The sequence below is a fragment of the Myotis myotis genome, unplaced genomic scaffold (genome assembly GCF_014108235.1).
Source record: "Myotis myotis isolate mMyoMyo1 unplaced genomic scaffold, mMyoMyo1.p scaffold_m19_p_14, whole genome shotgun sequence".
Taxonomy (NCBI): Eukaryota; Metazoa; Chordata; class Mammalia; order Chiroptera; family Vespertilionidae; genus Myotis; species Myotis myotis.
This window is the reverse complement of record NW_023416318.1, coordinates 47,144,849-47,216,937: the sequence shown is the minus strand read 5'-3', so window position 1 is coordinate 47,216,937 and position 72,089 is coordinate 47,144,849.

Below are 72,089 nucleotides of genomic sequence, written 5' to 3'. Positions count from 1 at the left end.
CTCCATCACTCCTACGTGTTGTTAGGACCTGCCTCTCCCTTCCCTTGCTTAAGTTGCAAGAGCCTATTTCCTTCCCTGGGTCAGTGCTGGTAGAGAAAGCTAAGGTCATAACAAGCTCAGAGACTCCAGGGCCATGTAGGGAGTTATTCTTCAGCCCTCAGTCTGTGGTTCAGTGGGCCCCACCCCCCTCCTCACCCCTGCAAACCAGCCTGGTCTCCATGACTCTGCTCCCTACAGGGTGTGGGGTTCTTCTCTGCATCTGGGATTTCTCCTCAATCCAACTGCTCTATTGGGGTCCTGCTCCCATGAGAAAGGTTCCTCTCCAGCCTCACCTCGACAATTCTTATATCTTAACAAAACAAGGTCATACATGTACTAATAAGACCACAGGTTTTGAATTCTAGCTCCAATCTTTCTAGTAGTCTATCCCCAGGCAAGTTGCTATTTTTCTTCTTCTTATAAACCATACAGCTCCACTTCCAGAATGCAGCTGTGATTGAGGAAAAGAGTGTTTTGTTTTCACCATGTACCTATAATAGTCGCACATTAGCAACTATTCCCAGGAAATCAACCACTCTGGTCTAGTTGTGGTGAGAAACATAACTTATGAACAGGTGCCTTGTTCCCTTGAATGTTCATTCATCTGTTAAAAGGCCCTTGTCCTCCAAGACTCAGTCCTGGCATCATCTCCCCTGGAAGTTTCCCCACCCCAGCTCATCCTCACCTCTGGGGCCTCGTGAGACATGCCTCCCAGGGACTCCGAGGTCCTCCTGGTCTCACTACTCTTTACCTAGAAAATTCTCTGACCAGGTTGTGAAGTTCTTTGAGATCAGGGACTGTGTCCTTTCTTTTCTATCTCTCTTTTCCCAGAAGGCTACTTAATGGCTAGTGCTCAATACATAGTGCTCGAAGAATGAATGAATAAAAGAAAACAAGTAAATACATTTATTATTATTTTTTTGTATAAAAACCTCCTAGTTGATCTTTACATGAGTCTTTTTAACAGAGCAAATATTAGCATCACCTGATGGCAGACATAAGAACCAGACAAGGGCAATGACTGGCTTACCTTGAGTAAAACGAGAAAATATCTGGGCTAGAACCCAGGGCTCAGAAAGCCAGAACTACAACCAGCCTCCCGGTTCTGTACTCTCTCAGTGAAATTTTATAACCAGATAAGTTGCCTGAAGTTTGTGTTTTCTGCTGTAGTGATACTTCACTGCTCTGCGGTGTTATCTTGAGCCAGGTATAGGTCCTTGGTGTCGGGAAGTGGTAATTATTGCAACACAGGGAAAAAGAAGTGTGCGCCTAGCTTTGGAGGCTCACCCCCTGTTATTAATTCAGGTGCTGAAGGTTGTGACACTTGTCATCGGAAAGATAATTTTCCTCAGATTTAATAATCGCAGTTAAGTCTCAGATTTGATTTTAATTTCAGACCTCGATGTCATGAAGTATTAATTATCTCCATTACCTACTGATAATATTCCTGCAAACATGCACATGTTTGATTGGCAGGGATCTTTATTAATTTACAAGGATGAACTCAATTAGAGAAGCTCATTTATCGGCACAATTCCACCTACATTCCTGCTATTTTTGAATGGAGCGAGTTCCTAGCCAACTCACAATTCCGAGCATAGAGGGTCAAATCCTGTCAGGAGGGCAGCTGACTCTCACAGAGATTGATTGACACATATTGCATTGTCTGATCTGCCTGAGTTTGCTTTCAAATGAGTGAGATAAACCTTTGGGACTAATTAAGATTCTTATAGTAAAATAATGAGAGAGATTTTCTGTGTCGACTTGACTCCCCGCCTCCCCCCTCCATTTCCATGCCTAGGGTTTTTCTTGGGGCTGGTACAGTCACACCTCATTTAAGGAACTACATATGTTTCCACGGTGTTTTAAAAAATCTTGATGAATGCTAATATTTTATGTTAAGTGAATTGGTTCCTTTTAGCTACCCACCACGTAGCCCAGCATAAAGGGAAGACTACTATCATGAAATGTCATGCCTTCACTCGACAGGGTAGATACTTCGGGATTTGGCAAGTGAACCCTGCTCATGCCCTGTCCTTTGTCACTTACAAGAATAACATAGTTTGACTTGGATACATTTCTCCTGGTGAAATGAATATTTATGAAATTAAGGAAGAGAGAATTAGCTTGAGTGGGATTCTCCAACACAAGGATATAGCAGGGGTAGTTTCCTGGCCCTGCTGCTAAAGCATATCTTTGCCAAATGACTATAAGCACAGTGCCTTCTGGTTCTGCTTCAGAAGAGAAAACTCTATGCTTAGGCTTGGGGAATAGCAATGCAGAATCACAAAACAAAGAAATTCCAACAATGCCTTCTACTTGCATAGTCCCTCCCTAAGGAGTGCAGCTGCATCTCATGCGTACACATAACCAAGCAATACTACTTTAGATAGTGTTCGGGGGGAAAAAATAATGATAATTCAGGCCTGTTCTATCATCTACAGGGCAAACTGGAGCTTGTGGGGAAATGTCCAGCCAGAGTGAAAACGCTATCAGAGAATCTCAAATCAATTCAGGAGAGAGAACGATTGTTGTTTGTGATACGGGGCGAAGGTAAGCAACATCTTTTTACTTTAAATATTTGCCTTCAAAATTACGTTAGCCTCTGCGGTGATGAAAGGACCCAACTCCTTTTTGTCCTAAGATAACTGTCTAGGCTTTAGGAAAAATAATACATATTATTAGTCGTTTTCAAGCATCTTTAAAGATCTTTCAAAGAAAGTTGCTGGAAATAGGGACCCTACCTCCTGAATACAGCTCTACTCTTCTCTACTCCTCTTTCTCACTGTCTGCTTGCCCTCCCAGCCAGAAAGCTGCAGGGGTCTGTCAGACACTGGTCAAGAGCTATTTTGGACTTGGCAATCAGCACACCAAAGCAGGCGTTCTGTGTCTTTTCCTCAAGTCAGGAGTAAGGCATGACCCACCATACAGAGATCTCACCCAGGGTACTTGGTTTTGCTGATTCCTGAAAGGATTAGATGGAGGAGCTAAAGTGGTAGAATTATTTCTTGCCTCCACAGAGAGGGAGGGTAGAAGGAAGAGTGAGGGAGAGAGACTTTATCTACATGATTCATCAAGGGAATAGCCTTCCTGTTTCTTCTCTCCTGGCCCATAGAGGTGATGATGAGCAAGGAAACTCATGCTACTGGACTAGCTCTTCCAGAGTGGTTTCCATAGAAACTTAAATGTCTGAAAAGTTAATAGACACTATAAGCAAAAATTGTTCCACGCTTCCATAAAATGCTTAGTAAAACTTTTAAATGCTTAATAATTGAAGAACTTGGTGCAATTATGCATTAAATATATTTTGTTGTTGTTGTTGTGAATATCTAAGGAAGGGCTGTGTATATTTTTTCCTCAACATTTTCTAGTGTAGATTGATGCAATGCTAAGTGCTCCAAATTATGTAGAATGCAGATTAAGTTCTTGCCCTTGTAAAACCAGCAGTCTCCCCAAAGGAATAAGTTGTACACATAGAAGTCAAATTAATTGGATGATAGCTCTATTTTACACGCTACTATCACCTATAAGCATGGGCAAATGGAAAACTACTTCATACAAACCTTAATTATACATGATGGTCTTGGCCTGGATTGTTCTTTGAGTTTTTCCTAATCTATCCCTTTCCTCTGAATTGTAGCATCTTAGCACCTATCTATTACCATGATTTGGACATATGCTTCTGAGGATCTTGGAATAGTCAATCAATACTTGAGTAATCAAATTTGTTTTCACATTTTGAATCTATTTTGCCTTTTAATTTCATATTGACAATATCTCACCTTATCCTCTTGAACAGTGCTGTCTGATGGAAATATAATGTGGGCCGTGTCTATAATTTTAAACTTTATAATAGCCACAGTAAAAAGAAATGGGTGAAATTAATTTTAATAATATGTTATGTTAAACCTAAAATATCCAGTAATATTATCATTTCAATGTATAATCATTTAAAATTATTAATATGTTGTTTTTCCTTCTATTTTTGTATAAAAATAGAATCCAGTGTGTATTTTACATTTATGGCACATCTCATGTCAGATGAGCTGAGGCTCAGGAACTCCATAGCCACGTGTGGCTAGTGGCTACCGCAGTAGCCAGCATAATTTTAGAACAATACTTTTCAAATTTGACCTCTCAACTAGTAGCACTGAAATCACTTGGGGATGTTTTATAAATACCAATTATTGGTCCCCCGTCGAGGCCCACTGCATCCAAAACTCGGTGGGGGTGGGGCCCACCAATCTGCTTTCACAAACCTCTCGGGGAATTCTGATGATTGTGAAAATTGCAAAACAACTACTTTAAATTACAGGAACAATGATTGTGGGATGAGGGCTTAGGAAAGAATTCAGGCTGAAGAGTTACACCATGATGTATATATATTTTTCACTCAAACAAGTGGGTAATGGAGGTCTTTTATAATTTACAGAAAAACAAATGGAATTGATAATACTATTGTTTCATTTTAATGCTCTTCCACCCATAATTTTGTAAACATTGGTGCCTACAATATTGGTCTCTGTTATGAACAAGACTCAGCCCAGCTCAATAGCAAGGACCCCTCTGGGCATTTGTGCAGTGAATGAAATGAAGCTAGGCAGGGTCAGAATGTGGAAGCTGGGCATGTCAGGCCAAAGCTCTGGACTTTGTCCTGCAGAGAGACTCTAGTTCTACTTCTGCTCTACTCAGTGGTTTCTTGCTCTCTGCCTGACACTGGCTTCCTCAAAGGGGCAACTTCTCTCCTGGGAAATGCAAATAGTTTTGTTTTCTTTGGAATAATTGCTTATTTTGAATAATATATGCTGTGCATAAGTAATGAGTGGAGAAACAGTGTGCAAACATGCCTTTCTTCAATTGCCTCCTATTTAGGCAGGAGGAGAGCCATGCTGGGATAGACAAGCCCACCTCCCCAGCAGCAGTCCCTTTAGTCCCTGCATCACCACATTAGCATTGCGGCCACACAGTCTCTCTGCTGGGCTTGGGAACAGCAACTTCAACCTGCTGCCTTGTTTACTAAATGGAATCAGCAGATAATTTCACGGTGGTACAGACAGCATGAAAATCCCGCTCAAGATTCATAAATCCTGCTTTAAATTTGGCCAGCTTATACACAGGCTGCCCTCTCAGCCCTGTCCAATTGGAAGCAGCAGAGTCACCCCAGGAATGGGAGATGGAGTTTGGAGGGGGGGAGAAATGCATGCCTAGTCTCATTACCCAAGTCCCCAGAGAGGATGTAGAGGGGCTTTGGGCCAAATGAGTGGGGAGAGAAGCATTAATCATAATCCGTAGTCACAAAGTGGAGGAAATGAAAAATTTCTCCAATCTGAGGACCAAGATCACTGAGCTCTCACTGCATAAACCTTTAGTGAAATAGGTGCCTGGGACCAAGAGGTGCCTAAGTTCATTCCCTCCTCCACATCTATTTATCCTTAGCTGTTCTTGATTAAAGTACTCATAGTTCATGCCTCAGAGGTTTAGCTGAAAGTACTGAAATTGGGAAGGAAAGAGAATTGAGGGGTCGGTCGGGAGAATCAATTGGAAGGAGACATTCATGGGAAAGAAGAAATCTAATGCTGATTGAACTCCTGAAGGGTGGGCCACTCACTTAAGTCCATTTCAGATCTTTAAATCTCCAGGTAAAATATAGAAAATCTTTCATGCATTCTTAAACATTAATAATACCAATGAAAGCCTGTTAGCTTTCATGCAACATACACACATACACACACACACAGAATTATATTAGTTATTTCTTTAGTGGACACATTAAGGATCAGGGCTTCAATACATGAATTGAAGGGTGGTGGCTCAGAAAGTCCATCACAGAGTATATCTAAGTGTTGGGGAAGGTGTGAGAGCTACCGGTAGACTTTAAGGCAGAGTTATTACATGGAGAAAAGATCACAAATATTTATCTAGTGCCAGAGTTTCACGAATCTGAGTGACGGGAGTTTAAGGACCTGAGATCTGCCGACTACAGGAAGTGATTTCCAGCGGGAAATGCCTGTTCCTGACCACAAAGTAGAGGCTGAGGCAAATGGGATTTTAGAATTTCCATCCACCCCGTCTTGGGATTATATGATTACTGATCACATAAACCTTTCTAGAAGACGCAGCATTAGCCCTAGCAAGTCTGCAAAAACTCTAATCATCAGGGACTGGATTCAAGCTAACAGATGAAGATGAAAAAGGGAGCATTATCATTCTGAGAAATCTTGGGTAAATTACAGAATTCAATTTAGAGGGACACATGGGCCAATTGTCATAAGCCTAATGGGTATGGAACACTCATCTTTGTGTTAGAGAGGGCTTCACCTTGCCTCTGTGAGGCAGAGTGAATCATATGTGTCCAAAAGGAGTTGCCCGTTTCACAGGCACATACATTGGTCTGCCTTCAGCTACCTAGATGAGAACAAGTGGAATGGGTCTCTATAGAGGACATGTGTTACTGCCCAGGTCTGAGTGCAATAGGCAAGAGAGAGTTGTGGCTAGCATTGAGAAACGAGAAACTCCAGGAGGGAAAAAAAAGCATTTCTTTGGAAGATGCTCACATTCTGCGGAAAGGTTAGTTTAAACATCTGAGTTAATGTACTGTAAACTGTAAGACTATTTCCTAAACAAAGGCAGTGCATAAGTGGCACATTGATTGTCTTGGGTTGGTGCATTGTGTGTTTTGGGTCACAGCTTGTTTGTAACTGAAAGCAAGCAGTCACGATGTGATGGATTTGCCTATGTGTGAAATGGATCTTCAGCAAGGGAATCACAAAACGTTTACACTTCTAGACATGAGCACTCCCAACACAGCACATTCTGCCTTTCCAATTTCATCCAACTGTGATAGAGGGAAGAAAAATTCCATAACATCAATGTGCACTTAATTGTCAGAGGGAAATAAAATTACAAAGTTTAGTGATACCATAAAAATCTGTGCTGTTATGCAAGAACCTAAAATTACATGCTCTCTAAAGGAAAATCATTATACTACAGGGACTCACAAAAGCTTTCCAAACAGAGCTGCATAAGCTCACAGTTAAGAGCAGTTACTTCAGGTTGAAAGAGACTGAAAAACAAAACAAAATGAAAAGCAGTCATTGTCAGGCTGTAAGAGTAGACAGATCCCAGATGACTTTGGGTCATTCTGCTATTTCCAGCCCATGGAGTTAGAGGTGCAAATTTGAGAATAATCTGGTTTTAAAGTATAAGTTTAAATTGTGTCCTGTTATTTGAACTCCAATTAGCACATTATTTTACATTCTAATAGGTAGTTCAATCTTCTGTTTAAATAAAGCAATTGGATTCTCTTAAAGTTGGCCATAATTTAGGAAAAACAAAGCAAATGAGAAATACCATGGATAATAATTAATTCGTATAATTTGGGAGATTTCCCCAAAGCTAGAAGACTTGTGTTTTCTCAGCGAAGGAGGGTGATGGAGGAAAAGACACTGGGTTTTGTAAATTGATCCTTCAGTTTAGAATCTGGGCTTTGTTTTGTTTTATATATGGCGACTAAAGCAAGAAGGTGCCAGATGACTTATCTGGGCTTCTGGGTATAGGAGAAAGTAAATGGGGCTTCAAGTCGCTGCTGTGGGTTTTTCTTATCCAGGACTTTCCTGTGCGGGGCGATTCTGTCCTGTTGGCTTCTTAGGAGATGACCTGTAAGAAGCCGCACAGTGAGCTGAGCTGTTTACAGAGGTCCAAGCACTGTTGCTCTGGGGCAACGGGGATCCCAAGGTCATTATCTGGAATTCTTTGAGAATATGACCCACTTTGGTCAAAGCTCCTGGCCAGTCAGTGCAAAAATACTCCCTCATTCACCCAGCCCAATGCACTGCCAAGTCTTTGGATTTCTTCTTTACCCTCATCCAAGTGGAAAGGGAATGGCTTTGGACTGCAGCAACCCGGGTTCTAGGACCGACTCTACTTGGTAGCTGGGTGATCTCAGGTGCAATGTTTGAACATATGGAACCTCAGACGTTTTCTCTAGTAAACTGAGGGTGATGATGCCTACTTCATAGTGTATTAGACTTAAGAAAAAAGTACATGCTTCCTTCTTTTCTCTTGTCAGCAGATTTACATTTGTGGGCAATGAATGATTACTGTAAGAATGAGACTCGGTTCTGACAACAGTGAGTAGAAAGAACCGAATATTAAATATCAACAGCCATAATGCTTCAGACCAGGCTAATGTGGGAGCACAGGCAGAGTTGCCAAATTTAGTGTAAGAATATCCCAGCTTATATTTGGATCATACTTACACTTTTTTTTAAAAAAATGTTCATATCAGGAATTTGAACTTAACTGGATGCCCTGTATTTTATCTGGCAACACTAAGCACAAAGTGTCATGACTATATGACCAAAAGGATGTGTGTTTATGTGAAGGTCACCAGACAAGGTGAAGGCACATGGAGAAACTGCGGCATCATGGTTGTTATTGAGTTGGAAAGGCACTAGGTGGAGGGGTAGTTCTTGGGGTTCTCGTAAGAATCCGGTTTAATTCATCATTATGATACGTTAGCATTTACCAAACAAATAATTGGTAATTGCTAACAGATCATTATTATCATATGTGTTTAATCTGAAATTAATTTGAAGTACGAGATTCCTGTTGTTGATTTATTTCCAGTTACCAGGTACATATGGGTGATTGCCGGGGTCCAACCCCAGCGGGTCCAGGGGTCCCCAAAGGTGTGGACGGAGTCGGTGAAGAAGGAATGACACGGAGACAGCGTTCAGTTGATCAGCAGCCTAGCCAGGATCTCCAGCCAGGATCTCCAGCCAAGTTCTGGTCTGGATCTCCAGAGAGGTTCTGGTTAGGATCTCCAGCGAAGTTCTGCCTGGGATCTCCAGCCAGGTTCTGTGTCCATGTTCTCTTGCTAGGTTCTCCAGCCAGGTTCAGTTACCAGGTTCTAATCAGGTTCTCTTGCCAATTTCTGTAGTCAGGTTCAGTGCAGGATCTTTTGCCATGTTCTCTCCAGCGAAGTTCTTCTGTCTGTGTAGGTTCCTTCTTCTGAGTTCTGTCTTCTTCGTTCTGTGTTCTGAGTTCTGTCTTCTTCGTTCTGTGTTCTGAGTTCTGTCTTCTTCATTCTGTGTTCTGAGTTCTGGCTCTTGCTGTCTTGTTGCATCTGTATTTATACCAGTTGATTCAATCCTATCAATCTCTATTACAAAGGTTAGGGCGTTTCTTATCTTCATTCCAGGGAGTAAAGATTATGTAGCTTAAGCACGATTGTTCGTAGTTAAAGTGATTAATTACCCGCCTGGCACTTAGTTAAGAGGTTTTATTCCCTCCCTAACTTCAGGGGAAAATCCCTACCTGGGGAAACAACCTTTCTCAGAGACCTTGGTTAAAACACATAGTGCCAAGAAGGTGAGCAAACATATTAAGAACAGTATGCCATATATGCCAGGTCCCTTGAAACAGCAAGCATGGACCGGCTCCCGGCAGGTGATCTTGATCTGGTTCCTTATAGCTTAGGAAGAGAGAACCCAGTATATTCAGGGTTTACTCTCCTCTCAGGAAATAAAACATGAGAATAAGCCACTCACCTCTAGGGCATCACTGGGCAGCTTGGAGAGTGGGGACCCCAGAAGACAGGTCCCAAGTTCACCCAGATGCTGTGGGACAGCCATGAGGTGACACCTGCCTTAACCTCTCTGCTGCAGAGAGTGGGACTTCTGTCTTTTCTCCCAGATTTTCCTCTGTATTTTCCCAGATCACCTAGGAAAGAATGACTTTGAGAATTGTGCACTGTATTTCTGTTGGCATGTCTCCTGTCTGAGATTGTGCCCTCATTAGCTACTGACACTAGTGCCAAGGGAAGAAGCCTGGGTTTCTTTTGGCCATTGCATGCCACTGTGGTACACAAGTGCACACATCTTTCCTAATGTGTGATAGTCATTACAATCTTATTTTCGCCTACGGATGTAAAACAGTATCTCATTATTTTCATTTGCATTTCTCTGCTTGCCAGTGAGTTTGACAGCTTCTTCTTACACCTATTAGTCATTTTGTCCTCTTCTTTTATTATCTATTAATACCTTTGTTCACATTTCTACTGGAATTCATTACTTTATAGATATTGTCTTACAGGTTCCATTTTTTAAAAAAATCTTATAGGTTTTATTGTTGAAAGTATTACATATGTCCTCTTTTTTCCCCCATTGACCCCTTCTAGCCTGCCCCCGCCCCTTCCCCAGGTCTTCACCACACTATTGTCTGTATCCATGTGTTATTCCTACATGCATATAAGTTCTTTGATTGATCTTTTCCCACCCACCCACCTATCCTCTACCTACCTTCATATTTCTCTGTCTTATCTGTGCTATTTGTGTCCTTTAATGAGCATTAGTCCTTATTTTTTGTGTAACATCCATTAATATCTTAACATTGTGTATGCTTTTAATATCTTATAGATACATTTTCCCCTACTCCCAGGGGAAAATATTTTTCTATTACCTTCTTATATTACCCCCACTCCACATCTAAACCTTTTTTAGATTAAAATCATTTTTATTTATTTTTCTAGCTCTATTAGAGATATAATTGACATGTCCTATATAATAAAACCCTAACATGCAAATCAACCGAACGGCAGAATGACCAGTTGCTATTATGCGCACTGATCTCTAGGGGGCAGACGCTCAATGCTGGAGCTGCCCCCTGATGGTCAGTGTGCTCCCACAGGAGGAGCATCACTCAGCCAGAAGCCGGGCTCACGGCTGGCGAGCGTGGTGGTGGTGGCAGGAGCCTCTCTGCCTCCATGGTAGCACTAAGGATGTTCCACAAGGGCTCCTGGACTATGACAGGCCAGGACCAGGCCTCTAGTCACATTATATAATTGTAAGGTGTTTAATATGATGGTTCGACATACGTATATATTGCAAAATGATTGCCACAATAAGGTTAGTTTACACATCCACTGCCTTACATAATTACGTGTGTGTGTGTGTGTGTGTGTGTGTGTGTGTGTTAAGAACTTTAAACATCTCACATTTTAATTTATTTGAACTCCACCTTTATAATGATGCAAAATAAGGTACATGATTTTTTCCTTTTTGTAAATTAATTTTAATACATCATTTCTTAAAACAATGTGTTCTTTTAAAAAATTTTACTGTTTTTCAAATCTATTATCTCTGAACTTCCCAATTTAATCTATTAGTCTCCCTTTCTGGGTCGATATCAAATTGTTTTTTAACTACTATGGCCTGATAGTAAGTCTTATTAACTGTATAGTTAGTGGTCTCTTTTTATTTTAATTTTATATAATTTAAATAGCTATTCATGGGAATTTATTCCCCCATAAACATTTTCTTTTTTTTTTTTATTAATATATATTTTATTGATTTTTTACAGAGAGGAAGGGAGAGAGATAGAGAGTTAGAAACATCGATGAGAGAGAAACATCGATCAGCTGCCTCCTGCACATCTCCCACTGGGGATGTGCCCGCAACCCAGGTACATGCCCTTGACCGGAATCGAACCTGGGACCTTTCAGTCCGCAGGCCGACGCTCTATCCACTGAGCCAAACCAGTTTCGGCCCCCCATAAACATTTTCAAGTGAGTTTTATACATCCCTCAAAAATTCTACATAGACTTTTTAATATAAATGCTTTGTATATGTAGCTTAATTTTCAGGCTTTTCCTATTTTTGGAAAAATTTGGATAAGATAGGAATTAACTCTTCCATAGAAATTGGTAGAGTTAACCTGTAAGACCTGTTGGACTGTGAGTTTTGGGGAGGATGGTCTTTAAATACTATTACATAAATGTTTATTACCTGTTGAAGGTTTTCATTTTTTCCCTAATTCTGTCTTTTTTTAATATATATTTCTAGGAATTGAACTATTTAATTTAGGGTTTATTTTTAACTACTTTTTAAATTGTTTACATCGATTTTTATCTATTTGTGTCTTTAGTGATGTCCCTCTTTTCAATACGTTATTTTTAAGTTATACTCTATTTCTTTTTTTGAATTATAATACTAGAATTGTGCATTATTTGGAGTATTATTTAAATTTTTGTGTTTCTAAGTGTACAATTTCATTGAAATCTGTCCTTATATTTTTTTCCTTTTGATTTATTTCCATTTATTTTCTCTTTTTTCCAAATCTTGAGTTTTTTGACATTTTTTTCTGAAAACTGTAGTTATATTTAGCACTTCAGTTGAGTCCTAAAACTCCCTTTAATTTTCACTATTACATTATCTATACTAATAAAAGGGTAATATGCTAATTAGACTGAATATCTTCCGGACGTCCTTCTGGACAAAGCCATGGTGGTGGGGCCGAGGCAGAGGTGTTTAGGGGTGATTGGGCTGGCAGTAGAAGGCAGTTAGGGGTGACCAGGCTGTCAGGGGACGGCAGTTAGGGGCCGATCAGGCCAGCATGGGAGCAGTTGGGGGGTGATTAGGCTGGCAGGCAGAGACGGTTAGGGGTGATCAGGCAGGCAGGCAGGCAGGCGAGTGGTTAGAAGCCAGCAGTCCTGGATTGCAAGAGGGATGTCTCACTGCCATTTAGGCAGTCAGATATTCCCTGAGGGGTCCCGGATTGGGGAGGGTGCAAGCCGGGCTGAGGGACTACCCCCCCACCTTGTGCATGAATTTCATGCACCAGGCCTCTAGTATTTTTTATAATATTATGTGAAAATATCAGATTATTTACTAGCGTGATATTTTTTCTAAATACATGGAATTTTTGAAGCTATTTTTGTTATTAATTTTTTGTATTTTGTTTATACAATCTTGTATATATGGTATTGCTATCTTTCTTTTTTCTTCTGTTCTTCTATCTCTCTATGTCTATTTCTACATCTCCTTTCTTCATTCCCTCCATTCCTACCTTTATCTATTTATTTACTTCAAGAATTTATTCTAGTTTTCTTTTTATAAAAACACTTAATTACTTTTCTAAACTGGTATGCATTCAGTGTATTCTATTGAATCTTCCAATAGATTAATTGGATTTATATATTTTATTATTCAGATTTTCCATAGTTCTATTTATTTTTCCTTCTGTAATTACCCATTTTTTGAGAGAAGTGAGATAAACTTTCCAATAACAATTGATAATCTACCTATTTCTCTCTTAATTTTAACCATTTTGGTTTTGTATATTTTATGTCTTTATTGTCATAGTGATAGCTGTTTATTATTACTTTTGGGGGGTATAATTATACTTTTTAATAATTCCCTTTAATCTCTTGTGAATATAATGATTGCCTTTGATCTCTTTTTTGATCTCAAAATATATTTTGCTAGAAACTAAGATTACTTCCCTAGGTCTCTTTCAGTTAATGTTTGCATGACATATCTTTTATTCAATCTTTTATTTTCATTCTATTTATTTTCAAATATTACAGATAGTATACTGTTGGGACCTTTTTTGTTGTGAGTCATTCTCTTTTCATTAACAAGATAAATGTTGTTATATTATTGTAATTACAGTAGAATTTGTTGCTGTTATTTTATTTCATATTTTCCCCTTAATGTTTTCTTTCTCACCTTTTTTCTTTTTTTCATAGGTCATGTTAGGCTTTCTTCTGTTGGTTTTGAAGTTATATACTTTGCTTTTATATTAATTATCTTTAAGTAAAGTATCCTCATGGTTATCTCCATTTTGATTTCTTAAATTTATTATCCATATCTTTCCCCAACAAGGCAGAAAATTTATAACACTTTTTTTTAGATATTGGCACTTCTACATCTAGCCTCTGCATCCCCTGCTTTTTGTTCACATCTTCCATTTCTTTATGCTTTTTTGGTGTCTTCTGAGTTCTCCTATCTGATCTTTCAGCTTGCTCGTTCACCCTTCATTTGTATTCATCCGACTTAGACACCTAAAAAAATTAATCTATTTCATGTACTTAATATTTCCAACACTTTTATGATGTCTTGCTCCTGCTTTATATTATTGGTACACTCTCTTCTATCGTTGAGAAGTTTATTGTGCTTATTTTATATTTATAGACCATCTGTTCAAAGAATTCAGCTTCATGTGGCATATGCTGCTTGGTTTGTGGTTGTTCTTGTACACTGATGGTCCTCTATAGGTGTGTCAAAATTTGCCCTGCCAGTCCTGTATTCCTGAATGGCAGTTATCTCCTATGTTAATGGCCAGGCTCCAGTTTGAGCCTCACTGGCAGGCTGGGACACAGTAATCCCAAGGTGAAAACCCTAAGCACCTTGGTGGACACACTATTAGGTGGCACAATAAGTCATGTCCTTGTGAAGCTCCCCTTTCGTGCCAGCAGAGCCTGTGATTTGTTTCTAAGCAATCGATCATGGCAAAGGCGATGGCCTGTCCCCATGATTATGTTTTGTTACATATGACCTCTCTCCAAGGCTGGAGGGGCAGTCTCCTCCTGGTCTAGAAGAAGCAAGCAGACATGTTGTAAATGGCCTATGGAAAGAGGCACATGACAAAGAATTAAGGTGGCTTCTAGGACTAGAGATCAGCTCTTGCTGACAGCCAGCAAGAAAATGGAAATCTCATCCCTATAGCTTCAGGAGATGAATTCTGTCAACCCCAGAGGGAGCTGGGATGTATACTAGTACTTTTTTTCCGGCTGAGCCTCTGATGGGATTGCAGCTCCACTTACTCTGCACTGCTGCCCAATGGGACCAAAAGCGGAAGGACCCAGTCCAGTGTGTGTACACTTCTGACCGATCTACAGAAACTTGGGAACCAGGAATGGTGCTGTCTTAAGCCTCTGGTTTGTGGCGGTTGCTTATGCAGCAATAGAAAACCTGTATTTCATTGATCCCAGTTGAGTTCTCCTATTGGCTCCCATATCACCAGCAACACTTCCGAGCAGCTTTGCCTGGAAGTGCTTAGAGGAAAGAAGCACTAGGTGGAGACAGTCACATTAGATTGCAATTCATTAGCTAGGAAGGTTTGAGAACAATGGCGGGAGTAGTTCTCACGTGATTAATAAACTTGCATCTGTTTTTATCATCACCTCCTTTAAGTTTTCATCATATTCTTCATTTTTAGGCAATAATAAGCTTTACTAAGGTATTTGATTTCCCTTATTTCCCAAATTTCCCATAGCTTTATTTAGGATTTTTTTTTCTCTTCTTGGTTTTTTCAAAAGAGGGTTACATTTAGGGTATCATTTACACTCTAAATATTTATAATAAAACATTGTTAGTTATAAAGTTGAAGTTCTTTTCTTTCAACACTTTGAAAATGTAAGCCTTCTATCTTGCTTCTAATGTTGATATGGGGAAAAATTGGTATCAATCTGAAACATTTTTATTTTTATATATTTTTATTGATTTCAGAGAGGAAGGGAGAGGGAGAGATAGAAACATCAATGATGAGAATCATTGATCGGCTGCCTCCTGCACGCCCCCTACTGGGGGTTGAGCCCACAGGCTGGGCATGTGCCCTGACTGGGAATGGAACCAGGATTTCCTGGTTCATAGATTGACTGTCAACCACTGAGCCATGCTGGCTGGGCTAAAATATTTTTCTTTAAAATAACTTTGTTCTCTGGAAGCATTTGCAATATAAATGTTTTCAATGTTTTCTTAAATGATGCACATATGGGTGTATTTTTTCTTATCTATATTATTTTTCACATTTTAAGGTCCTTTAATCTTAGGTGTTCATTTATTTAAATCTTGAGAAATGCTAATGGATTATTACTTTATCTATTCCCCCTTCTTCATTTATGTTTCCTTTCTTTCTTTCTTTCTTTCTTTCTTTCTTTCTTTCTTTCTTTCTTTCTTTCTTTCTTTCTGGAACTGCTATAAATAGTTGATGACAGTTGTGCTTTTATCATCTGTGTTTATTCTCTTTTATATTTTCCATTATTTATGCCTTTCTGATGCATCTTAAATAATATTCTGGATCTGATCTTTCTATTCACTAGTTTAACTTGTGGCTCCATCAAATCTACTAATTATCCACCTTGTGATTTTCAATCATATTTATATTTTTATATACAGTAAATCTATTTGCTTCTTCTTGATAGCTGATAAATGTTGCTTAATGTCATTGATATTTTCTATCCTAGTTCTTTAAGGATATTTATTATGTTTGTTTCATTAATGTTGATCTCTATATTTAGTAGTTTCTGCATTATGGAGTATACATTTTTCTGTATGTTGCCATTCTATTGTAAAGATTGAGATTAGATGATTTTTTTATTTTTCTCCTTCAGATCATTTACCTTCACCAGCCAGATTTGCCAGGGGGTAAGGGCTTCCACTCCTCTTAGTAAATTTAGTGTTGGAAAGCCTTGACATACCCATTTGCTGTGTCACTACCAATCTTCCTTCTTCTTTGGACAATTCTGGTACTTCTCTAAGAATTTCTTCCTCTTGGCTGTTCACTTCAGGTTTAGGGGAGAAATTGGAAATGCCCAGCTGCTGACTTTTTAGAGAGATTTTTTATCGTCATTCATTTCTCACTCAGCCATTCCTCCCTCAGCCGGGCTTCTGTTTTGCCTTCTTATTTGGGAACAGAAAGTGCTTAGCATAGTTACGGAAATCCAAGTGCCTGGTTTGGAATCCCGGCTTTTCCACATACCAACTGAGGGGAGTTGGGGAAGTTTCTCAGCCACTTTGCACTTCCGTATCCTAGTGTGTAAAATGAGACAGTAGTGGTCACTGGCTGTTGGGATTGCTGTGAGAGTTAAATGAGATAATGCAGATAAGGCAATTAGAACAGTGCCTGCTACAAACTAGGGCCTAATAAACACACGCTATTACCATTACAGAGCCTAGCACTTGTACATGTTCAATTAATGTCATCTACTTTCACTTACTGGTTACACTCATCCACAGAGCCCTCCCTGACTCTGTGCACAGGTTACTGTCAAGATGCACCCACACTTCAGATCTGCAGGATTCCATGTGCTTCCTGTTATTAGCTATGCCCAAACCATCCATACTAGTGACTTGGAAAATGTTCCATAGGGATTTCCTAGGCAAGAATGTGAGATCAAAAGTTAGTGGAATGGAAAAAAATATTTAAATTCTGTGGTGTCTTATAACTATTATTTCCATGCTGTAAGTCTCTGTGTCATAGACAGTACTTGAACCAATGTCGCTTTTGTGTACACAGCCCTTTGTGGGTTCTAGTGAGGTTTTACATTCAATATCACATTGAATCTTGCATGACTCCCCAAAGGCAAGACAGGCTTGTTGAACCTATTTTTAAGAAGAAACAAATTGTCAGACCAGAGGAGAAAATGAACTAAATTCAGACAGTGCGAGGTTGGCCCAGACGTTCTGACTTCTATTTCCCCTGCTTCACCTTCTGTAGAGGGACCGAGAGAAATAGCCAGAAACCCAGGGCTTCTCCAGGGTATGTGTGTATGTGTGGACCCATGTGAGGGGACATTTGGATGTTCATTCCAGCACACTGTGAGTTTGTTCTCAGGATGTACTCTGCCTTTTCTCGAAGAGGAGTGCCAATGCTGAGTTATTGACCCTCAGCTGGCGTGTTTGGTGCTGGGCAATAAAGATTATGACACCATTACAGAGGCCACCAGGGTTGAGAGTCCTTTCCTGCAGTTTAAACTCTGACAAAGGCTTCAAAAGACGTACCTTCTGCTGTCAGTTACTCAAAATATGCTTTCTAATATTTTCAGGTAGTTTTTGGAATCAGATGCCTACATTTGTGCTGAATTAGTCACGTAATGGCTTTGGTTTCTCAAACTAACCTGTTCTGTTACCATCACATAAGTTAACCCTGTGTATATGTTTTATGCACAATTGACAATAGAATGAGCTGTCTGTTTACTGGAGGAATGCCATGTGGATATATGCTGAGCCAACGTACCATTAACCATCAATATGCATGTATTGAGCACTAATACTGTGCCCAGTCTTATGTGAGACATTGTAGAGGAGACTGAAAATGACTAAGACACATGGACCACTAGTGAATATTATATATAAAATCTGTGTTCCTAAATGTGTGTGGATGTGCAAGTGGAAGTCACAGAAGTCATAGCTCTTAACCCTCATGACCTGGACAACAATTTGTCAGATGTAGACATCAACACATTTGCAGAATGAAGAAGGCAAAATCAGCGTAGGCAGGTAATTTTATCCATCTTAGACTTTTTGCAAGAGATAGGATCAGAGATGTTCAGTAAATGCATGGGGGAGAGGGCAGGCATCCTCAGTGAGGTACAGAAATAAAAATAAGAATATAAGTTAGAAGTAAGGTGATAAATGTGGGCATAATATCATCCATTATTAGAACATAGACATTATATACGGCTCCATTAAATTTACAATAGTAACATAGTAACTTTCTAGAATTTTCAAGTTTTATCTCCTCCACTTTGAATTTTAAATAAATGACGAAGCTGTTTCTTTTCATGCTGACACAATATGGTCATTTCTCTTTTCTTTTTCTTTTTAAATTACAAGGTATGTTTTATGGCTCAGAATGTGGTCTGCTTTCCTTTTTTTACAAAATGCCGATATCAGGTTCTTTCATCTTTGTTGTAAATGATTTCATAATTAATGTAGTTAATATATGCATAGCCCATGGACTCAGACAACAGTGTGGAGAAAGCCAGGGGGTAAAGGAACATGGCAAAGTGTGTGTGTGTGTGTGTGTGTGTGTGTGTGTGTGTGTGAGGCGGGGGAGGCGGGGGGAGAATGAGGGACATCTGTAATAGTATCAATAAAAAATTAAAAATACACAATAAAAAATTAAAATTAAAAATTAAAATTGAAGCACCCAAGCCTTCATTGCTGAGTGAATGATAAAAATTATTATCTATACACAATGGAATATTATTTAATCTTTTATTTAAAAGGAAGTAAATTCTGACAGGTACTACAACATGGATGAAAATTGATGATATGCTAAGCAAAATAAAAAATTCATGAAAGAACAAATATCGTACAGTTCTACTTATATGAGGCTCCTAAAAAGTACTCAAATTCCTAAAGACAGAAAGTAGAATAGTGGTTGCCAGGGGCTGGGGGAGGTGAATGGGGAGTTTTTAGTAGGCACAGAGTTTCATTTGGGGAAAATTAAAAGTTCTAGAGATGAAAAATGATTTGATTGCACAGCAATGTGAATGTGTTTAATGTCATAGAACTATACACTTAACATGGATAAAATGGTAAATTTTATGTTACGTACATTTTACCATAGTTTTAAAACCAACAATTTTTTAATAGAATGGTGTTATAGAGACAACAGTTCCAGAGTTATACTTTAAATGTATTTTATTCCAAATGTTTGTATTTATTTTAGGACTAGTTTGATTTTTTTAAAAATCGATTTTATTTTTAGAGCAGTTTCAGGTTCACAGCACTCTTGTGAGGAAGGTACAGAGTTTTCTCTAGTACTCCCTTCTTAGCCTCTGGTCATTTCCTTTTCATCTTTGAAGACACAAACTAATTATTTTTATAACAAGGTATGTACTCTATTGAGAAAATATTTACTTTCTTTTTTGTCCCTTGAATATTCCTTTATAATCAGTTGAATTGCTTATTTTGGAAATTGTTGGCATGAAGTGATACATAGCAGCCAGCATTCCTACAGCCCAATATCTAATCCAGGCCACTCCAAGTTTGTCATTATACAGCAGGTTGCCACTTGTTTAGGGACATTGTAGCTCTGTAACCTCTGGAAATGTAGAAAGTGGAAGACAAGGCTTACCTATTCTTTATAAGGAAACCTAGTGTTTCATTTGGGACAATAGGTGGACAATGTGAGTCAGAGATGTTGTAGCTAAAATAATTTGAGTTTAGTTCATTTTGAAATGCAGACCAGAATGTACTTATGTCAAACAAGGACCTGCTTCAATTCTAGCAGGGGCTTCTCTGAGCTTCATGTGCTCTGGGAAAGGAGAGTGTTAGGAGTTGATGACAGAAGATCAGAGAGGCTCCAGGCATCATCAGAGATTCAAGCACATGGCAGAAAGTGTAAGTCTGAGGAGAAACAACGGCCTGTTAGGGTTCCCGGGCATAATAATGTGGGCATTTCCATCTCCTTGAAAGTTCAGGAGAGTCATGAACAGGTAGCCTGGAGAAATGATGAAGAATGAGACCATCATGGCTATACGGGGCTGTTCCTATTTTATTTAATCATCATTAGACTAACATTGAGAAGATCAGAGTTGGTTTTATCTGGCTTCTTTTAGACTCTCTCAAATACATCCTCAAAGCCCAATATCCACTTCTTTGATCTTGTCTCACTCAAAAGATACTTTATCTTAGGAATGAATGTTGGTTTGGGGCACACGTGGCCTGTTTCTGAGCTGGATGGTCTTAGGCTGAGGTGTGCACATTAAACCAGGTGAAGCTATAAAGTGCCGCCGAGGGCCTTAACAATTATTCAGGGAAGGGGAAGCACTTGGTGGCGCGGGGCTGGCTCAGAGATCGCCATGAGCGTTTCAGCCAGAGCCCCCTGACTTACTCATATTAATATGTTGGCTGTTGCAGGATGATTTCAACTGACGAAGGGAATCTGGGACAAAACACAGAGAGAAAGTCAGTGCTGCTGTGAAAGCGTTTGTTGCTGTCAGACCTTGTCAGCTCAATCATACGCTGTGGCTAACATCTCATTTTTTTTCTTTTAATTGATAAAACTGACCACTTGATTTGGCAATATTTAGGAAATGTGTGCAGACACAGCATGAGAATGCAGTCTATAGAGATGGCCTGAGTAAGCTGAGTGAGTAGAGGGCTGGGGGTGGCATCTTAAACGTGGTGAGCATTTGGGCCGGGATGAAACTGCAGTAAGGGGAGATGGAGGGACAGATGCATCATCTCTTTGGGCTCCCATAGCAGTTTTCAGTGAGAATTTACCCAGAATGTTTGCTTCCCCCCACCTCCCCGAGTCCTGAAAAAGGTTGGCTCAGAGCCTGGAAGCTCTGCAATTTTTTTAGGTTTTGGCAACCTAGGAAGAGAAGGTATTTTGCAACTTAGCTCAGTTATTTCTTAATGTTTGGGGAGAAATATGTCTTTCTGTAGATTGTTTTTTTTTAGTTGAAAAGAAGCATACTTTCAGAATGTACAGAATTGCCTATTCCATATTCATACTAGATTTGCATTTGAGTCCAAAAGCAATACAATAATTTCATTTCCTGATAATTCTCAAACTCAGAAAGTTTGTGTGAGCCACACACCCAATGGGATTCCAGTGAAAATTAGATTTGCAATAAGTAGGGGAAACACAATAAAACCTTCAGTGTAGAAACACAAGATTTATGCTCTCTACTTACCTGTATTTTGTGTCCTAGGGAACAATCATCTTTGACATTTATAAACTACCCTTCTTGCAACAGTCGCTCAAGTCTTCCTTGTTCAAGGGTTGCTCCCTGAATACCACTCTTCTACTCAATGGCATGCTATTATCCCATGGTGAGAGGCCAAGGCCTTTCATAGGCAGGAACAGTATGATGTGCTTACAGCAAAACCTGAGCTACATTCCTCAGGGGACGGCGGGACTCTGGGACTGCGAGTTCTTGTGCATACAAACCATGCTGCAGCCTGTGTGGCTGGTTGGGAGGCTGTGCCTTGCAGTGCTCCTTCATGCCAGGTAAATTATTAAGTGTGCCTTTGGGTAACTTCAAGCCTTTGGCAAGAGCCCTCTAAACACTTGGTTAGAGACCCTTCAGGGTTGCTGGTAGGTGGCCAACAGACTGCGGTTCATTATAAGGCAAGAGTTTCTTAAAATATAATTCCCTGAACACAAAACGAAATGTGATTGCTATGACTAGTAGTTCTATTTTTGGAGCAGCTTTCAAAGTGATGGCTATGAATGACAACAACCATTATCCTAGCGTATTCATGGCATCACACTGTCCTAGGAAACTAAGTTATGGAAACTGAGTTTTCGCTTAATATTACTATTAATAAATTACATGCTAGAGCAGCAGTGGCAATAGCTCACCAAGTTGATGTAACAGAATATATAAGTATGCAGATGATTTATATTCTACAGAGCCCAATCTTACTTTTAAGTCATTTGTGATAAAAGATGTCCAATTATAATTTTGCCTTTGACATACCTTGAATAATACCAGCTTAACTCTATGTTGGCCAATTTATATTTCAAGGATATACATCTATCTATCTACCTACCTATGAAAAAATATTTCCTTTAAGTTGCTTTTACTGAGCAAGCAAACTAATTGAATTATCCACTTCTAGGTACTCATTGTTTCTCTCTATGGCTTCTAAGATGGAAAAACTTTTGCCTCTTGTTAGAGATAGGATGATTTTTCATCTTTCACTCAAATTTTCAAACCATAAAGAGGATAAAATCACTTTTTTTCTCTTGGAAAAAACATTTTTTAAGGATGTATTTTTAATGACTTCTTTAAAATATGAGATGATTGCCTGTTTTTTCTCCTTCTTAAAAATTTTTAGTTAGTTATTAGGCCAAATTTATAGCAAAGTTTAATTTGTGGCTAAATAAATAAACAAACCCAATCATCTTATATTTTTGTTATACTACAATAATAGTGAAAAAATTAAAAACAAGTTTACAGCATTAATATAGATTCAGTTCATTTAATTTTAATACACAAACTCAGAAAAGTAGTAATAATTTTTAACTTAATTTGTACCAACTTCTTTTTAATTTTTTGAAGTTAGTTCAACATTAGTGTTACTGTTTATAAAATCCTGACTAACTCCTGGCCGGTGTGGCTCAGTGTTTGAGCATTGACCTATGAATCAGGAGGTCATGGTTCAATTCCTTGTTGGGTTGGGGCAAATTCTAGCTCTATCCCCCATGGGGGCATGCAGGCTTGATCCCCATTGAGGTCCTGAAGGAGGCAGCCGATCAATGATTCCTCTCATCATTGATGTTTCTATCTCTCCCTCCCTCTCCTGTCCTCTCTGAAATCAATAAAGAATTTATTAACATAAAAATCCTGACTGGGACAGGTCAAGTTGCTCTTTTCCACATTTGGAATTTGGTTCTAGACTTTTCCATATTTGGTAGTTGGAATGAGCTAAGACTGATATTTCAGAATCCATGCAATGTCTGTGTTGGTCAGACATTCTTTTTTTTTTTTTTTTCTTTCTAACGCCTGTATTGAGTCAATAGCATTTATGCAAGCATCATATTTTATAAGATAAGGAGCATTAATCAAGCAATAATTGATGGTAGTTTTCTCTCTTACATCTAATTGAAACATATACTTGATGTGCTAAGACTCCCACTGAAATACCTGTGGTATATTTGATAAAATCTGTTCCAAAAAGATATCAAATCAGTTCAAGTATCTTCCCTTGCCCCCACTTTAATATTAAAAATAAAGTCTGACACCTCAGAAGAGCACAATTCCAAACCCAGATGATGTTTATGCTTCCATAATGAGAAATTAACCTTAGCATAAAGCACTCATTTGCAGCTGTTACTCCTAGGTGAAAAGTGAATGAATGCATGTATTAGTTCCATTATTTGCTACACAAAAATAGCCAAACACTTTAGATTCCACCTGTGAAGCACCAATAATGTCAAAAGTGCAAGAAAAGTGAATGTGGCATTTTCTCCTCTTACTAACCCCAAATTGGGAGCTCCTGTTGGCATTGAGTTGGCACCAATGACCATCGGATGATGACTTGGACTCATTATTACACCTTTCCTGAAAATATAGCTCTTCTGGCCCTGCCTTTTCTTCTTCTTTTCTCTCTGGCCTATCATCTGGAATGACATCATTACAGCCAACTTAAATGAGCTATTTCTGTGACTCATGTGCACTCAGAAATGCCCCAGTCCCCCCTTTCTTTCATTTTGAATCTAATTGCAGAAAAAGCAGGGCTAAAAATTTAGGATTCCAATATTTTAGGGTCTATAATTTCTTGCAGTCCAAGAGTAATCATTTTATTATCATCACCCATCTAGTTCTAAGAAAAGGAGATAGGAAAAACTCACACATTCACCTGCACACTGTAATCACATATGTATTGCATTGGGTATCCAACTCTGTAAAGAAATGTCAGAATATTTCAGTCAACTGATGTCATAAACATCAAATCTAATTTATAAATACCTTCTTGTATCTGAACCCATCCAATGTGGCCATTCTATGTTCATGCCTCATAAAATATCCCTACTGTTAGAAAGAGGCACATATTCTATGTTTTATAACTTTATATCTTCCTCTCAAATGTTTTCTTCAGCTAAGGAACTTAATTGCTATAAGGAGAGTTGGAAGGTGCTTTACTTTCCTTTTTTACTTCACTGCTAACCAGACATTGACAGGGTGACTCATCAGCTGAATCCATTAATTTCAGCTGAATATAAAGATGCAGATAGAATTGAATGGAAACAGGTCATTACTTTCCAAGAGTTAACATAAAGACTATTCAGCACATGGTGACGGCTTTTATATTTAGTTTTGGCTAAGGAAGTATAGGTCACATTCTATGTGTGTGCGTGTGTGTGTGTTGTTGATTTTAGGATTAATAAATGAATGAACAATTCTCTTGTTCTTACTTTTTAATGATTTAAGATCAATAAAAAACTTAAAATCTTAAAAGCATATGCAAATATTTTCAAAGCTTTATAGTATAAAAGGGACAATAACAGTGAAATTAGTTTTAGTGCACACACATACACACATACATGCAGCAAAACCGTTTACTTTCCTATGACATTTTTATTGATTCCCTAGCAAAGTTCTCACACTAAAATTCTGCAGGCTTCCTTTAGGAGGGTTAAATCTGTCTTAGCCAAGACTGTTTCCTCTTTCCATGAGGAACAAGGGGTTCTACTCAGTTTAGTGTTAACAACACGAGATTGGGTTTAATACAATTTGGTTGAAAGTTTAAATGGTTCTTGGGAAATTCATTTAATCTCTCTGAAACTCATATTACATATGTACAAATGAAGAGAATAATAACCACAGATTCAGTGCTGTGAGGATTATATTAGATAATGTGCAAAAACTGCAGCCTGGACTTGAAATAAACAAAGATACCTGCCCCTTTGTTTATTTCACTATCACTGATGGAGAAGACAGTGAAGCCAAAAGACCCAGGCTTCAAATGAACAATATTGAGTCTCTGAAAAGCAAGATCTTTCATCTTATAGTAGCGGTAGAAGTCACTGAAGGGAGAGTTATAAAGATAATTGACTACTGTATGGAGGCACTTAAATGGCTGACAGGAGGGGATTATGAGCTAAGTAAGACATCAGCAAAGGAAAGAAATAGGGGTCTGCATTTTCTGTACTCAAGGTGATGGAGCACTCAAAGACCCATTGTGATTGTCTCCAAGTTTTGTGCATTCAGAGGAAACTAGTCCTACTCCCCACCCCTCTATTTTTCCACATTCGGTCCCCTTGGCTCTCAGGAAATGTTTTTGAAAGTGAGTGAACCAAGAATGGTTAGGGGTCGGTGGTGCATGGGTGCTCATAGGGCAATTCTGACCAGTAGCCTATTTCTTGCTAACTCCACCGAATAGCATGTCCAGCAACATTTGAGTTCAGGCTAATGGAAGAAATCGTAGGGAATGGACAGCAGTACCAGAGAGTCAATCCCCATAATCAGCTTCAATATACATAAGATATACATTAAACCCTATATTTGCTCTATGCAACTCCAAAGCCAATGAAGTATTCTAATATTAGAAACCATCCACTGACTTCTACATATACACTGCTGCCAGGATCCTATAAATCACACCTTGGCTGAACACAGACCTTGTATTCAGTGTATCATTCTAGGATCTGTGAGAGGCAGTGAAAATAGAGAAACCTTGGTAGTTCTTAAATATATCTGTAAGAATAGATATCACCACATAATTCAGTCTTCATTATGTTCAATGACTAGCACAATGTTATATAGATTACAGATGTTCAGTAATATTTGCAATTTAATGGAATAGTGTGTGTGTATGTGTATGTATATATATATATATAACTGCCATAGGTGTGCTTTATTGTTTTTTTCCCCAAATACTTTTTACTTAGAAGATGTTTAAGTCAAAGCATTATGTTGATTCTGTATCCTTAGTTTCTCAGAGTTGAATGCATATTGTATATTCAATAAATATCCCTTCGGGAATATTCCCCCTGGAAATTTCTATTGCTGGTTCTGATTCACCTGGAGGTACAAACAAGGGTGGTTCTTAGTTTTCATGAGAATTTGATTCTAAAAACCTTGGACTTTGTTTATCACTACCCATAGCCAAATTTATTTTCTGAATTTGAGGGGAAAGATTGCAAATCATGACTGTTGAAATGGACATGGCTTTGAGCTTTTTTCACCGACCAGGAATCCAGCTCTTTGAGGCCAAAGGGAGTCTTAAGATCATAGAAAGAATGTGTGGTAAGAGAGCAAGAGAAAGATAAGATTTGGGGGAAGATCATGTGAAGAGAAGAGCAATACAGTGGGGCTGGATGGGAGAACAGGCAACCAATAAAAAAAGAAACAAACAAACAAAAAACAACAACTCCAGTTAACAATTGCTAGTGAGTTTCTAAATGATTTTTTTCCCAGAATGAATAACATATAGTATATTTTGCCTCCCACATACAGATGGTATAAATAGTTTAATTATTGAGAAGTTGATGTAGTGATATTAATGACAATTGAATAAAAAATACCTGTCATTTCACCATCCCAGTAAAGCAATTAATTTCATTTTTTGTGTGTATCACACATAGTCTATGTGAAAGACACATTTTATTGTCTACTTGTATTAAAATAGTGACATGAACATTCCCATGTTACAACTTAATATTGCTTTAATGTTTATATCATCAATGAGTCTATCATTTACCCATCAAATAAATGTAAGTTTGGAATTAGACAGTTTGGCCATTTCTTCTTTTTTAAATTTACTATTGTAACTAACCCTGCAGTAAAATGTTGATTTATATAATACTTGGCTTCTGTAGAATGAGCTCTTTAGGATACATTCTCATGAAAAAAGGTTAGGTTAGAGCAGTGCTGGGGTCCAACCCCAGCAGGTCCAGGGGTTCCCAAAGGCGTAGACGGAGTCGGCGAAGAAGGAAGGACACTGAGACAGTGTTCAGTTGATCAGCAGCCTAGCCAGGATCTCCAGCCAGGATCTCCAGCCAAGTTCTGGTCTGGATCTCCAGCGAAGTTCTGCTGTTTATTGTCTTGTTACATCCGTATTTATCCCAGTTGATTTTAATCCTGTCAATTTCTATTACAAAGGTTAGGGCGTTTCTTATCTCCATTCCAGGGAGTAAAGATTATGTAGCTTAAGCATGATTGTTTGTAGTGATTAACTACCCGCCTGGCACTTAGTTAAGGAGTTTCATCCCCTCCCTGACTTCAGGGAAAAATTCCTACCTGGGGAAACAACCTTTCTCGGAGAGGTGACCTTGGTTAAAACACACAGCGCTAAGGGGAGCAAACATATTAAGAACAGTATGCTATATACGCCAGGTCCCTTGAAACATATGCTGTGCAGATGTTTCTTTCCTGCAGCGACTGTGTCAAGCAGCAAGGATGGACCGGCTTCCGGCAGAGCAGTGTTTGGCAAACTGCGGCACGTGAGCCACATGCGGCTCTTTGGCCCCTTGAGTGTGGCCACGAAGTTTCAATCGCACCGTATGTGCGCACCCGCACGTGGTATTTTGTGGAAAAGCCACACTCAAGGGGCGCATTTTGCCGACCACTGGGTTAGAGGAAATGAATAGCTTTATTATTTTTGGTGCAGACTAGGTACTTATGTTTAATTTTTCATTCAATGTATTTAAGTCTTTTTTCCTCTTTTACTTAGTCTTGGATAAACACTCCCGTGGTACTCACATCTTTTGTGGGACACAAAGAGATGACAATTCAAAGGCAAATGTGTTGTTATCACAAAGAATTTCTGAGACTAAAGCAGAAACCAAGAAGAGTCCAAAAACGAAGAATACAAAGCAGGACCTAAAATCGTTATAATGTGACTCTGTTCTTGCTCCCACCATGTCATATTCCTCTATTTATTATTTCACCTTCCACACACATACCCTTCCAGTGACCTAGGTGACCTTGGGTGTGGGTAAGGGGGTTGCAGATGTTCAGATCCAGCTCTGAGGATGTGATAAAGAGTAGATGCTCAATAGTAGATGACTGGGGGAATGGATGGGTGGGGCACAACATTTTTCTTTAGTATTTTTCTTGTTGAAACTATATATTCACTTGGGGATTTGGTCCCCTGTTCTACCATTACTTCCATACTCTCCTTTGAAAGTCCCCTTTTCAAGTTTAACACCAATCAGTCAATTTATGTAGAAAAGTCTGGCTCATCAATCCGTTTTCTCTTGCCCCATGCTATTGTCCCTTTTTACTCTACAACTTGGCTGAGTGAATGTCAGTAGTTCAGCAGGGTACTGAGTGAAGGCCCACAGATATCATGGGACACAAGTTGGAAAGAACCAGGATTCTGCCTGCTGGAAAGGTCATTGGACTCTGATGTGAGTGTATTGGAATATGCCTTGATTGTGTTAAATCACATAGATTTGACAAACTGGTAGTTTCTTCAGCTGGATGTGCATTGTCTTGACTAATACACTTGATACAGTGATAAGAATGAATGCATAAAACTTTGCTATGATGGTCATCACCAGGCCAGATGGTTTAAGAAATCTTGAAGGAACTCAAAATCTGGGATTGAGTCTCTGGCTTTGTTGCTTTGAGTGTGGATGGCACTGGACTGTAAGCTTCTCTACTTAAGAGGTTATTATATATTCCCCAAATACCTGAAGATTCTGGGCCGTAGCATTCTGCATATACATTGATCATTTTGCTTAGGTAAAAGGGCTTGGCAGCTTTGCCTTCAGAAATAAATCTTATTCTAGGAGTTTGTATTTTTTCTGCAATCATCACTCTTTAATACTGTTATGTGGCCACAGCGATTAGGCGCTAAGAGTGTGGACATAGCCTCTAGATCATTAAAACACTAGTGTGCAGCATGAATAATCTGAATTCAATATCGGTAATGCCATGAGAGATGAATGACTGTGAAATCCCCTGTGCATAGTTGTTGAGAAGCTACTCTGGGGGAAAGGCACCTCACATGAAGAGATCCGCCTGAGGTGGTGAGGATGGAATTTAATTTCATTTAAATGTGTGAACACTTTTAATAAGGCTCTGGAGGTATTATTATCCAGAAGTATGCAGAACCTTTATATTTGAAAAATGTTTAGTTTGCTTGATAACACCTAGAAAAGCCCTTCTGGTGATTAGCATTTGAATAGGAGGATCATCTTAATTCTCTTGTTATTAATATGACAGATTTGATTTTCCCAAAGGTGTCAATTGAACCCAGTTTTCAGATCAGCTAATCCTTGCATTTATGGGAATGGAACTTCTGCACCTTGTAATTTAGTTCTGGTGTACCTTGGATTTCCTCCTGACCTGTGGGGTTCACCCATCAATTTAAACACTGAAGTCAGTGACCTAACGTTTTGTTTGATATGAAGACTTAGGTTCCTTCCCTGGGTTTTGGGCTGTCCACAGGTTTTGTGTCAGCAGCAGACACTCTGCATTGTCAGTTGAGGGCTCTAGAATGTGTGGGAAGATGCATCTGCACGTTTCGGTTGGGACCACATCAACTTTAAAGACATTTATAATTCGTGATGGCACCTGAGCACCTGCTGACACCTTTTAGCAGGAAGTGGGAAGGAAGGAGAACCAGGGGAGAGGAAAGATGAGCTGATTTTTTTTTAACTTCTCTCTGTGCTCATCTGTAGTGTTGGACCCCTCCAGTTCCCTCTCTGTAAACACATCACCATTTCTTTCTGTTTGCTCACATTTACCCCTGCTTACTTTTGTGGCTCCCATGAATCGATCCTGCATCCATCCAGGTTACTCTACCTCCATCTTCACCTGTGACCATCTTCCAGAGCATCTCTGTAAGTCCGTGGTTCCCGAGTCTGCCCTGTGTGCTACTGCTCAGCACATACAGCTCTCAGGAAAGCCACCTTCCCATAGGTGCCTACAAGCTTTGTTCAGAAGCCACAGGCACTCTGCACCCACCTCTGAATATAACAAAAGTATTTCATCCTGACTGTTAATATATCTGAAACTTATTATCAGATATAGGGCTGGACACAGATTCCTATTCTTGAGACATTCCATGATCTCTCTCATTGCCAGCCATTTTTGTGCCTTGCCCATTTATCCCAGGGAGCTCCTCTTGAGTCCATTACACGTAACCAGGTTCCCCTCTCTCCGGTCAGCTTCCGAGAGCCCCACATTGGTCCTGCTGACAAGTCCAGCCTTTGATTAAGCCTCTGCTCTGTACATAGTAAATACTTACTACCCAGTGCTCTCACTTCTCTCCATTCTTTAAATCACTTTTCTTCTTTTCATTTGCCTGAATCTCACCCAATCTTACAAACTCAACTCAAGTCCTAACTCCTCAAAATCAGGGTAGAAATCTCTAAACTTTCTGACAATAGTCTCCAGCTACTTTCTGAATGCTTCTAGGAATACAAGGTGTCAGCACTTCCAGGATATCTTACCATGGCATATATAGCAGAAAATGAATTATGTACTAACAAATCTGGATTCTAAGTCTTTTTTAGTCACTAAGCTGATATATCACTTTGCAAAACATAATCCTCCTCTTAGAAATTCGGTTTCCTTTTTCTGAAAAAGAAAGAAAGCTCAATGAATGAACTGGTTCCCATATAAAGTTGCTATCAGAAAACTTCATGTTTTTATAATTTTAGAGTAGTGGATTTTATATTATTAGTCAGATTTTGTATCTGAAATCACAGTATGTCCTCTAACTTTGGTAAATGTGATAGAGTTATTAGTCTACTCTATACAATATTTTTAAAAGAATTTTTTAAAATTTCTTTATTGATTAAGGTATTACATATGTGTCCTTATCCCCCTATTACCCCCTCCCACTCATGCCCTCACCTCCCCCACCCCCCGTTGTATGTATCCATTGGTTAGGCTTATATGCATAAAGAGGTATTTGTAAACTACACTTAAAAATCAGTCTCATTATATTAGAAGCACACCATGTTTTCATCCTTTAAATCAATTGCATTGTTCTACACTCACAATAAATAACCTTTTGTCTCCTTAATTGTTTGTTTCAACAAAGAATTTCCTAATATGCCTGTATATCACATGAAAATATACCTACATATAAAAGTTAGAAGGAAACTTGTATTGGAGGAAATGGCCCAAAGTTTGTATAGGTGTTATTTTGGCAGATTGGAGCTTTTCCAAAGGACATGGCACACCATCCAAATCACACGGAGAAGGACTTGTACACAGTGTGCAGTACACTGAGAGCTTCTGTTATTTTGACTGTTTCAGGAGCTTTGAGTCAGTGGCTGGACTCTCTGGTCTCTGGGGTTTGTTAAGTCCCTTTGAGAGGCAGGAAGCGGGATCTTGGTGCAAGAATGAGAGCTGAGCCCCCAAGTAGAAAGTCTGCAATAAAATGATCCTTCCAAACAGCCAGCGTCGATTTTGCTGGGCATTTGGAGAAGTACCTGCATCTGGCTCAGGAACATCAAAAGAAGAGGAAATTCTTTCTTCTAGGCTGGCCCGAGGGAGGGTGAAATCTTCCTGTGAGGGCAAGAGAGAAGGGATCACAGTCTGTCTCTGACAAGGACTGCTAACAGGCTGCAGCTCTTGTCACTCACGCTGCCAGCATCCCCCCTTTTGCTGACAAAGACATTGGCCTTTGGTAGACCTGATGCACTAAAATAATGAGGGGTCAGAAGAAAATGCATTTGCATAATGTAGAGTGTGTGTCATTGCCTGAGAAGAATGGCATGTATATAAAAATGCTCAGCATGCTGTCCTTCCTAACTAAACGCATAACCCCAGGGTCAGTCACAACCAAAGTCCAGACCCCAAGAGCGTAATTTGAATGCAGATCTGGTGGAGTTTTCAGTCTATTTAGGCATGTCTGAAGCACTCCTTGGTGTAGAGGAGGGAATGGCATAGATGTGGTGGAAGGAGTTTGAAGTTAGACGGCAAATTCTACTTTTACACTTGCTTATTAAGATCCTTAGCATAACTCATTTATTCTTTCTGAGCCGCAGCTCCTAATGCATAAAATGAGGACAATATTGTATGTGAAATGAATAATGTAAAAATATAAACAATTTTTAAATTAGGATCTCATGCAGATTTTAAAAATTATTAATGTCACAGGATCAAATATTTTTGCTATTTTAAATGGGGCCCTTTGAGAAGCAGATGCAAAGAAAGGTTTAAAAGTGGAAGGATTGTACTAGTGGACATGCTCTGTGTGGGAAAATAGGGAGGGAGCTCAGGGAAAATGGGAGAAGGACATAGCTTAATGCAAGTGTAACCCAGAGGGAGGGAGAAGGAGGAAGTCGTGACTGAGTCAGAGATTGCTGTGCAGTTTAAGATTTGGCAACATCACCAGTGAGCCTTCATTCCAGGAATGGTTGTCAGGGGAGTTCAGTGTCTCCTGGGAATGGGCCGGCCTTCGCATCTCTGCTAACTCAGTCACTGGCTAGGGGGGCCTGGCTTTGGTGCGGAGACAGCAGTAGATACCAAAGTGCAGCAGGCAGGTCAATGTGCTCCTTGTGTGTGGACATCTGAGAGCATTCTCATGGATGCCACATGTATTGAACACTCAGGGAAGTTTCTCAGAAAAAAGAGATCTGGATGACAAGAAGGAGCCAACCATGGAGAGATGTGGACACAGTTGTAGGCAAAGGGAACAGCTACTATAAAAGCTCCAAGGCCCAGTGAGCCCTCGCCATGTTCAAGGAGGCCAGTGTGGCTGGAGCACAGCAGGTGAGGGGAGAGGTGTGAGCAGTGATGTCAGACAAGTAGCCAGAGATCAAATAATGTGAGGCTTCATAGGTCCCATGATGAGCTTAAGATTTTTAGCATAAAATGCCAAACCATTAGACATTTTTTTAGGCAGAAGAGTAGCCTGATCCTAGGTTTTTGTTTGTTTTGTTTTGTTTTGTTTTTAAGATTAGTCTGTATTATGTGTATATGGGGCTCGAGGGGAGGAAAGGAGACTATTTAGAAGAATTGGTAGGGAAGAGGTTACAGGACAAGTCTTGAAGCATTCCACATTTGAGATTGCTGGAAGAGATGGATACGTAGGTAAACAGCCTGTGAGGGGGCAGCCAATGACAGAGAAGAGGCCAATGACAGAACTTTAAAGGAAAACAGGTTTCACTAAGGAGGGGACATCAGTGGTATTCCATCCCTCTTTGAAAGTAAGAAAGAAGACTGGAGGAGTGACCATTTGATACTGCAATACAAAAGTCACCATCATTCCCCTAGTATTACCTTATGAAGGTGTAGTGTCTGGTCAAGGGTCATGCTGCTAATATATGTTAAAGCCAGACTCCCATGCAGTTCTGTTATTATATGTATGCGCATATGTATATATTTGTATTCATTCATCATCCATGCCTTCACACCTGCTATGATTGATCTATGCTCATGGCAATGTATTGAAAGCTCTTTAAAGAAGGGTCCATGGCATACAGAGCTGCTGAGTTCATTACGGCATCCAACACAGATGTGTCATCCAACACAGCACTCTGCTTAGAGAAGGTGCTTGCAGTCTGCTAGTTGGTTGGGCAAGAGTTGCATTATGTGGTAATTGAAGCCAGAAATGCAAGCGACAAGAGCAACAGTCAATAATGGCCATACTGTCCAACCATCACTGGAGATGATATTCCATCACTGGAGAGAAAACATCAGTTTCCCTTGCCATTTCCTGCTTCAAGTAAGTCCAGGGGCCTCTACTCAAGCAAGCAGAAATGAACAGGAGGAACTCGGTATTGTTTGAGCCTCCCAGAGTCAGTCTTTATTCCCAAGTTTTCTAAGGCAGAATTCTTGAGCACAAATATAACTTAACTTAGTGACAGAATATGATCTTCAGACATATTTGCTATTTTATGGTTCAGTTCACTTGACCTACAATTCTCATAAAATCGGTGTGTTATATATAACTGGTAGTTACCAACCGTGAAACTGCAGTGGTGATTCTTTGAAACCAATATACACATGAGTGTAAAGTATATTTGCTGTTTGAATAGTAGAGAGCATGTATTTATCAGCACAATGGTGTCACTTTGAAGGTGAATCATTTGCTTTTCCATCTGCAGATGTGTCTTATTATGTGCCAGGGGAACCCCAGATGTAAATGCTGAGCAAGATTCTGTTTATTTTGATACCACTTGGTATCTGAAACAGGTGTTAGTGATTTTGAAAATGAAGGGTACATCGTCTGTGTTGCCATACTCCAAGGATTCTGAGACAGCTTGGACCTAAGGGAGTTTGGCCTGGAGAAAACACTGGTGACATGCAAACTGTCAATAAATATTTGATGTGCTGTCATGTAGAACAGGAAGCAGGCTTGCTCTGTTTGGCTCTAGCCAACAGAACTAGGACTAATATATGGGAGTTACATGGAGGCAGATGTAGACTCGAGATTAAGAAGAATTTTCTAAAAAATTTGAATTGTTTGAAATTGGAGAAGTCAATTGCGTGAGGTAGCCAGTTCTCCATTGCTCAGGGTGTTAAAGGAATGAGTGGAAGGTTATTATAGAAGCGCTCTGATATTGTATGCATGCTTAGAGTGAGCGGTTTTCAATGCATCTCTTAGGAAAAAGTAACTGAGGTCTTTCAAGGTTTATATAAAGTTGGAAGTATGCAATGAAGAAAGGGCAACCTTCTCCCTTTCTCTCTCTCTCATTCCCCATACATACCACTATGAGCAGGTGCCATTATTTTCAAGTGCATTGAAAACTCTATTCCACAGACCAAATAATCAAGATTAGAAGTCCACTCACGTCGGTGGACGTTTCCTTAAAAGCTATTTATCTTTGGTTACATCTATTATTTCTGCTCCTCTCTCTTCTCCTTTCACCCTACTGCCTTTTACTCCTCTCCCAGACATTTCCAGCATTCTCTCTGGAACCATGTTCTATGATAAAAAGCATTTCCCATACCCCTAAATGTATTACTAAAGGTTTCCTTTGCTTCTTAGTATGACAAAAAATAGCTCTTTCCTGAGTCTTTTGTTTCATTGGCATTCTCCCCACGTGAAGGGTCCTTATTTATCCCAGCTCATTTGTTTTTTTTTGGAAAGATGGGCTGTCTATGTATGTCACAACTTTAATTCCAAATAATTTCTTTTTAACTGTCCTTTTATTTTGTATTTTAATTTATCTTTATTGTTGAAGGAATTACAGATGTGCCCTTTGTTTTGTTTTGTTGTTGTTTTTCCCATTGACCCCTCAAGGCTTACTCTGTTTTAAGCCATCCTATGAACTTTCTCAGGAGTGTTACCTTCCACCCTTTCCATTCTACTCCATTCTACTCCTCTTCATCCTAGCAGCTGACTCACAGTCTGTCTCAAGATCTGCCATTTTTGTGGAAGACATCCAATGTCCATTTAAACAATGTGTCTAGCATTTTGGCTGATTGTAGTTTTGAAACATTAATTTTCTTTTTTTGGCCAAGTTATTTAAAAATCGGAGTTGTTGAATAGTATTGTCTTTTGATTCAAAACGATCAATATGGAAAGAGATCATGAGGAGAATGGGAGGGGCAATATTACAGATGTTGCTGGATGAATATTTTTCAGGTGATGATTAAGTTAACAACATTAGTAAAAAAAAAAATATAGAGGTGAGAAAATGCTTGGTCTGACTGGCTAGAGATAATATTGGAAAAGCATACTAAGGCTATCAGGTGAAGAATCTTTTTGGCCATTTGTCAGAGAACTCAGTACTGGATTTTAGAGCAAACTACCCCAAATTTTAGTGGCCTAACACAATGAAAGTTTAATCCTCACTATTAAAAGCCCACTGTGGGTCAGTTGACTCTTCTTGAGGGTTCTCCAGAGATTGGTGAACTCAGCAATCCCAGCTTCTATGTTCGGTTATGGTGCGGGAGAGAGAACATACTTGAAATATTTTATGGATCAGATGTGAAAGAAGCATACATCTGGGATTCTTAATGACTTACTAGATTTAAAAAATCAAGGTAAGACACACACTATAAGTACAGTTTTAAAATTTTAGATTCAGTAGACAAAATTACTTTGTCAAATTGTGTTATATATTTTTTAATTTCTACTCTCAGTTTCTAAACTTAAATCATTGTGAAGCAATAGAAAACAGTCCATGGACGGGCAGTGTTCCACAGAACACACTCCGAGTAGTATTGGCATACACACCTTTGGCTTGTTTCCGTGTCAGGAACACAGTGATATCAGCTGGACCTAACTGCAAGAGAGGTTGGGAAACGTTGTTTTCTCCTGTGCTCAGAACATGAAAATAGATTTTGGTAGGCATCTCGTCCATCTCTGCCATAGAGCTGCAATTCAATTAAATTGAATTTATTGCATGCATTGCTTAATGTCCTTTATTGGCAAACTGTTGCCTAAATAGTATAATCTGAATACATTACCATGATGAATTTACTCATGATTTGCTATGTTTATACAGCTCTTTGTTATTTTTCTGATTACAGCATTTGATTCCCTATATGATGAGTATGTTTTACACATCTAACTTTACCATTAGCTGTCAGAGTTCAGAGGCTCTCATTTTTATAACACCAATTCATAGTGCAGTGTTTGGCACATAGTAAACTTACAAACATTTATTGTTTGTAAGACAAAATAATTAGCATATTAAGTATGACATGATTTGATCTCTTTTAATAAGGTTCTTCTATCATCAGGTTGGAGGAAGACTTGAAAAGGAAGTTGATAAGACTGGAAGTAAGAATATCTCTTAGGAAATAACTTTTAGTAATCTCGACCATGTGAAGGGTCTGAATTAAAAAAGGTGTAAAGATATAAATAGGAGTTAAACATAGCAGTGTTTCCAAATACCAATTGGTGATATAAAATAAAGAGTATCTCCTGCCTGGTGGTTGTTGCTCAGTGGTTGAGCATCGACCCAGGAACCAAGAGGTCATTGGTTCGATTCCCAATTAGGGCACATGTCTGGATTGCGGGCTCCATCTCTAGTAGGGGGCATGCAGGAGGCAGCCAATCGATGAAGTTTCTCATTGATGTTTCTATCTATCCTCCCTTTCTCTCTCTAAAAATCAATTAACATATTTAAAAAATAAAATAAAGACTATCTCTTGGATTTGGGTTTGCATTTGATGACATTGATATAGAAGAACACAGGAGGATAAATGGGTTTGAGTGGAAAAGTAGAATAATGTGTTCAGTTTGGGACATGCTGAATTCGAGAAACCCGTAGAATAACATACTGTCGTTTCTGTGATCTTTATGTTGTAAAGTCCATGTGGTTCTTTGTAAACCAAAAAGAAGGGCTATTATCATAATAACTTGGAATATATTTCCTGTACTTCAGCATGGAATGCCTCCTTGAATTTAAAAATACATAGTTATGAAAGAGAAATCCTGAACTGGCCTGGAGCGCTATAGATCATTGCTCCTTTGAAGGGTGGAGACAAGCAGCGAGGGGGCTAAGAGCAAGCATGAGGTACTAATAAGTATATATGGCTTCAGGTTGCCTTTCAACCTTAACCTCTAGTCATCTAAGACTGGAGTATTGTACTTGTTTGTGGTGATCTCTCTCCTCAAACTGACTTCCTCATGATTTCCATGCCCATCTCCAACCACTTCTCATGTATCTTACACTCCACCCCTATTCTCATCCTGAATTAAATGTACCCACTTCCTCCTCTCAATTCCTATGGCTCTTCTTCATTGCATATAGAGAATTTTACTTTTCATTCTAGTTACATGATTCTCTTATCCCACTAGTTGTTTTTCGAGTTGTTTGCTTGTTTATTGCTTTTTCAAGAAAAAAAATACAATGTTTATGTATACCCTGCAATACCTGTCAGAAAGTCTAAAAAATATGATGTGCCTCAATGATTATATTCTGAATTCACCTAAATTATTAAGGAGTTTATCATGTAGAGGCCCAGAAGGAGACAATTTGGGGTGAGACCATAGGAGTCTCCATCAGACAAAGATGACAGATCCTGAAGATAGGGGACATTTTCTTAGATTTGTCCCTGTATCTGAGGGCATTAATCATGGAGTAAATGATCTCTCTCTGCCTCCCTCCCTCTCTAAAGTACAATAGATAAAAATAAAAAGATGTTGCCCACTTCTCCCTTGTATACATGCCCTGCATCATCCCTGGGACATCAAACATGATGGATTTGACTCCCATGTTTATATTATGTAATAAGGAAGAGTTTACCTTAGACAGATAAGGAGATTATCCATGTGGACATAATTTAATCACATGCACCATTTAAAAACAGAGGTTATTTTTTGGCTGGAGGCAGAAGGGGAAGCCAGAGATTCAAACCTAGAGAGGTTAAATGTTCCATTGCTAAATCGATGGTGAAGGGGCCCATGCATCAAACAATAGAGGTGGCATGCAGGGATTAAGTGTAACCCCCAGTTGGCAACCAGCAAGAAAAGAGGGACATCTTCCTACAATTGAAAAAAACTAACCTATAAAATTACAAAAGAAGGAGCCCCAAAGGGAATTTTCTCCAAGATTCTCTGTATGAAAACAGCCCAACTGATACCTTGATTGCAGCCTATGATGCTTTAAGCAGAGAGCCCAGCCATGCTGTGCCAAGCTTCTGACCTACAGAACTATGAGCTAACAATTGTGTGATTTTAAGTTGTTGATTTATACGTGTATTATCTTTAAGAATTTAAAAATCTACAAAAAAAATTTCTGGGTAGGAGCCATAGCCTATTTGAATCTCTTCAAACTATGCCATAAAAAAAACAAAGAACAGAGAATGTAAAACCAATGAACTGTGAAGAACATTTACAACAAAGCTAAGTAGCAGGATAATTTCCGGTGAACCCCAAATATAAGTGGTAGTAATAAAACAAGAGTGACATGATCTACCGGGCTTAACATCTGTGAAGATGGAAGGAGAAAAATGGCCACTGGGTTTCTGGGTTTCTTATGACCTTCTCTCTGGACAGTGTGGCATGTCCATTGGAGAACAGAAGCCAAAATGAGCAGGGGATTCTGCAGATCTTGTTGTGGGGTGAGGGCAAGGTAACCCTGATTCCCCATAGCCTGATATGCTGAAGCAGGCTGGTGTGTCTTGATCTGGATCTTTTTTTCCAGCCACTGTGGTGCAATTGACAGGTACTTTTAATCTAGAACTTAATGTTATTCAGGCCTGGAAATTTTATTGATAATTTCTTCTCCATTTTACTCTTTCTCTCTAGCTTTCTCTCTTACTTTCTGGACTGATTCTCCTATTTTCTTGTCTTTTTATTACCTAACACTTTTTTTATATGCATGTTAGCATCTTCCCAAACCACTAATATACTGATTGAGTCTCATAGTGTGAGCCTGTTGGTTGGTTACTAATGTGGGGATGGAGCAGGCAAAATCTGGGGGAATCTCTAATATACATATAATATATATAATCTGCTATAGGTCCATCTGCTACCACAACAATAAATCCTCAAGCACTTTCAATCAGTTATACTATTTAAAAACACAAATGCATCCTGACTTTTATTTAGCACCTAAGCATTGAGTTTTCTTGGAGGGTCTCTAGTGTACATGAGTCTATTCTGAGCTTTCCCCACTGCTGGCGTAGATTGGAGTGTGTTCTATGCACTAGTCACTTTTCCCTGTCTATTTGTTTTCCAGTGTCTAAAATTGTGTTGCTGTTGTTTTGTTAGTCTTTGTCTTTGTGCATTTACAGTTTTTAAAAATCCATTTACTGTGACTTTGTTGGCATTTCAGAACAGAGGAAAGGTAAATGCATTTGTTCAATCTACCATGTTTAACCACATGTTTGACCTCACCATTTAGAGAGCCAGGACACTCTTAGGATATCTGCCTCCAATCCCGAGGAGATGGGGACCCTCTTAGAGTCCTTTCTGTGCAGAATACACACATGCTTGCCCTGTCTGCACAGTGCTCATTGTTTGCTTCTTAAAATGACAGACTCTCTGGAAGTACTCCACCAGTTTGTTGAAAAAGGCTTCCTTGAAGGGAAATGTTTGGATGGACACAACGTAGTTACTTTTAGAAAATGGAATTGGTGAATATTGATGATGACAGGAAACTTTCACTATTTTCTGCACATATAATTATTGCACATCTTCACGATTAAAAGTATCCTATATAATAAAAGGCCAGTGACCATAACGGTGTCACGACCGGAACGACTGATTGACTAGTCGCTATGAGGTGCATTGACCACCTCTCAGTCCCTCCCCCCAGCCCTCAGGCTCTGATCACTGGACGGCCAACAGGGAACCAGGGGGAACCGGGATGTGTATCAGCAGTGGGGAAGGACTGAGGACTGGCGAGCAGGCAGAATGGCCGACCTCTTGGTCCTTCTTCATGACCTGCAGGCTCCAATAGATCGCCAGGTGGCAAAAGGGGAACTGGGGTGGGTGTCGGCGGTGGGGCGGGGCAGAACTGGAGACTGGTGAACGGGCAGAAGATGGCCCTGATAGCAAGCTAGGCCCCGATTTCATGCACTGAGCCTCTAGTATATATACATTTACAATAATTTAAAAGATAAACTTAACATTATGGTATTTTTTTTCCAGTAAATGACGGAAAGGAAGGAGAGTAGGAAGAATGGGAAGAAGGGAGGAAGGAAGGGAGGAGGGAAGGTGAAAGGGGAGAAGGACCTCTTGATAGTACAGAGCTATACTTAGTCAATTTGTCGCTAGTGATCATAATGATGCTGATGATGCTGATGATGACAAGAATGATGGAGACCATTATTACCTTCAGTTTGACTTTGGATTTGAATTGCATTTAAGCTTTGCTGCTCACGCTTTGACACCCCACCTTTTCTCTCAGTTCTAACTAAGCTTTGCTCATGCTTCTTTGTTAAATACCAATGAAATTCATAGATCTCTGCAACCTTAAGCTGCAACCTTAAGAAAATTCAGTGCAAAAACCTAGCTTATATAACTTTGAATTCAGACCTTGACAACTAGACAGGATTTATCTCATGCATATGTATTAATTTTAAGTGCTTTTCTGTAACAGTAATTTGACATTTAATATAGCATAACTGTATTATTAAATTTAAATGCATATTTGCAATTCTAAAAGCACTGCTGAACTTTATGGGTGAAAAATACATCCTCCTTCACCTTGGTTCCTTCTCACCCACCAGTTCTCTAGGCTCCTTTCTCTCTGCGACCCTACCCCTGATGCGCGTCCCCTCTTCTTTCCTCAACCTCAGACTCTCAACTTCACTTCCTTTTTCATTTCCTAACATTCTCTCCTTCCCTCTCTCATAATTCATATTTGTTCATTCTTTCTGTGTCTTTGTTCCTCCTTTGTGGACATGCTCAGAGCTTCTGCTTTCAGCCATCAGTCCCTCATGTAGTCACTTCTCTCACTCACTTGTGGAGCAGTTTTAAGATGCTACAGTGACTTTCACTCCTCACCTACCATTGTTCAGCACAGTCTGTGGTAGTGTTTTCCAGACACTGAAGTAGCCTGCCATTGGAAAAGGCTGCCTCCAAGTGCGATGAGGTCCCAATCACAATCTTTTCTTTTTTAAAACATATATTATTTATTTCAGAGAGGAATTGAGAGAGAGAGATAGAAAAATCAATGATGAGAAATAATCATTGATGGGCTGCCTCCTACATGCCCCATACTGGGGATCAAGCCAACAACGTGGGCATGTGCCATGACCTGGAATAGAATTGTGACTGTGACTTCCTGGTTCATAGGTCAATGCCCAACCACTGAGCAACACCAGCCGAGCCAAATCACAATCTTTATTAAAAAGGGAGAACAAGGGATGCTGAGTGTCTGGAATTGGGGGTAAAAATACCTTGAATAACTTTGAGTCTTTAAAAAAAGCATGTTTTTATTGATTTCGGAGAGGAAGGGAGAGGGAGAAAGAGAGAGAGAAACATCAGTGATGAGAGAGAGAATCATTGATCGGCTGCCTCCTGCACTCCCACTACTGGGTATCAAGCCTGCAACCCGGGCATGTGCCCTTGACCAGAATCAAACCTGGGACCCTTCAGTCTGCAGGCTGACACTCTATCCACTGAACCAAACTGGCTAGGGCCCTTTGAGGCTTTTTAAAATCAGGAATTGGCATCACTCTTCTTAGCTCTAATAGTCAGTTAATAAGTGCTGCCAGAACCCTAGCTCTCCACTGAAAACTCTTGGATTTTCACCTTTTTTAATGTCAGGTGTCAATGGCTCTTAGATATAAGTTACTTCCATGGTGTCATTTTTTTCAAGTATATTTTTATTGATTACAGAGAGAAGGGAGAGGGAGAGGGAGAAAGAGATAGAAACATTAATGTTGGAAGAGAATCATTGATTGGCTGCCTCCTGCATGCCCCCTACTGGGGATTGAGCCCACAACCTGGGCATGTGTCCTGACCCGGAATCCATCTGTGACCTTCTGGTTCATAGGTCAATGCTCAACCACTGAGCTATGCTGGCCAGGCTCCGTAGTGTCATTTTTATCAGAAATAAAACTGAGGCCCAGGGAAGTCAAGTCTTGGCTCCACTCCCAACTTATCAGAGGCACAGCTGATGCAAGGACCCTGGTCTGTGATTCACACCCGAAGACTCTGCACTGGTTTCTCCAGCCTCGGCCACACAAGACATCCCAGACTGTGACCTTCCATCTATGGCTCTGTCATCTCTAGGCACTTGCATCTGCTTTTTGTCCTTTCAGATACAGCTTTTCCACTTTCTCTCACTTAGTTAAGCCTTATTTATGCTTCAATACGAAAGTCATACATGACCATCCCAGAGAATCTCTCCCGATTTTCCTTTGCTCCTCCATCCCCCACTCCCCCACCTTTGGTTTAGTATAGGTGCCACTCTCCTGTGTTTGATTTGCACCTTGAATTGAATTCTATTTGTATTTAATTACACAGTTTTGAACTGCCTGTTTATTAACCATCACCTCTACTGGAATATAAATTTCTGGAGGTCAGGGTCTGTGAATTATTCAACTTTTAATCTCCAGTGCCTGCCATCCAAGAATTTCTACACTGAGTCTCAAGAAAGGAAGGCTACTGTGAGATGCTAGCTGACTTGAGAGAAGGGATGAAGAGCTTCAGTGTAAATTCTGTTAAATTGAGAAATTAAAGATACTGATCTCAATATTAATATTTGGGAATAAAAAGATATATATTCTCCTTGATTTTTTAGCACCTTCCAGTTCTCCAGGCTTTCTTCTGTCTGCTATTCTTACCTTGATTAGAATATCTTTTCCCCTCCTCAACCTCATCTTCATTTCCTTTTCTCTCTGTTTCTCTGCTCTTTGCCCTCTGCAATTCATACTAGTATTCTCCCACTCTCAGCTGCTGCTTTCGTTTTCCGAAGGAAAGGAAGTTTCCATTCTATGTGGAAATGTCTAGTGCTTCCGTACACTGCAAAACATTGTCACCCATCAGCCCTCACACAGTCTTAGTTCTCCCTCACTATGTAGGGCTGCTTCCTTCTCAAGAGGGAGGTCATCTCAACTCTGCTGATCCTTGGGCTGGGGAAGAGTTGATTTCAAACAAAGCATAGGCACTCTGATTTTGTTGATCCCTGTCTCCCTCTAAGCTATTCTGGGAAGATTCTCAGAGGGTCTAAGAGTTTAAGTCAGTTATTACCTCTTTCCTGTTCTGTTAAAATTCTTGACCTATATACTTTATGAAGACATGGTAAATAGGTACTGACTTCCTCCTTTTTTTTTTTTTTTTTTTTTTTAGAAATTCCCAGTACATGTGTGTATTGCAAAATGGTTGTTCCTAAACAGTTCATCACACAGCATCATCTTACCCCAAGTTTTAGGGTGTTGCAGTGAGCACCTTGCTACTGGGCCTTTGAGGCATGTGGACAATGCACTTCCGTTCTGTGTGACGCTCTGTCTTGGAGAGGCTTTGCTAATTCGCCACAGATAGTCAGACATGGAGTGTCCTCAATTTGGTGTTGCAGGCATTCTGCCTGAAAGCTTGGATTCTGTCAGGAAGGGGTCTGGAGTCCTAGCTGGATTCCTGCCTCTGGTGTCCTACACTGAGTCTCAAGAAAGGAAGGCTTCTGTGGGTTGCTAGCTGACTTGAGAGAAGGGATGAAGAGCTTCAGTGTAAAACCAGACCAATAATGCTTGAGGCTAGAGCATTGAAAAATAGTCCCGGAATCTCATGAGCCTAGTCAGATTTCCCAAGTTAAATTTTCATAGCACATACTTTAGGAAATGTGGCATACATTCTCCAGGGATAAATAAAAGAAACTTGATGTCATATATCATTCCCTCTGTGGGTCATCTAGATGGAAAAATTCTACACAATGTATAGCGCCTCCATGAAGTTTAGAGAAGTTCATGGATGACAGACTTGTCAGTGGTGGTTAGACAAAAAGAGTAACCTGATGCTGAGTTTCAGAGGTCAAGAACAGTTACCATAAACTCACCTTGGGCACCCAATCTGAGATGGCACACTCCCCACGGGTGAACTTTGAGTTGAAACTAGGGTGGCATTTGCACTCCTCTTAACATATAAAAAGACTTTGTCATTCAACATGTAGTAGTTTTCTTTTTGTCTTTACACTTGCACATGAAAGCTGCCTTTATATGAGTGTCACCAGACTGTCTTTTTATAAATCACTGCTGCCTTGCCAAATAGATACGTGCATCGGGAAGACAGTCTTTTCTGCATAGGTCTCATAAATCAACATCACTGAACAATTCCCAGCATAGGTCGTCTTTTAAATTTAAAACTGAGAAACATAAAGAAAGAGACTGTCATATGGAAACAAAAAAATTTCTTAAGAAATTCTGTGTTTGTTGAAGAGGGTTAGAGAAAGAGGGAGAGATTAAGCTAGAGAGAAAGTTTCCCATATTCAGATGGTCTGAATTATGAGCTAAAGACACAAAGATGCATGGGGGAGAAATACAAAGATAGAGTTTTCCTTTGTAGAGAAGCAAAAGTTTGCATTTTTGGATCCTGGAAGAAAGACTCCTCACTGGCCCAGCCTAAAATGCATATTTTTAAAATATATTTTATTGATTTTCTACAGAGAGGAAGGGAGAGGAATAGAGAGTTAGAAACATCGATGAGAGAGAAACATCGATCAGCTGCCTCCTGCACGCCCCCTACTGGGGATGTGCCTGCAACCAAGGTACATGCCCTTGACCAGAATCGAACCTGGGACCCTTCAGTCCGCAGGCCGACGCTCTATCCACTGAGCCAAACTGGTCAGGGCTAAAATGCATATTTTTGAGAAAACACATTGAATATTAAAAATAGTGATAACTAGTTATTGAGTGCTTACTCTCAGCTGGATACTTCCTGAAACACTTTCCCTATGAAAACACATTGAATTTCCACAGGAAACCTGTAGTATAGGCACTACAGTCATTTCCTTGATATAGAAAAGGAAACTGAGACATAGAAGTATCATTAAATAACTTGGATAGATTCACAGCTATTAATTATCAGCGCATGATCCTCTAGCAGCAAAACTATTAATTTAATGATAGATACTCTCCAGTTGCCTAATGAACTCCATGATCAGGGTCTTGCCTTTCTTTTGTGATCAGTGTGTCTATTCTTGGGAACATGGTCTCCAGTTTGGCCATGCCCTGGACCTTTCTTGAAATTACTTTACAAAATAGGTTCTGTCTGGAGTGAAATTTTGATGAGGACAGATTGGACCATAACTATAGGGTTACATGAGGTATCCCAAGTTCAGCATGGCGACACCTTTAGCTGCTACCTTCCCTTCTCTTTTCCTTATGACTGCAGCAGATTCTCTCCTAGGCAGGGATATGGAAGGGGAACATGTATACCGGTTATGTTACTGAGAACAGAGCCCTTGCCATTATACCCTTTGAATCAGAATTTTCTGGGAACTGGGAAGGGCAGGCATGATTCAAAAATCCCCAATGCTAATAATTCTGATACAGTTTGCTCCAGCTGGACAGCACTGCATTATAAGAGCCTTTACATACATGCACGGATATTTGAGACATAAGTGTGAAGTGATGAGGTGTTCTCAAAGCCCACCTTCCCCGCCCCGACATACACAATTTCCATGACTTTGTTCGTGCCCATGCTTATTTATCTCACTTAAGGTATCTAAATATATTGAAGTATATTTTAGAATTCATTTCCAGAAAAATATTTGTCCCCCTTGATTAATTATTATGCCTTTTTTTGCTCAACTATTCATAATGAAACATCCTATAATAGTTTGCTTTGGCTACCTAGAACCAATGCTATGTTACTATAATAGTTCATATTTTTGGCATATTTATGTCCTTCTCCATCTTTGTTATTCTAATTATCTGTATATATTTCTGAACAAATTTTTTGTAAGTCATCCTAAGTCATTATTAGAAGTAGGTTACATATAAATTATTTATTGAAAAGAAAAATAGATATTCTCTAAAAGTGCATAAGCTAAATCATATACGAATTTCATATTCACCTCTGAGATTTCTCCCTTCCTGTTTTCTGGGAGTCTCACACGTGAGAGCCCCTTGAGGTGCCTTCTTATTGTCATTCCTGATAACAACACAGACATTAATCCAGAAGGTCCCTGTCTCGTATTCACCAGAATGTTTCAAGGAGGTCCATTTCAAAGGGCTTGGGTATGATGTGCTATGTTATAGCTTTTCACATAACAGGCCTGAAGATAATCATTTCTGAGAAAAGATGAAAAGGACCCAACATGTGATCCTGAGAAATAACCACAAATTTGGAGAACAGACCAAATGAAAGGAGAGTAAAGGACATTGTCAGCCTGCCACAGGACGGCTTTGGTTCAGTGGGAACACATTGAAAAAATGATGCAAAAACAGGAAAAGCACGCTGAGCCTTTGCTCTCCCATGTGCCTGGATAAACAGTGGGCAGGGAGATGGAGTCCCCTGATCCCCAGAGGCGTGCTGGGCAGGATGAGGATGGCTCCCTCCCTTCCTCTGGCTTCCCTTTCTCTCTCCCCAGCTCCCCTCCATTTCTCTCGCACGTTCCTGGGCCGGTATTCATCTTACTTTTTATACACTTTTGAGATTTCTATTTCATCTCAGTCTGACTACATCCAAGTTTTTTGCTAAAAGTTTCCTACATTTTGTTTTGTGATTTCATCATGTCAAGTTTGGTCTGTGGTTTGCTCCCTGTGTTTCAGCTTCTCTCCTCCTGGTGCACCTGTGTCAATCCCTCCCACCCCACCCAGGCTGCTCAGACCTGTGCCTGAGCCCCGAGCTGGCCCTGGGCTCAGGTCACCTGCGCACTGCAGGCAGGAGGCAATCATCTCAGGATTCACCTGGAAAACACAAGTCCCTCTTACACCTCTGGCGGGGACCCTAGCAGTCCATGCCTCAGCTTCTGGGACATTTCAGGGACTCTCCATCACTGGCAGACACCAGATGGGACAGATAGAGGCAATTTTGCAGAAAATGCTGAGTTTGGCTTCCTCAGTGGCCTTTCCAGCTGGAAACAGAGTGACCAGGAAGCACATGGTTCTCAGCCTAGCTTCATCGCCTCAAGAGCTACAGATGGCTTCCCCAAGCACCTGAAATCTGTGCTGCTTCCCTGGCTGGGACATGCTGCAGGCTGCAGAATTGCTTTTGTTTTTCTGTGGAGCAACTCAGTTTCTCTCTGTCTTTAGAGTGAGAGCAAGGAGAGGACACGGGTAGCAAAGAGCCAGAAGGTGGGGAAATTAATGTTTAATGTTTGAAACTCCCTGGGACTGGCCAGCTGCTCAAAAAGATGCATCAGGGGATATTATGGCCGCCAGTGGGCACATTTGAGTAAGACTTTGGAAATGAGCCAGGTGTCTTCCTTCAGAAAGATGTAGGTTGGCCAGTGGAGTTGGAATCAATTACATGATTTACATATTACGAGGTGTAGGAGTTTTTGTTGTCATTTTCCTTCCTTTTCTTTTCTCGCATTACCTTTGGACTCTTACTTTATTATTCATTCTGTGAACATCAGTCAATGGTTGGAATCAAGGTATATGGGCCAAGAGGTACTGCCAGGGTTTAAGACATATTTACAAAGAGCCACAGCCATTGAATGATTTCTCTACTGTTCAACGGGTCTTCCTTTTTTTTTTTTTAATTTTCACTGAGCGTTGGAAGCTGGGACTATGGATCACTGGCAGACTTGATATGATAAAGGCTCTAGAACGATCTGTAACCCTAGGACAGGCACCAGAAAGGCCGGCAGAAGTGGGGTTTTTGTTGTCGTTTTGTTTTGTTTTTGCAGAGCTACCCATAGGAAGCCATCAGTGTTGACTTAGTGTTGGGCCAAGGAATGGGTCACTGTCAGTCCAGACCTCTCAGTGGCTGCCAGGTGTCATGACAATCATAAAGAAAAACGAAACGTTTTTTCTGACTGACATATGATTGTATCTTTTTCCTTATTCCTCTATTCAGAGCTGAGTTCAAAGCCCCATGATCTTTTCCCCTACATTTCACGCTGCTTCCTAAGTTGGCTGAGTGCAGGCAGACACCAGGCAGAATCTATTTAGCCAGATGAGAGTCATTTCAGGCAGGACTTGGCCTTGTCCCTTTCATTGCTTCTCAACTGCTGGGGCTGAGGAGCAAGAGGACAGAGCGGCACAGGTAATCTTAACTCAAAACTCAAAGCCTGTGGGCTGGTGGTTACACTGAAGTAAGGCAGGTGGAATCCAGATACAGTTCTTTCTTCAAGATAAAGGAGCAGGCAGGCTGACTGCGCGGCCCCGCAATGACCCACACAAGGCCAGGGGACTCTATTGATGATGCCATGTGCCCTCCAGCTAAAGAAAAGTGCAGGGCAGGTCACATGACAGGCAGGAGGCAGGGTCCTGACAAAGAACAGCCCCTGGACAATGAAATGTCTTTATACGAAAGGGCTGGAAAATTGTCACAGTCCTTTTGTAGTTGTTGACTGGCTTCATTCCTGTATAAAGCCTCAAGGATGACAAAGGAAACCTACCCCAGATCTATTGGTTTTCTGTCTGGAACCTGGAAGGTGAGCTGCAGCGCAGCCTTGTCCAGCCACTCAAGGCTCTGGCGAACATCTTCCTTCGTTGTGTGAGTGCGTTCAAGGGCTTTGGGGTGGGAGTCCTGCTAGCTCTGCTTTGTTTTGTTGTGTTTTTTTTTAGTTCAAGAGATGAGACACATGTATGCACAAATGACAGGACCAACTGTGATAAGGAATGAGATTTCTGCTATGTACTTAGTGGTGGATCTGGTACCTAAAGTACTGTTTAATTCAGGGGTGGGCAAACTTTTTGACTCGAGGGCCACAATGGGTTCTTAAACTGGACCGGAGGGCCGGAACAAAAGCATGGATGGAGTGTTTGTGTGAACTAATATAAATTCAAAGTAAACATCATTACATAAAAGGGTACGGTCTTTTTTTTTTTTTTAGTTTTATTCATTTCAAACTGGCCGGATCCGGCCCGCGGGCTGTAGTTTGCCCAAGGCTGGTTTAACTGAATGCTTGCAACACCAATCGGATCCTCTTTGATGTGAAAAAGCTGATGCACAGGTGACAACTACTTTCCTAAACCACAGAGTTAGTGAATGATGATGCCAGAAATCAAATCCAGGTCTAACCGATTACACATTATATATTGGTTTCATAACACCAAATTTTCTACAAATAATGTCTAATACTTAAACAATGCTTTATCACTTATACGTCACATTCACACACTCAATCGCAAGGGATCCTTATCACCCTTCTATGCACTGGGGGGCATTGTAGGTGAGGGAATTGGCTCTCAAAGAGTTAACTGATTTTCCCAGATCACAGGCTAGCAACTGGGAATCAAGACTCAGCTCAGTTTTCCTTTATCAGCTTCATTTTGCTATGTTACATCGCCTTTTCCATAAATGATACAAACAACTATCATTTCTGGAGCCAAAGCTTCCTCCCAGACACCAGAGTTTTCCTTGGCTTCTCCCATTTAACCTTCACAGCAAACTAAGGGAGGCAAGTACCATTTTCCTGTGAATCCTGCAGACAAGAAATTTAAAGAACCTTCTCCAAGGTTACACAGCTAGTAAGTGGTAAGACTAGGGTTTCGTCCCTCCTACTGATTCTGACTTCAGGGTCCACATCTCACCACAATACTGTTAGACTGTCTCTCACCCTGTGCCTTCTCCACACCTCCTGCTACACGTGGAATATACACCTAAGCTGCCCAGTGCTGGGGGAGGGCAGAAGAAGGAGTTATTGATTCCAGCTCAGGAGTTACCCAGAAGCTTTGCAAAAGCAGTGGCATTTGAGCTAGGCCTTAAGAAATTAGCTAAGGAATGGATAGGCTCAGTGACTTCTTTAAAATTTCATAAGTTCTTCAAATACAGTTTCTTATACTCAGATTCAGATTTTTTTAAAGAATATGAAATATAGACTCATCAAGTTTTGCCTTTCTTTCTCCATGTACCTTAATTCTCTTTCCTTGAGCTACAAACAAAGAAATATGCAGAATCTGGAAGGATAAGAGCCTCAGGCTCTCCAAAGATTAGGTATAGAAATATATTAGTGTCATTGCATGCAGTCATATACAAATGGTACAAACTGAAAGCACATACTCATGTCTAGACTATCTCGAATCTCTTGCTAATGAATCTGGCTTCCATGGGCTCTGTGGGCATGTGGGATATAAAACACAGCAGTGTATCCATCCAAACGTGAGAAAGGCTGTAGCAAAGGTTCCATTCATGAAGTGATGTAAAGCAGAAATAAAGGGTGACTCTATCGTCCAATTTTCCAAAGCTGTATTTCCATACACTTTTCAAACACATGTAAAGCTCTTTTTTCATGTGAAATAAATACGAGTCCTGAGCAGTTTTAATTAGCGATCTGGGAGGCACGCTGCACCTGTTCCGATTCATCTGCAGAGATGAAAACCCCTCACCCTTTTCATCTGCTGACAAGTTAATAGACACTTCCAACTCATGCCAGCACGTGGGGTTTCGCAGGTTTCCCGTGTGACAGGTGAGTAATAAAGCCGCACAAGAACGTGGCAACTGTACATAGAACATCCTCCGGAGTGTAAATTCCTGAGCAGAGATGATACGTCCCCCATTGTTCCGCAGGCCTGTGCCTGGGTAGCCGGTACATCACTTTGTTTTTAATAACAGATTCATTGAGGTATGCTCTGCATAGCGTAAACTCCTCCCGTCTAGAGTGTACAGTGTGATCATATTGAATATATTTGCAGAGCAGTGCCACCATCACTACAATCTAATTTCAGAGCATTTCCATCCCCCCGAGAAGAAACCTCATGCCCATTTACAGTGGGCACATTCACCCCCCTCCATCCTGGACAACTGCTGTGCTGCTTCATCTTCACTACACTGCAGTCGAGAAAATGTCCCATGTGCTTGCTGCTTTGTGCATTGGGCCAATGAATAATTGAATGGCACTTCATGCACTGGAGAACACAGAATGGTATGGCTAGTATATGGCCGCATGTATGTGTGTGTATGTGCACCTGTGGTTGTATGTTTATGCTAGAAGGAAATACAAGGAATCATTCATGAAGAGAAGCAGAGGTTGGCCGTCAGCTTACACTTTTGATAGCAAAAGCTGTCAGGAGAGGTATTTAAAATGGGTATAACAATGCAAAGAACAAAAATGCAATTCCAGCGCATTCTCATTGTTTGGGCATTCTGTATTTGTAACTCACCTACTCACTAACATTTACTTGTAACCCCCAAATGGTACTCGTGGTCTGCAGTCCTTTGTGGACCTGCATAGAGCAATGAAGCACTTCCGTCCTTGGGTTCCCTTCCTGATGGTCCCAGCTCAGGTCAACCAGACACACTCTGGCTTCTTGTTTCAGCTCAGACAGAGATGACCAGAGGATGGAGATACCCTGGACCACGTGGAACTGAACACAATTTCTTGGAATGAGCAGGTTGGGTATAAGCCTTGAGTTCCTGGCGTTATCCGCCCTGTTGGGGAGCTCAGGGGCAGATTCATACCCTGGCTTTTCCCGTGTGCCATAGAATGAAACATTGGCTCTCAGGGACTGAGATTCAGCGGGTCCTTTACCCCTTCACAGTTGGGGAGCACCCGTTGTGGCTATTCTGTGAAAGAGTTTAGTCTTCGGAAAACTGTAAGTCTACTGCGTGGATCCAAACTGGAAAAATTATTTTTGCAACTGGACTACCTTATTAAAAATAAGAAAGGAGACATTTTCAAATAAAAATGGCATTCAGTCAGAATATGAGAGGTTAAGAATATTCAGTGAACCATGTGTATCTATAACTCGTGAGCCAACGCAGGCTATAAGGTCTGCCCTCCAACAAAGTCAAGGTCTCTACCACCAGAATTCCCAACCAGATTTATAAGGAGTGCTCCCATGTTGTCCTGGACCCTTTTAAAAACAACATTTAATGTTTTATTAAAATATAGCATGTTTAATTTAATAGAAAATTAATGTTAGTAATTTAATACATAAATATAATAATGTATTTATTTCATGGACCACTAATATTTTTAAATACTAGGTTGCTACTTAAAATCTAAACACACATATTATTAATGACTAATGGAGTCTCTTCCAAGGTCCCATAAAATATCAAATATAGTGTGATTAAATAAAAATATCAAAATTACGTAAGTTACTAAAACCTTCAAACCCCTGGAATTTGGGGACAAAAGGGAGCTCAGGTGAAAATATGGCAACGCGATTCACTAATAATGAGACTAATACATTTGGCTTGAAGAAAAGATCATGTTTTATGTAGAGTCTGCCACTGAATTAAAACATTTGTGCAGCCAGGAAATGGTGACAAAAACCTTGGCTCACTGCATTTTCTAACCCTTGCTGGAGCTCATGGAAGACACCCCCATCCCACCTCTGCGTTATAGTGAACATTTCCTGGACCTAAAGTGTTCATTTTGCAGGATAATGCAGTGGCCAATACCTTGGGTCAGGGGAAACTGACTTATACCCTAGTTCCACCAGTTAGGCAGCTTACTTAATCTAAGTATTGATTTTCTCATCTGTAAAATGGGAATAAGTACTAATTTAGTGTAGGGAGCAGCTATAGGGTCAAGCCTCGGACTGACCTTTGGCAGAGCCACAAACAAGTCCCAGCTTGGAGGGCAGAGCCCTCCTAGCACAATTAAGCTTGACCTTATAGTCCTCCCTTGTTTGTAGGTAACTAATGGGCTGTGGGTTGTGCAGCAAGTGCTGCCAAAACAAGGCTTGAGTAATGAAATAGATTTGAAACTCGCAAGAACATTGTAAATATGTTGACCACTCCCCTTGTTTTGCTTTGTGTGCTCTGACTATAAAATAAAGCTTCAGCCTACAGGCTGTGTCACTGTTTCCTCATCTAGGCACAGTGATCCCACCTGGTCCCAACTGTGTTCTCTTGTCTGTTTTCTTTAATCGTTCACTGCCCTTCCTCAGGTTCACCCCTGGCCATGCTGGACACGGTTCAATTTAGAAGATTTGTGTCGCTTTTTTGAGGCAGTTAGCCTAAGATTCTACATACAATAAGTACACAATAGCTTTTCTTACATATCATCTATCAAACATTATTATTGTGCTTCCTGCCACCATCTCATACACACAGAGAGGGAGAGCAGATGAGAGAGAGACAGGAGGAGAGGGAGAGGAAGGAGATATAGGTGATATAATCTGCAATGGGATGGAGTGTATGGAGGAGAGCCTGTGGTCTGAGCAGTGGGCATACATTGACTGGCATGTATAATACTGTTTCTCCTGAATAAGGCAAAGCAGGAGTTGTTCCTCAAAAAATCTTGAAGTACTTGATCCTGCAGTTGTTCTCTTGAATATATTACACACGAGTTAAGAATTAAAGATTGAACATGTCTTCTACTACACTGTGAAAAGAAATAGACACTGGAGCCTAGAGTAGTCCACCATAGACATCCGGGCAAAAACACATAAACAGGCAGTCACAGCATCAATGAAAGAAGGATGAAAGCCACAGAGAAAGCAGAGACCCAGCTGAAGACTGACACAAAAAGGCAAGATACACAAATACTTTCAAATTCCAAAGAATTGCTTCTCAACTGAGGGTAACTGTGCACTCCTCCTCCCCAGGGAATATTTGACAATGTGTGGGGTCATTTTCATCATCATGACTTAGATTATTTCATGCCTACAGGCTGGGATGTTGCATATGATGCTACTTATTACACAGGACACACTGGGAAGGAAGAACCATGTAGCTAAAAAGCCATTGTTATTGGAGTTGCAGCCAATATTGCTGCAAAGGAAGGTGGATGGTAGAAATGAGAGGTGTTGATTGTGAGAAGTGATGCTACAGAAAAGTGACTCACATGGAGGATGAGACAGAGAGGCTCTCCACTAATTCATAAGACAAGTAAACATTGCTAAAAAGGAGGTATTCCATATAGAATAGGAGAGGTGCGTTCCAACTTATGAAATATAGATACAGAGAGAACAAATAAAGAAAAAAAATGTAAAGATACACAATTGCTTAGAAATGTTACGTGAATAGACAGATCAATTTGCTCTAGGTAAAAAAGACATCTTCTATTTGGGACAAAAAGTGCTAAAAAAACCAGGATATAAAACAGGGATAACTTCATTAAACAAAACCCAAGCTGGCCTAAGATTCCGCCCTCCCAATGTAAAATGCCAGAACAAACAAGCAAACATCCCACAGACAAACAAATGAAATTCCCTAAAGCAAAGTCAATAGACATGTAAGGGAAAAGTCTTCAAGGAATTAAATATATTCCCAATAAGTTGCTATTTTTATACATGCAAGGAAAGGTACCATAATTCTATATTTTCAACTCAAAAACCATAATAATCCCAGCCAGTAAAGAAACAAATGAGAAGTAATAACTGAGGATAGCCAGATATAAAAGGCCTAGCTGAGTATAGAAATAAATGATCTTTATAATGATGTAAATTTTGGTAACAAAGTAGAATTCAAATATTAAACTTATCCATAAACTTAAATGGTACCATATCCTTTATGAACAGTGATTTACATCTAAAACTTCAAAATAAAATAGCAAAAACTTAGGTGACTAGCCCAAGATGATGAATACAAAAGGCAATATCTGATTCATTTTCTAATTTTAAAAGATAATATTAGGAATAAGTTTTTGCAAATCAAATTTTCTTTGCAGTGCTATTTTTTTAAAATTATTCTTTTATAAGAATTAGTAATTGTTAAAATTAATAACAGTATATGTAGCAAGAGAGAGAAGGTCACAGCACAAATGTAAATTTTTTAAAATAGTAAAACGATATGACAGAGATAAAACCAAATTCATCAGTGTATTTTTAACCTTCACATTATACTGAATAAGGTTGAGTTTTCCATTGAAAACTAATAATCATCACAGAATGGAGGTAAATTTATTTGCATGAAAAAGTTTTTTCTGAAATATGTAAAATAAAGTCTATTATGAACATATGACTGAATTGATAGAAATACTTAGCTTCTTAATGGATAAATAGTTTAAAAGAAACCAATTTATAAAAGCTAGAAAATAATAAAATATTCTTAAACTTGCATTTTTAAACACAAAGCACAATCATTAATAAAGTACAACTAAAGATACAAAGAAACATACTTACAAATACAGAGTATAAAATTTTAAAAATTCATGAAATAATTGCTTTAAAAATTACATCTTTCAATAAACTCTAAAATATTACAAAAGTTAAATATAAACATACAAGACTCTGACATCAAAGCCATTAAATACATTACTGGAAAGAGATAAAAAAAAGTTGAAAGAACAAAACAAACTTTGAAAAAATACAAATTTATTAAAAATAAATCCAATAAAGGAGGGGAAAAACTTCACTTTGTTTGCAGAAACCAGAAGGTACTTTTTAAATAAAAATTTGTGAAATGTACCCAAAGTTATCCTTAGAGGCACATGAGTCTTAAATGCTTTCATAATTCATTAATAGTTATTAATAAGCTAAGCTTCAACTTTGGTAAATTAACACAACCAGCCTACGGGCAGCAGAAGAGTAAGAATATCAAAATTAGTTGTTTCTATATATTAAAAAGGGACATTTGAAAAAAGTAATTGAAGAATTTATTCTGTGGGGTCCTAAAGAACATAATGAATTAAATAGGAAAAGAGTTTGTTTCATTAAGAGGGAAAGAGCAAAACCACAAATATATAGCATTAGAATGAAAAGGCTATCTGTTACCAGAATGGTCATTAAAAAAACATAAGACATTTCTATGTAAAAATCTATGCCAAAAATGCAAAAACCTTAATGAAAAATATACTTTTATAGGATATTTTTTAACTGATGAAAAGTGATTCAAGAAATCAGGAAACAAAAAATGTCTAATACCTATTGGAAAGAATAAAAAATAAGTAATCAAAGGTTTACTAGGGTCTGAACCCTAGTTTTACTAAGCATTTCTTCTATATTGTTAAAAAGTATTCCAAAGTCATGTGAAACATGTCATCGCTTGGGAAAATGTAGAAAAATTAGCAAATTACTTTATGGTGCTAATATCAGCCTCCGAAGCAAACCATGATTAATATTACCCATAATTGTAGACCAAAATTTCTGAATACAGTTGCAAAAATTCTAAAATAAATTACTGACAAACAGTATTAATAGAAGAATTTATGACAAGCATGTAGGATTTATTTCATTATTGTTATTAAGAAATTATTAAAAAGTAAGCAGGGATAAATGTATTTCTTCAACATGACATTTATTTAAAACTAACATGACAGAAATTCTCAGTCATTAATCTAATATTCTGGTTACTGTAAAATGCTGAAAACCTTACTTCAATGAGGATTATGACAAAACTAGAGGCCCGGTGCACGAAATCATGCACTCGGGGGGAAGAGGGATTCCCTCAGTGTGGCCTGCGCCCGCTTGCAGTCCGGGAGCCCTCAGGGGATGTCTGACTGCCCCTGAAGTGGGAGAGGCTCCTGACACCACTGCTGTGCTCACCAGCCCGGTTTCTGGAGCACTAACCACCAGGGGGCAGCTCCTGCGTTGAGTGTCTTCCCTGTGGTGGTCAGTTCACATTATAGCGACTGGTTGTTCTGCCGTTTGGTCTATTTGCATATTAGCTATAGGATTGCCTACCATCCCTATTGTTATCTCACACTGTTTTAAAACACGGACCAAATTAAGGCAAGAGGGAATAAAGGGAGGTAGAAGAAGGCAAAGAGGGGATAAATGGTGACGGAAGGAGACATGACTTGGGGTGGTAAACACACAATGCAATATACAGATGATGTTTTGTAGAACTGTGGACCTTAAACTTGTATAATTTTATTAGCCAATAGCACATTAATAAATTCAATGAAATAAGAAAAAGTTTGAAATTAAATAAAAAAGGACACATGAACACAAAATCTGTAGTGATTGTTAATAAGGAGACAAGTATCAAAATTTGAGTTGCTTTTGTGGAAATATAAGATAATTAACTGAAATAGAATTCAAGATATTATGAAGTGAATCAAACCTGTCTGATGCACCAGAAATAGCAAATTGGAAGATGAGATGGGAAAATAGGGTATTCATGAGAGCAGTGAAGCGTGGACTATGTGGCACCTTGATAAGAAGTATGGAGAGCTTAAGAAATTAAACAGAAAAGCAAACCTGCTTGGCTTGTACAACATGATGAGACATACCACATTTCCAGATGGCAGAATCAAGTATTGTTAGGTGTATATCTCCCTAAATCAATATATAGATTTAAGATAATTCCAATCAAGATTTAAATAAGATTGTTTTATTTGTTCTGGCAGGGGCAGGGCAGACTTGAAAAAGTTGTTTAAAAGTTTGGGGAAAAAACACAATGTTGATACAGAAAGTCATAATAGAGATCTTGTATCATAGAAATGTACATTTGAAACCTATATGGCCCTATTAACACTGCCACCCCAATAAATTTAATTAAAAAAACAATAGGTGGTAAAAACTGACTCAAGTTTGAATGGATATGTAACTATAAAATTACAATGACTAGAAGACAGGTGAATTGGTGTAAGGGTCAGAACACATGTTAATTTAATAGACTAGTTGGCCTTAAACTACATGAAAGAATTTATTAGAATCTAATTATAATTCAAAAAGTAACATGCACCAGTGGGAAATTAATTATTCAGGCAGGATATTGTTTTAGGAGAATGTTTAAATATATGAGAATCATGAAGTTAGATTTTTCTTATGCAATTCATTAGTATATATTTCATATCTTTAAAAAGCTGATATGGAAAATAAAGATACCCTTGAAAATAATCTACTAAATAATCTATTAACCTGCACATGGATGTGTGTGTGTGTGTGTGTGTGTGTGTGTGTATAGAGAAGACATTTTCAAAGTATAAATAAGCCAAAAGATATGCAAAACATGCAGTTCAGTAAAAACATAAGATCCAAAGTAAATATATGATTCCAGTCTTGTGAAAAATATAAAATAAGGAAATATGTACATGAGGCTGATAAAAAGATTTTGGGCATGTTAATCGGATTATGTGAAGGTCAAGGTGAACCTCTACCTTACTTTTTGTTTTTTAATATCATATGGTGAGGAGGATCAATTTTGTTCATATAATTAAAACAATTTAAGTTTAAAAATAAAATAAATGAAGAGATAACATCACACAAAGATGATTACATGTACAATATACCATTTATAAGCCAGGAATAAAAGTAAATTCGTGAAGCAAGTGGTAAACTCATCATATTGCAACATGTATTTTCACCTTGCAAAGAGTTCTTAAGAAGGAATTTTTTAAAAAAATCCTTAATACAGAAGTGGTCATTCAATATGAGCAGTTAACAGGGGACAGAAATGTGTTGGAAACATCAGCTTCACAAGTAATCAGAGATGCAAATGAGAGTAATATTGATTTTTCACTCACCACATTGAAATAGATTTTTAAAATGTATTTCAATACTAGAGAGAATGAATTTTATGAGCATTTTTATGCCCTCCTAATGGGAGTGTGAATTTAGGTAACTCTACTGCAAAGCAAAATTAAAAATTTACCAAAAGCCTTGCTGGAAACTTATCCTTTGCTCCAACAGTGTAACTCAATAATCTATTAAAATTTTAAAGAGGCTGGCTGGTGTTGCTCAGTGGTTGAGCATAGATCTATGCCCCAGGAGGTCGTGGTTCAATTCCCGGCCAGGGCACATGCCTAGATTGTCGGCTCGATCCCCAGTGTGGGGACATACAGGAGGCAGCCGATCAGTGAATCTGTCTCATCATTGATGTTTCCATCTCTCTCTTCCTCTCTGGAATGAATCAAAATATATTTAAAAATTTGAAAGAGAGAGATACAGGCAGGTGTTTGTACAAAATGATGAGGATTGCATTCAAATTTATCAGAGTGTAAACAAATTAAAACAACCCAACTTTCCAACCATAGAGAATTCAAAAATGCAGAATATCCATACGAAGGACTAAGGTGCTCCCACTACAAATCAGATTGTAGAAGACTGTCCTCCATCAGCATAATAGGCAAAAAAGAGGAATGCAAAGCTGCGACATTGTTTTACTGGGCAAGCACTCAGAAAAGTACTTGTAGGAAATAGGACAGAATATTCAAAGTGCACACGCCCTGTAATTTATTCTCAGGACTGTCTGTGTTTCATGTACTTGTTTTGTCAATGGCAAGCCTGAAAGTTCAGTCATAATATTTTATGGAGGGAATCGGAAAAGTAGTTCAATTTGACAGTGTTTAGCCCTCAATTATTAAATCACAGCAGTGTTCACTTTGAAATGGCATTGGTTGTTATAATCTTGCAGTTTGTATTTTTACATGAAAAAGGAAAAAAAAAAAGTAGCCCCAGCATGGCCTTCCTCCTCTTGCCAAGAATAAAAGCCCAGCATAACCATAGTTCATCAATACCGCCTTGCTGCCATCCAGCTTTGTAATATTTGTAGCCACTGATTTTTTTTAAATTCAGAGACTGCTTAAAGACAGTTACTCTTTCCATTTAAAAAGCCTGCAGTATAGCCATAAAAATTATATTCCTGCCAACTTGGCTAATGACAGCTAGAGTATGCTTTCTTCACTTAAATGACAGAATGGTAAACACAGACAAAATACATTAGTTACCATTAGCAACGGTATCAAAATGAGCAGATTTAGGTTATACTTGAAAAAATATAGATCTATCATATTTTAATAATCATTTTCCCAGTATGAGGTCTCATTGTAGCTTGGTGGGAAGATCTAAAATTAGACTTTTTGTGTGTGTGTAAAATTCAGCTTCAGTGAACCAGATGTAAGATGAGAAGTCTTCAAACGGAGCTGGTAATAAACAAAAGCATACTTTGATTCTGCTTTCGTAAACACCTTATTTTCTACATTAGAAAGGCTTGAGCAAAGTTATAAGAAACCTAACTGAATTTAGCGCCTGTAGTTTTACTCTGATACCTTGGTTTGACTTCAACCATTGTGGGCTTTGACCTGCAGATCAGGGAATCAATTTAGCTCTCTGCGTCAGCATTAGTAGACAGGTGTTCATCTAATGTTGACAAGGCATTCATCACATTATAGGCCACATTCTCTCATACGTCTCTATATGGAAGAGTTTAGCACTTTCATGTATGTGTTTATTTTGATGAATGAGAGAAGATCATAAAGTTGAAGATTGTGTGCTTAAACTTCATGGGATTTTTTTTAAATTTGGCATTTCAGACCTGTGAATGTTATTGCTTTATATCATCTGCTTACTGTAATTAATGTAATTATTTAATAGCTACATTTTATAGGATTGTTTTTGTATCCTGTATATAGACATAAATGAGGTTTTTTTTATTGAAGCCACTCTATATTGCCATGCTGTAATTACAAGGAGGTGATTAAAAGTGAGAGATTAATGATGTTTGAGGACAAAGTGAATAGCTTATTAGCCTACCTAGCTCATATCAGGCCACTCATGGCTTGAGTCTGATCCAGGCAAGGGATGCCTGCCACCCTGGAAGCTTGCCAATGGCACAGTGCTTGACTTAGGCTCCTTCTTTCGGTCATTATTCTTATTAGCTTGGGATACGTAGCAAACATATTACAGTTGACTTTTATTTCTGCCATTCAGAATTGAGGTTCACATAGCATGAGTCTTCAAACCCGTCTTTAGGGAATCTTTGTATGTTTTAATGGGATTTTCAATAGCACTTAAAACAAAGTAGTTGGCTGTGGAAAATAATTTTCAGAATGTTGACTTTCTTAATTCACATAACGTGATCAATTTGGGAAAATAATACAAATTACATCATGATGAAGTTGATTCTACTGGTTTGATTTTTCCCCAGAATTTGAAAAACACCATCCTAGGCAGGCACAGATGTAAACTGGGATGTGTTCAAGGAAAGAAGAGGGTCCAGCCTAGCAAGCATCTGCCGTAAGGCACGCACTGAGCCAGCTGGTGGCACCAGCAGTAACCATTTATTGGGCGTGGTACAATTCATGTGTTATTGATCATACCATTGCTATGTTATCCACATTTTAGAATCAATCAACTTGAGGGCACAATATCCAGAAGCAATGACGTTTCAATTTCAAGGAGGGAGCTGTGGGAGAGAGCGTTAAAATAAGGCACAAATCAGAGCCGAGGGAGTGGTCAGGATCACACATTCTGTCTGTCTCTGGGAAATATATTTCTGTGTTGTGAAGCCGCATGGAGCAATGCCCTGGTGTTTTCCATCCTCCACAGTGCTCCATGTGTGCCCCATCCCCCTGAGGAATGTAAATGTAGGGACTGTGTTTCTCCTTAGGTTACATGCCCTGCCACAAAGACTCCGTACAATTTCCCTTCCACCCGGGGCCGAGGGGTGCTGCAGAGGTAACCTGGGACCTAGCCAAGGTGGGTGGCAACAGTCTCTGAGGCATCTGGGATGGGATGCTACCCACTGAGTTCCCGTCATGCCGGTCTGTGAAAATCCAATTCCAATGAACTCCTTTCTTGGTGGAGACGTTACTTTGGATGAGCAGCGAGGAGGCAGAACATTATCAGGGGAATAGTGATGCTGAGTATCTGTTCCAGCCCCAGCCTTGGAGGCACTGGGGTCTGAGTGCTTGAGGAGCTGCTGACATGGTTCTACACTAATTGCCTATGCTGCATTGCATGCACTGTGTGTCATCGTAGCCAGCCCTCTGTCGTGGAAGCAAATCTATGCCGTTTTCACAGTATAAAGATCATTGGTGGATTTGCCATTGTGTAATACATATTTCTGGACAACCCTACACAATGTTTATGTAGCACATTTAACTTGACAAAGCGAATATCCAAATGAACGGACTGTGTGCTTTGTTTTTGGTAAGACATTATTTGTCTGTAGAGTTACATTCTATTAAAAACCTCTTCAAATCCGATCCAGCAAATGTCACATTTTCCAGTTTTGTTACAGATGAATACACGGAAAATCAGAGATGCTGAATGACTTCCCCAAAGTCACATAGCTATGAAGTGTCAGGTGTAGGGGTATCAGGATGAGCTTTTCTCATTTCTGGTCCATCAGTCACTGGTGTGTAGGCATCCTTGGCAGCTGCTCATGGGCACTCCCGTGTTACCATGGTGGCGAACCTGCTCAGGTCACCATGTGTACTCCTGGTATATGTAGTGTTGCTGAAGGTACACAGCCTCTGCTCTGTAGGACTTTGTACTAACTCAGAAGGCTAATTTCTCAGCCAAATAGCACTACATCTGGCACAAAGTGGGGTGGGGCGGCTACAGAGGCAAGGAGGCAAATGAGAAGTTTAAGGAGCTGTCCAAATGCTGATACTCACATTTTTATTTATTTTTAATTTAACTTTATTATTGAAAGTATTACAGATGCCTCCCTCGCCCCCCCCTCCGTTGACCCCTCCCACCCTGCTCCTGCCCCCTCCCTAGGCCTTCATTACACTATTGTTTGTGCCCGTGGCTTATGCATATATCTATACAAGTTCTTTGGTTAATGATATTCACATTTTTAGAGTGCAAGCAGAACAGAAAGGACTTGCTTATACAGCACGAGCCTGTCATTTCACTTGGTTGAGGCAACTGGAAACATGTTAACCTCAAGCACTGAGATAAAGACCAGTCCAGGGGTTGGAGAATGCTTCTAAAGAATCCATAAGTAGCAAACTGAGATAAGAGGGCAATAGAGAGAAGTTATATACAGGGTAACTTCAGGAAGCCATACACAGCCCAGTAAAAGAGAATGCACATGAACCTCTTGCACCAGAAGGTGATGGATGCTAAAGGAATCCTGGGCATGTTAAAAGGACACAGGATCCCAGCTCGTAAAAACGTGCATTGATCAAATCTGGGACAATTTTGTCCTCAATTTTTTTAAATGATAGTAATGGATTATAATCTAATGAATAATGCAGTCATTTATGAGTCCAAAAAGTGAGATAAATAAGTGAAACATAAATAAATGAAGAAAGGAAAAGTCTTCCTTACAGCGGAATGCTATCTAATAGTTATAGAAATAATGGTGTTAGAAAATCAGTAAAGAATGCTAAAATTAGCAGGTGAAAGTCTGATGAGCAATAGGGAGGTTACATCATATCAACCACAAATTACTTAGTGTCCCTTCATAAATCACATTGATTAAAAAGGGAAAACAGTTCATCTTAGTGTGAAGGACAGCAGTGACCAAGTGGTTCAAAGCTAATAGCACCAATATACCAGTCCTGGAGGCATGGCTATCGCGTGCGTTTTGCTATGATGCAATGAGATACACATAAAACTACATAGTAATACTTTTGCCAAAATGTCTAAAATGAATCTAAATAGGGGTAAATATTGGTCAAACTAAAACAAGGTTATTTCTACAAAGTAACCATCACGTGCTCTTTAAAATACTAGCCCAGGTCAAGAAAAACAAAAAATAAAAGGCTGAATAACTGTTTCAGATTAAAGGAGAACAAAGAGAAGATGCCACTAACAGCCACACGTGATTCTGGACTAGATTGTGGACTGAGAAAACCCGTTAAAGGGGCTTAATTGAAAAATTGATGATATTTAAATGTGGGTTACTAGTTATATAATAGTATCGCATTGCATCAATTCTTAATTTTCTGATCTTGATACCTGTACTATGATTATTTAAGACTCTATCCTTGTTCTTAGAAAATACATACTAAAATAATTGGGGGGAAATGGACATGCTGTCTTGAACTGACTCTCAAATGGATCAGAAAAATAATATGGTATATATGATATGATATATGGGAGAAAGGGAGGGAGAGAATGATAAAACAAATGGGTCTGAATATTAATGATTGGACAGTTTATATGTGAGCTTCTTACACTATTTTTGCAATGTTTCTGTAGGTTTGAAATTATACAAAATTTAAAATGACCAAAATTAGGCACATTATGTTTCTGAGTATATTCCACCACAATAATGCCAGAAAAACTCTATCTAACCTGAAGAGTTAAAACAATACTGCAAGCAAATAAAACAGTGAATTAAAAGATATATAAACTTTGTTTAGTTTAGACAGAGAAGTTTGTGTTAAGACAGTTTGTAGAGTTCCTTGTTTATTTTTTTTAAAGATTCATTTGTTGACAGATATGTATTTATTGCCACTTTATTCATTTTTAAAAATCTTTTCTCCCCCTCCTCCTCCCCTCCTCCCCTCCTCCTCCCCTCCTCCCCTACTCCTCCCCCTCCTCCTCCTCCCCCCCTCTTCCCCCTCCTCCTCCTCCCCCTCCTCCTCCTCCTCCTCTCCCTCCTCCTCCCCCTCCTCCTCCCCCTCCAGTTCATATAATACTGGTTTGGTGGTGATGAACTCCTTTAGCTTCTTTTTGTCTGGGAAGCTGTTTATATGTCCTTTAAGTACAGCAGAGGAAATATAATCAATTATTCTAATTACTATGCATGGTGTCAGATGGGTACTAGATTCATCAGGATGATCACTTAGTAAGTTATATAATGTCGAATCCCTGGGGTGTACACCTGAAACTAATATAATGTGGTACATCAACTGTGCTTAAAAAATAAAAATGATTTAAATTTAAAAAAAGTTTGTAGAAGCACGCTGATAACTATTTTCATGCCCAATAACTGGAACCATCAAAAATCTATATTCTTCCATTGTAAAATAGGATCACAATAACTAACTTGCAAGGCTTTCTGCTGGTTGTATAAAATAATAGCTATTGCCATTTAATATCCACCTCCATTGTCTTTCTCAGATTTTCTTCTGAGGCCAACTATAATATTTCTCTAATTTCACCTCAAGGACATTCAGTCTTGAATCTCTGAAAGCCTTTCCTGGGATTCGGGCTACCATTTATGACCCATAAGAAACAGCTCCTCTCATAACCCTGAAGGGAAGGAACATAACACTTGAGAATTAGGATAATAACGAACACTTTTCTTTCCATTTCAGAATTATTCAAATGTATAGTCAATGGGTCCCAGTGGAAGCATATTTCTCTCTTTAATTTCTGCCTGAAGACTTTGTACCACATTTCTCCCTTAGAACAAACATGGGAAAGTGTTCTGGGAAAAGGAGTCTTTTAGTGAATCAATAAGTAGAATGTTTTCTTTAAAAGAACTACAAATTCTTTCCATGTTTTATTTTTTTTCCTTAGTAACATGGGTGCACATGTTTAGAATCTAATTAGCCAAATTAGTAGACTCCAGTGGCAAAGAAGTGAATTGAGAATTCAGATTTTGTCATTTTAACATTGCTTATCAAATGGGTGTTTCTAGTGCTTGGTGATGTTTTAATTTTTATTCTACAAATGTAGTGAGCTCTATGCTAAAGAGTAAGGGGGACCCCAAGAAATAGAAAAACATTCTTCACCCAAAATTATGCCTTGCATAAGATATACTGTGCAGTCATAAATCATGAAAAACGCAATGTGATTAAAACACAAAAGAACTCATAATGCATGCTGTTGATGATCAGGATTTCAACTGAGACAAATGGTGCAACCAATAGAATTCAGGGATCTGGGTGGAAAGGGAGGAAGTGATTAGAGATTTCAGACACCTACTATGTTAGAATTATCACCAGGCCCCTGGGTAATTTCATCTATATCACATCTGATAATTTCATCTATATCACATCTGGTCATTCTAAGCATTGGAATTATATCTATACTTATCAAATGATTTGTTCAAACGTTTCAGGGTGTAAATTTATTAATGGGTATTCCTCTGGGTTTGGGATACGTTGACAAGCCTATTGTTGCTCAAACATTACCACTTGAAATGATGCACAGAAATGCTCCTTAGCTTTGTGAAGGCTGCCTGGTAGAATTTGTCACTTCCAACCATCAGTCAATCCAGTAGAAGACAGGAAGAAAATAAAAATTAACCCTACATTTAATAAATATTTGCTGAATCAAATCAACAGTTTTAAGGGAGGCAGAATGTAGCATGGAAATAGAACTGGCTTTCCAGCCAGACAACTGGAATCTAAATTTTAATTCCCCCACTTTGAAAATATGTGACCTTCTTTATTTGTCTTTAAAATGGAAGCAGTGATGCCTCCATATCTGATCTTACAGAACTATTACAAAGTTATAATTGAAAGCATATACATTTATTTTCTAAATTGTAAAGGGTTGTGTCTGCATGTCAGAATAATTCCTTCCTTTTCAGTAAAGCCATATTAGTCACGCTTTTCATTACCAAATCATTGCTTATTTTATAACTTTTTATATCTTTAGGTTTCCTGATATTGTGCCTGATACAAACATGGGAATAAAACATACGAGAACCAACACAACTATTTTTCAGAAATGGGCTATTTGGAGGGTCATTTGAGAGTGAGGACAGGAGAGACCACAGAGGAAAGGGTTTCACAGGGCAATGTGTCCTGGAGGGATGCTTATAAAACTCATCAAACTAATATTCCCTTCAATAAAAGAAATCTCCAGGAGGCCGTGTCTCTATAACATTGTAGTGGGGCCTGCCACTTGGGTCAAGTGAAACCAATTGTGGCTTTTATTGTCTGAGCCAAAGTCTATTGTGTTTGGACTAGCTACAAAAAAAAAAAAAAAAAAAAAAAAAAAATGCTCTTAAGAGAACGATGACCACAATGTAAGCTCTGAAAAGGCAAGGTTTTGTTCAAATAACTATGGACCCCCAGCACTTAGGACAGTTTGGGGTACATAATAGGTTGTTGGATTAATACCAGTAAGTGTTCTGGTGAACATTTCTGCTCAGTGGGGTAATCCACTTTGGAGAGGGGACGATCCATGGAGACCCTCTCTCTTTGAAGCTATGACTGTTAGGGGACTCATGATAAAGTACTCAATATTACAGTATTTCTTGGTTGGTACCTTAAATACTTTTTTTTCATTTTTTACTGAGGAGCTATAGTCTCATGTAAGAACTGTTTTGTTTTGTTTTCAAGCTGGAACCCCTTACTAATGTACCTTGGGAGTACTTTGTCCTTGCAAACTTCAAGAGCCCAATTATTACAAAGAGAAAAACAAATCTTCCCCTGGGTACTCTGTATGAAATATACCGTTTAGTTCAATACCTTTCCTACTATTGCAGCAGAAAGCATTTTGTAGAAACCCACGTGAAAGCCATTTGTGGAAGGCATTAGCAGAACATTCACGATGGAAGAATTGGGCCCTGACTGAATTTTGTCTCTCATCCATAGCATTAAATAATACCAGAAAGGGCCAGAACAATAGAACAACGTGAATGAGGTCTCTTATGAAAACAAAAGTGCCTGCACTTACTTTTTTTTGTTTTGTTAATCCTCACTGGAGAATATTTTTCCATTGATTTTTAGGGAGAGTGGAAGAGAGAGGGAAAGACAGAGAGAAACATCGATGTGAGAGAAACACATTGATTGGTTGATTAGTTGTCTCCTGCAGGAGCCCATACCAGGGCCTCAGGACAGGGAGAAGCCTGCACCAAGATACATGCCAAGGAACCCTTTGGTCTGCAGGCCGATTCTCTACCCACTGAACCAAACTAGCTAGGGCAAAGTGCTTGCACTTTTAAAACCAAGTTTTGTAATACAAAGCTCTGTGACAACCAAGGAGGAGGCTTAGGACAAGGAGGAGAAGGAGAAGATAGACTCATAAAAGAAATGATTTTCTAACTGCAGAGTTACAGAATCGGGAGTAGGAAACAGGAGTAAAATGCAGGTGTAAACCACTTCATTACAGAGCATTTGTATGATAATTAACACAAGAATCACAGTGCAATTATTTCTGGCTATCACTTGTAATTTGAAAATATCTATATACTCCCAAGTCCTGTGTTTGGCAAGCAGTTTGAAGTTCTCATTCAGTCGTGTGTGCTCAATCATTTTTCAACTAAAGCTGTGTTGTCCTCATGTTGACATTTAAGTTCTAATTGAAGGGGAGACCATAAGACTGAGGGTACCTGACCGACAACTCTAGTGACCAGGTACATGCAAATACTGAGCAGCCCCTCTAAGAGTGGTGTCCTCTTGTTGGAGAGGGCGAGGTTTTCCACAAACAAGATATTCAAATGTGCCCCCTTCTTTCCACTTTCAAAACCTACTTATCTTCCAAGATCCTGCTCATATCTTACTTTCTCCACAAATCTTTCCTCATTTATTCTGGAACATGTAACCTTTTCATGTGCTGAATTTCCATCGACTTTATTGTCTACAGTATTTTTTTTTTGGATTATATTATAAGAACTTATATTACTACTAGAGGCCTAGTGCACAAAATTTGTGCACTTGAGGGGGGGGGGTCCCTCAGCCCGGCCTGCACCCTCTCGCAGTCCAGGAGCCCTTCGGGGATGTCCGACTACCGGCTTAGGGGAGCGGGCCTAAGCCTTCAGTTGGACATCCTTAGCACTGCAGCGGAGGCGGGAGAGGCTCCCACCACTGCCACTGCACTCGCCAGCCATGGGACCAGATTCTGGCCGAGCAGCGCTCCCCTTGTGGGAGCACATTGACCACCAAGGGGCAGCTCCTTCGTTGAGCATCTGCCCCCTGGTGGTCAGTGCATGTCATAGCGGCAGGTCATTCTGCCATTTGGTTGATTTGCATATTAGCCTTTTATTATATAGGATTAACATGTTATCTTTTTTGTTTCCTTAAAGGAGAGTGACTTCTTTTAGTATTTTTTTCTGGGGGTGGGGGTGGTGGGAGAAAGATATCCCTCATTTAATATTTAACAGAAGTAGTACCAGGATAAGAAGTCAATGGATGAATGTAAAGAGAAGTAGATAACTAGCCTACTGGCACTACAGTATGTTTAGAACAATGTTTTCTCTGGCTATATACAAGCAGGAGAAAGGTGATGTGGGCGTAGCCAGGGGGTCAAGGAATTTTCCGCTGAAATCATGTCCAGGGTCCAGTGCAAAAGAAGTGCCTTTCAAGCTACTGGCTTAGCAGTTGGAATTGAAGTAGGCTTTTCAGAAGCAAAAAGAGAGGTGTTCTACCTCATTTCACCAGCATCAAGTGCCTAGTGAAGTGGGTGGAATGGCACTCTGTCTGAACCACCAGACCAGAGTTGGAACGGCAGGGATGAATGCAGGACTCACTTGTGCATGACTTAGTAGTAGCTGCTGCACATTGTGGAACTTTTTACAGATATGTGAAGAGTCCGTCTAATAGTTTATTCTGCATGAGCCATTTCAACCACACAGGGAGTTAATGGTCATATCTGGATATGTCAGCTTAAAATATTAGCCTAGATTAGCAGAAGTGTCAGTTTATGGCTCCAGGGAAACCCCCATTGAGTTACTCCTGTTGGAGAAAAGCTACTATGGAGTATCTTTTAGGAGTAGTAGCTTTACTATTGAATTTTGTTGGAAAACATCACGTACAGGGTGATCTCCCTTAGATAATTACTTTATGCATCTTCCTTCTTCTATTGAATTGCTAGGTTCTGGTCTAAAAGAGGTCTATCATGCTGAAGAATTTAACCCAGACCCATATAATTTTCTATTTTGATAAGGATACACATTAGATTTGAACCTGAAAATGCAATAGGGCTCATGAGCATTTCAGGATGCTCTTTTACATTTTATTTATATTATTCTAAATTATTAGGTACCCTATATACCAATCTATTCAACTAAAAAAGAAAAAAAAAAGAAGCTGAGTTTTTACTATATATATATATATATATATATATATATATATATATATATATATAATCTCCAAGCCAAGATCCTATCAGAATATACAGTCCTTGCAAAAAATAACAACTAATTATGTGGTCTCCGTTATAAATTTTCTACCATTATTTTAGATGACTATCCCTTGTTATCTTCAAAAGGTTATACAGCATTTGGAATTCAAAAGGAAGTTGTTACCTGCTATCTTGCATAAATCTCTAATCATTGCAAATGGAATATATTATCGTCAGATCCAATTGCTTATATCCAATCTTGCCTCGTTCCTGCATTTGTAAAGGTAAATGCATGGTAACTTGCCTCTTATTTTCTTGTAATAAAAAAGTGTGCATATTGCCCTGACTGGTTTGGCTCAGTAGATAGAGTGTCGGCCTGCGGACTGAAAGGTCCCAGGTTCGATTCCGGTCAAGGGCATGTACCTTGGTTGTGGGCACATCCCCAGTAGGGAATGTGCAGGAGGCAGCTGATCGATGTTTCTCTCTCATCGATGTTGCTAACTCTCTATCCCTCTCCCTTCCTCTCTGTAAAGAATCAATAAAATATATTTTTTAAAAAGTGTGCATATAAATGAGAGTATCCATGTTGTGGGGTTCCTTGCAGATTGTCGTTTTCCATCACTGTTCTCAGACAAGTACATTACACTGAATGGTGAGAAGGGCTGGGAAGCTTTATTAACTCTAACTGACATATAACAGCACATTCTTTTTTAAAACGATGTGTGGAAAAGAAATATCAACTTTATTCCTACTATTGAACAATAGAATTGCATATACACACACTACTTGTTTGCTTGCTCCCGGATTCTTTAAGGTCTTATATTAATTGATTATTGTGAGGTTTTATGTTGAGATCTCTTTGTTAAAGTTTTTCTGAGTGCCAGTCTATTGGAACTCTAATTTGCATACTAGTAACAATATAGATTAATAGAGTAGAATTACCTAACTCAATCTAATAAGCATTTATTGAGTGCCTACTCCTTAATCATCACTACACTAGGTTCTTGGGGGTTTGGAAGCAGGAAGACAAGCAGGGCCCTATCTCTGTCAAGTTCACAGTTGTGTTCGAAAGAGGCTGAATAACCTTAATGCTTAATATCCCTTGGGCAGCAGCAAGTATAATCAGGAGGGGAGTTGGACAATTTCAAGGTTAAGTCTGGCTCATAATCAGAATCACCAGGGGATATATAAAAGAATAAAGATTGCTAGCTCTATGCCAGACTTACCAACCCAGAATAGCTTGGGAACATTACCACGGATATGTTACTTAAAATGCTGCCTGGATGAGAATGAGGAGCTGTCCGTTTGGTGACCACCAGACCAGATGACCTTTAATGTCCTCTGAAAGCTTAGCAGTCTAATATTCTATAACTAAATTTGGAAGCTTAAAATAGAGAACAATGTTGGTGGGGAGGAAGCCTACATATTCAGGCTTATCATGAATGAAACATAAAGCATTCTTCTCAACTCTTTCCAGCCAGGTCACTGAAAATCTGTTTCGGTAATATGCCTAGCACCCACAAGAGGGCTCCCTGGGAAAAAAGGAGGAAAAAAAAAAAAAAAAAGCAGACCACAATAGTAACAAAGCTTGATCCATTTAGAACCACCTCCATGATGTACTTATTTATTGCAAAACACACTTGCAATGCATGTTGGATAGTTTATGAATTTTTTGAGCCTCATCTAAAGAGGCTTATGCTGAAGGAATGAGAACACTAGGTATTTAGTCTTTAACTTTCTAAACATGAGCCCAAATATTATTTTATGAATATATGGTAACCTATAATATATGGTAAACAATAAAGATTATTTTCATAGTCATCTTTATTTTTTTGATTTTTCCTTATATATAGCTTATCTATTTTCTCTACATTTCTAGCCTAGGGCACACTCTAAGGCTTAGCCAGTGTGCAGACAGGACCCATTCAGGTGCTGCATTACTAACACTGCCCTCGGTGACCTTGAGGAGACACCAGTGAGACCACTGAGAGCAGAAGGAATATTTCTCAAGTATCCACGTCTAAACCCTGTACCTGATTCTGTGGGACATTTATTCTGTGTTTGATCTATTGGAAGTCCAAGAGCCAGGCCATTTTAGGGGCAG